The 72,089-nt window shown below is 40.3% G+C and overlaps 1 protein-coding gene across 1 annotated transcript; it reads right to left on the bottom strand.

Moving 5' to 3' along the window:
• Window positions 1-21,878: 21,878 nt before the first annotated feature.
• On the bottom strand, window positions 21,879-47,977 carry ST6GALNAC1 (ST6 N-acetylgalactosaminide alpha-2,6-sialyltransferase 1). Its single transcript, XM_075177763.1, has 8 exons — window positions 47,455-47,977; window positions 42,072-42,240; window positions 39,132-39,303; window positions 33,489-33,627; window positions 31,298-31,401; window positions 29,159-29,248; window positions 27,043-27,142; window positions 21,879-22,246 (listed from the first exon to the last, which is right to left on the bottom strand). Exons 1-8 carry the CDS (start codon window positions 47,686-47,688, stop codon window positions 22,076-22,078), a joined length of 1,179 nt encoding a protein of 392 aa, XP_075033864.1. The 5' UTR covers window positions 47,689-47,977; the 3' UTR covers window positions 21,879-22,075.
• Window positions 47,978-72,089: the final 24,112 nt, after the last annotated feature.

The raw sequence follows: 72,089 nt of genomic DNA, 5'->3' as shown, positions 1-72,089 counted from the left end.
ATCGTGACTGTTTAGCTGATTCCTATCCGCTGCCTCTGTGCGCTTCAGTCTTCAGTCCTTGTCTACTCTACCGTGTTTCCTTGAGTCTGCTGCCACTATTGCTACCCGCTACTCTCCGTGATCATCTGTTCCAGTTCAACTCTGCTCCGGTGTCCCATCGTTACTGCACCTGCTGGTTGCTATTGGTTACCTCCGTGTTCCCGCAGAGACCCGCTGCTGTTACTTCTCAGCGCTACTCATCCTCTACTGCCATCATTGACTGTGTTATCTCATGCCGGATTACTTCAAGAGACTTTCTATATTGGCAGTGTTGTTCAGTCATTTATACATTTATATTGTGCATATTACTGTGGATCAAAGTCAAGGTGCCCGTGTATATATTGTGTTGCAGTCTCTCCCCGTGCACCTCCTCACATATATATTCAGTAGTACAACTTGCTAGTGGCAGACCACTGACTCCTGTTTACAGTTTCACCTGTTCCAGTATCCTCTCACATAGCAGTGGTACAACTTGCTAACGCAGACCACTGACTCCCCGGATACCTCCACTTGGATTCCATTCCTTCACTCAGACAGCGGTACAACTTGCTATCCGCAGACCGCTGACTCTCATCACCTCCTCGTTTTCTGTTGGACATTCCTCCTCACTATAGCAGTGGTACAACTTGCTACCGCAGACCACTGACTACCTTCACGTGTCCTTTGTCCATACAGTTCCTCGTGTATTACTACCTCCATATTGCCAGTGCTGCTAGTCATAGACTTTCCTGAGCATCTCATCATCTGCTATTTCCTGTTCCGTGATCACCCTGCTACCAGAGTACCATATTACCACCTATACTGCTCTGGTAAGCCTATCACCTGGTGATCCCTGGGTAAAGACTCCTAGTGCCCGTGACAATAACTAAATGTTGTCATGCGAGTGTGTGAGTGCGTATTTTACGGTGCGATCGCCGTATGCCACGTGTAGCGTGGCATACTGAGTGCAATCGGCCAATAAAACAATATTAACCAATATACTTTTGTTCATCCAATTATATGACTTCGACACATGGATAACGATGATACAGGTGTCACAGGAATCAGCAGACATGTATGCATGGAAGCAATCAGGAGTCAGAGTGCAAATAGGAAACAGGGAGAACTGCATCCATAAAGGTAGGAGATCTGAAGATCTGACCATGGGAGATAGGAGGAAGCGGTTACAGTAGTGAACAGGCTGCTAATCAGTCAATGTGGATCCAGGAGAAGTTTGAAAAGTGTCGGCACATGTGCAGCAAGGCAGTCAAGATGGCGATAGATGAGGAATGCCGAGCAGCCCGAGATTAGATGGTTGTCGCAACAGGTATGACAATCGTCCAACATGGAGTTAGAAAGGTGCGATGTGTGATACATCTCCAGTTGTGTAGATCCTTGATTGGGTCTTTTCTATATTTTATGACCTTGCCCCTAGGGTAATGTTCCTTATTTGAGGTTTCTTTTTTTTTTGTGAGACATTTTGTTACCCATCTCATGGTATTTTGTTGATTGGTTGTTTTGCATTGTTATGATCTGTTTGGATTTACTACATGTTGTGTACTGTACTTGTCTCTGTTTATCTTCTGCTTCAATAAGAAAAGAAAAATCCCAAGTGTTTTAATCTGAAAGCAACTGTGTGAGGAGTAGTATCACATCTGTACTGGTATATGGCCAAAAGACAGGGTGCTATGAATGACTTGGCACTGTGTGCTAGCACTAGGGATGAGGAGGATGATGATGCTACAGGCGCTGCTGCTGCTGGTGAAGATGATACACCTACCCAGTGGGCTGACCGGTACCGCTTGTCCACATATCTGTAGTTAGTGGATAGTAAGTACAGTGGCATTTTCTGGGGACCGATTGACTTTTTGTTTAACTTCCATGCACAGCTGAGGAATTACTATTCGGATGGAATCGAGATGGATTTTGGTAGCGTGGACACACAATCTCAACTAATCTGCCTTATCCTGATACATTGATGGCAGAAATTGGACACACATCCAACGCTAACATGGCTGTCAGGGCTTTAGTGATCCGGTGTACAGCAGGGGGCTGACTGTCATATTTGGTCCTCTTGCAAACACTTGTTTCACAGACAATTGTTGTTTAAAACTATTTTAATCTTCTTGGTCCCCTCCTGTATGTAAGTTTAACCCCCCCAGCAGCAGCAGCAGCAGCCATAGAGCACAATGATGCCTCTTGGGAATCATAAATTGCATTAAGGGAGTCAGTACTGATAATGATGAGGTTGATGATGAAGGTGTTGACTGTGAGGGTTGTATGAGGTGTCTATCCATTCAGATGCTAGCCGATGCTGGGCTGCTTGTAACTATACACAATTTTCCACCTTTTGATAAACTACTTGAAAGAACTTGCTGCAAATAACGTAACAGGGAGATTGTAAGCTTGCACGCAGAACCTTCTTCTCTCTCTGTCTGTATTACCCAGTATTGTTTTATTACTGTGTTTGTCCCCAATTAAAAAGTGCTATGTGATTTGCTAAAGCTATATAAATAAATAAATGATGATGATAATTATCATGATGATGAAAGAAGGAATTGCCTTTCTCTACTTATTGTGGCATCACAAAGGCTACAGCTGTTTTGACAAATGTTGTCTGGGTTGGGATAAAAATACTTCAAGAGGTAGATTTTTTGGTGTTTTGCACTTATTATGGGCATGAGATGGTAACACTGGTGACTGACCTACTTGGACACATTCATCATTCTCCTCATTATCTTGTTCAAGTACAACACATTGCAACATTTTCAGATCCACAATTATCCCCTTATCCTGTTTCACATTAGCAAGTTCCAAAGTAGCATCTTCAACTTCTATGCCTAAATCATCATCATTACTACTCATCCTCACATTTCCAAAGGCGTGCAGTCGTCGGCTAGACATTCATTTGGTCGACATTCAGAAATTCGACAACATTAGGTCAACAATTGAAATAGCAACAGTATTATTAGGTCGACAACTAAAATTTAGACAGTATTATATGGTTAGAGATAGGGTTAGGGTCAGGGATAGGGTTAGGGTTAGGCTTAGGGGGTATTATTGTTCACCTAATAATAGTGTCTACATTTGAATTGTTGGCTTAATAATACTGTTCACGTTTGAACTGTTGACCTAATAATAATGTCTACTTTGAATTGTTGACCTAATAACACTGTCTACAGGTTAATTGTCAACCTGATAATACTGTTTGCATTTCAATTGTTGACCTAATAATACGGCTTACTTTTGAATTGTTAGCCTAATAATACTGTTTACATTTGATTTGTAGACCAAATAATACTGTTTACATTCGAATTGTTGACCTAATAATACGGTTTACATTTGAATTGTCAACTTAATAATACTGCTTACTTTTGAATTTTTGACCTAATAATACTGTCTACAGTTTAATTGTCAACCTAATAATACTGTTTACATTTGAATTCTTGACCAAATAATACTGTCTACATTTGAATTGTCGACCTAATAATACTGTCTACAATCGAATGGTCAACCTAATAATACGGTTTACATTTGAATTGTCAAACTAATAATACTATTTACATTTGAATTGTTGACCTAATAATACTGTTTACATTTGATTTGTAGACCAAATAATACCGTTTACATTTGAATTGTTGACCTAATAATACTGTTTACATTTGATTTGTAGACCAAATAATACAATTTACATTTGAATTGTCAACTTAATAATACTGCTTACTTTTGAATTTTTGACCTAATAATACCGATTACAGTTTAATTGTTGACCTAATAATACGGTTTACATTTAAATTATTGACCTAATAATACTGTCTACATTTGAATTGTCGACCTAATAATACTGTCTACAGTCGAATGGTCAACCTAATAATACGGTTTACATTTGAATTGTTGACCTAATAATACTGCTTACTTTTGAATTGTTGACCTAATAATATTGTCTACATTTTAATTGTTGACCTAAAAATACTGTCTACGATCGAATGGTCAACCTAATAATATTGTCTACATTCCAATTGTCGATGTCATTATTGACTTTCCAACCCTGTCTATATTACGGTGTTGACTATAAAAATGTCAATCATGCAACTGTTGAACATATATATTGCACCCAGCAAGAGGTAGTAATAAGGTGGAATTCCACATTTTATATGCTTCAGCGATTTTCTCAAACCATTTCAGTTGTGGGGTGGGAATACCCTGGGATATCTTCTTTTCTAAAATGACCATCCTATCAGCCAATGCTCTGTCTTAAATAAAAGCTGTCCTTTACTTTATTAAACTGCCATCCTGTCTGCTACTACTGTGCCACTATGTTTCATAGGGATTGTATCTTTTATTAAACTGCCATGTATTTGTGCCGCTGCTATGTCAGTAATTTTAGCCAGACAGCTCTCTGCAGTCTTTGGCCAAAATTGGTGAAAATGTTGGCAGTTGTGAAGAGATCATTAGAAAATAGACTGTAAACAACTGTAAATGAATGTTAATGCTATAAATACTAATGTAGGGGAAAAAACAGCTCAAAATCACATGATTACACCTGTTTTTCGCAAATTTTGAATAAAATACAGATCCAAAGCCAAAACACAAAGGGCTTGATTCATTGAGGAAAGTAAATAAAAAAATTAGTAACTTTGCACCTTGGCAAAACCATGTTGCTTTGGAGGGGGGTGTAAATTTAAAATGTGATGGCAGATTTATAGTTGGAGTAGGGCATGTCCTAGATCAACTTTAAATTTCAGTGTACAAATGAACTATCAACTATTTGTGTGTTACTTAAAAAAAACAGACAGTATTTAACTTATGTGCAAAAATAATAAACTAATTTGCACCCCTTGCATTGTAACATGGTTTTGTCCAGGAGAATACTTACTCAATTTTGTGCCCTACTTTTCTTAATGGTTTTAGAAACAGAACCAAAACCAAAACACAGGGGTCTAGGCACATCTATAAATAGTTCCATTTCCATCCTTATTCATTTGTGTGTGTGTCATTGCCTCCCCTGGTGTGTGCCGCTGTACCTCCCTTTGTGTGTGTATACCTCGGTCTCCATTTTTTTGTATACCAGTGTCTTCCCATATATCTCTGCATCTACATTATTATTATTATTATTATTATTAATATTTATTTATAAGGCGCTACAAGGCATCCGCAGCGCCGTACAGAGACAAACAAAATCACAATACAATGGGAGACAGCACAGTACAGTAAACACAGCAACTCAGTACGCTCAATGCACAGCTAGAGAGGGCGGGGAAGGGGGAGGGAGGATCCGAAAATGACGGGGCCCAAGAAGGGGGTGTGGAAGACAGGGAGACCCCCAGGGGGGAGGAGGGAGCGAAAGTGGACGTGGGGTGGAGGACCTTTGAGGAGGAGGGCTAAGTAGCTGGAGAGCAGAGTTAGAAGTGGTGGAAACAGGAGGAGAGATGGCCCTGCTCAGAGGAGCGTACAATCTAAGGGGAGGGGTGGACAGACAGAGAGACGCAGGGGAGAGAGGGAGAGTAGGGGGACAGAGGCAGAAGATAAGGTAGGAAGTTAAGTGGGAGACAGAAAGGCTTTAAGAAAAAGGTGGGTTTTTAGGGCCCGTTTGAAGCTGGATAGATTAGGGGAAGTTCTGATGGAGGGAGGGAGCTTGTTCCAGTGGAGGGGGGCAGCGCGGGCAAAGTCTTGGATACGCGCGTGGGAGGAGGTTATAAGGGGGGAAGAGAGGCGACGGTCAGAGGCAGAACGGAGAGGGCGGGATGGAGCATGAATAGAGAGGAGGGTGGAGATGTAAGGTGCAGTGGAGTTGGCGAGGGCCTTGTAGGTGAGTGTGAGGAGCTTAAAGAGGATTCTGAAGGGGAATGGGAGCCAGTGAAGGGCTAGGTAGAGGGGGGAGACAAAAGAGGAGCGGCGAGAGAGGAAAATAAGCCTAGCTGCAGCGTTAAGGACGGATCGAAGGGGATCGAGATGAGAGTGGGGGAGGCCAGTGAGGAGGAGGTTGCAGTAGTCCAGGCGGGAGATGATCAGAGAGTGGATAAGGCATTTGGTGGCATCTTGGGAGAGGAAGGGCCGGATGCGAGCGATGTTGCGCAGCTGGAAGCGGCAGGATTTAGCAAGAGAGAGGATGTGGGGGCCAAAGGAGAGAGAGGAGTCGAGGATGACACCAAGGCAGCGAAGTTGGGGGACAGGGGAGATAGAGGTGTTGTCGACAGTGATGGAGAGGTCAGAAGGGGATGGGGTATGAGAGGGAGGAAAAACTATGAGCTCAGTTTTGGCAAGGTTAAGTTTGAGGAATCGAGAGGACATCCAGGAGGAGATGGCAGAGAGGCAGGCGGACACCCTAGAGAGGAGGGAGGGAGAGAGATCAGGAGAGGAGAGGTATAGTTGAGTGTCGTCAGCGTAAAGGTGGTAGCTGAAGCCGAAGGAGCTGATGAGTTCACCCAGGGAGGAGGTGTATAGAGAGAAGAGTAAGGGTCCCAGAACAGAGCCCTGAGGGACCCCGACTGGAAGGGTGGATGGGGGGGAGAGAGACCCAGAGGTGGTGACAGAGAAGGAACGGTGAGTAAGGTAAGAGGTGAACCAGGACAGGACTGGGCCGGAGAGGCCGAAAGACTGGAGGGTGTGAAGGAGGAGGGGGTGGTCAACGGTGTCAAAGGCTGCAGAGAGGTCAAGGAGGATGAGAAGGGAGAAGTGGCCCCTGGCTTTTGCAGAGAGGAGGTCATTGGTGACTTTAGCCAGGGCAGTTTCAGTGGAGTGGAGGGGGCGGAAACCAGACTGGAGAGGATCAAGGAGGGAGTATTCAGAAAGGTAGGAGGTGAGACGGCTGCAGACGAGCCTCTCAAGAATTTTGGAGGCAAATGGGAGAAGAGATATGGGGCGATAGTTCGAGAGAGAAGTGGAGTCGAGATTAGGTTTCTTAAGAATGGGGGATACGAGAGCATGTTTGAAGGAGGAGGGGAAGATGCCAGTGGAGAGGGAGAGATTAAAGAGGTGAGCGAGGTGGGAGCAGGTGGTGGGGGAAAGGGAGCGAAGAAGGTGGGAGGGGATGGGATCCAGGGGGCAGGTAGTGGGGGGGGATGATAAAATGAGAGAGTGGACTTCCTCGCCGGTGGTGGGACGGAAGGAGTGGAGGGGAAGGTGGTTGGGGGGGGAGGACAGAAGAGTGGGAGGGGTGGAAGAGAGAGTGGAGGAGGAGATTTCAAGTCGGATGGCCTCGATTTTAGAGGAGAAGAAGGAGGCGAAATCAGAGGCAGTCAGGGAGGAGGGGGTGGGGGGAGGGGAGGGGGCCAGGAGAGTGCTAAAGGTGGCAAAGAGGCGGCGGGGGTTAGAGGACTGGGAAGAGATGAGGGATTTAAAGAAAGATTGTTTAGCAAGTGAGAGGGCAGAGCTGTAGGATGAAAGGATGAATTTAAAGTGGAGGAAGTCAGCCAGGGAGCGGGATTTTCTCCAGTGACGTTCGGCAGAACGGGAGCATTTTTGGAGGAAGCGGGTAAATTTGGAGTGCCAGGGTTGGGGTTTGGAGCAGCGGGGGTGGACGGAGTGGGCAGGGGCAACCGCGTCCAGAGCGGAGGTGAGGGTGTGATTGTAGAGGGAGACCGCCTGGTTGGGGCAGGCCTGGGAGGAAAGGGGAGAAAGGAGGGTATCGAGAGAGGAGGACAGAGAGGCAGGGTCAAGAGCATCGAGGTTGCGTATGGACAGAGTAGGTTTGGGCAGGGGGAGGGGAGCAGGAGAAGAGGAGAGAGAGAAGGAGAGGAGATGGTGGTCGGATAGAGGAAAGGGAGAGATGGAGAAGTCGGAGAGATTACATAGGTAGGAGAAGACAAGATCAAGGGAGTGACCAAGGCAGTGGGTAGAGGAGGAGGTCCATTGGGTGAGACCAAGGGAGGAAGAGAGGGTGAGCAGTTTGCTGGAAGCAGGGTAGGTGGGGTTGTCGATGGGGATATTAAAGTCACCGAGAATGATCGAGGGGAGATCGGAGGAGAGGTAGTGAGGAAGCCAGCTAGCAAAGTTGTCAAGGAAGAGGGAGGTGGGGCCAGGGGGGCGGTAGATGACAGTGACGCGGAGATGGATGGGGTAGAAGAGGCGGATGGAGTGAGCTTCAAAAGAGGAGAAGGAGAGGGAGGGTTCAGGGGGAATGACACGAAAAGTACAGGTGGAGGAGAGGAGGAGGCCAACTCCACCGCCAGGGCGGGCACCAGGCCTGGCGGAGTGGGTGAAGGAGAACATGTGTGTTTCTTTCTGCCCCTCCTAAATGTTTGTGTGTCTCTATCTCCACATTGGTGTGGGTGTCTGTCTGTACCTTTCTTTCTCCCCCTTTGTGTTTATGTCTCCTTTTGCCCCTCATCATTCCATTCCACACTTTTTCCCCTCTCATCTTCCACTTGTCCCCATTACACCCGTATTAGTGGTAGGCAGAATGACTCCTGGTGGCTGCAGATTACAAGTGACCTGGGCGAACAGAGGCACAATAGTGTCCAACACCACGTAATGGAACTTAATGATGGCAGGTAAGCACAATTATCTGATTGTAATATTTTTTTGCTGAATCAATAGTATATTTTCTGTTACATTATGGGTCTTAATAATGCAGGAAGCATGGTGGCTTAGTGGTTAGCACTTCTGTCTCACAGCACTGTGGTAGTGTAAGTTAGGGGATTTAGACTGTAAGCTCCAATAGGGCAGAGACTGAAGTGAGTGAGTTCTCTGTACAGCGCTGCGGAATTAGTGGCGCTATATATATAAATAAATAGATGATGATGATCATCATGCTCAAAACCCCATTAGTGCACTCGCTAAAGGAATTTTGAGATGCTGCTGGTCAGGCATTAAAGGGTTGAAAGGCACTAAGGGGTTGATGTATTAAAGGGTGAAAAGCCCCTTAGCAAATCAATAGGTATTTTTCTCGCTCTAAAAGTTTTCCACTGGCGATAATGTCGCTATCACCAGCAGTAACCTCAGATGTCAGAAAGATTGCCTTTGCATAGAGTAGCCTATTTTATAGGTATTGCGGCAGTACTTCTACCAGCGTAATACCTATTCTGCCATCGTCATCTCAAACATCTCATAAACCTAGTTACATTGTGTTGGCCCCAACTACATGAGGCCACTTTCAGAATTATTTTCAGGGCCATTTTAACTTCCCAGTCCACTCCTGTACACATACCAAAGGTTCAACAGAATAGTGTAAAGGCTCAAAGATAATCAGGGAACTGTTGACTTGAGAAAAGGGACAGAGGCTTCTTCTGTGCCAGAACTTGGGTGTTCCCACATAAGTGAGTCTAAGTGGGAGGAGGGTATTCTCTCAACTAGAATCAGGTTGTGTTAAATGTAAACATCAAAGCCATATTGTTTATAGTTCATGTCTGCCTACATCTCTGTATGTATTTATAATCAGTGCCAATAGACCCATGACATATGTTAACCTTAAGTGTTAGCTCATAGGGAAACTATAGTAATCAAGTTTCTTCCTAAATGATGGACCTATTTTATTCATGTTTAATATGCATCTGTGCGTAAATGTATGACCTGTTTTTGCAATGTAATATTATGATGCTTGTATGTTCCCAAGGAAAGATATCATATTTCATAGATTTCATCACTAGAAATCTAGCTATGACTCTAACTTAAAAAAAGTTTATCTTAAAATGTTAATACAAAAAAAATTAAAGCTAACAAAAGAGCCATAAATAAAGAAGTCTTTTTCTAAATAGAGGCAACTGTAAACGTCTCTAACTGTAAAAAGTGCAAACGGCTATATTTACTAAACTACGGGTTTGAAAAAAGTGGAGATGTTGCCTATAGCAACCAGGAAAAAGGGGGGAGTACAGCCGCACTAGGTCTATAGCCAAGTATCCTATATATATCAGTTTATAATTGATAATATATTATCATTAAAATCAGCAGAATCGCTGAAAGGTGCACCCTATAACCTAAAAATATATTGGTAACAAGAAGAGACAGAACAGAGGTTATAACGTGGGGCACTCTAGGATACGAGGTAATGGAGATGTATGTGATAAAAAGCAAAGATTTGCTTTTTATCACATACATCTCCATTAACCTCGTATCCTAGAGTGCCCCACGTTATAACCTCTGTTCTGTCTCTTCTTGTTGCCTATAGCAACCAATCAGATTCTAGCTGACATTATGTAGAATGTACTAAATAAAGGATAACTAGAATCTGATTGGTTACTATAGGCAACATCTCCACTTTTTCAAATCAAAGTTTAGTAAATCTAGCCCTAGGAATATAAATTAATGCTATGCATACATACCAATATACAGTATATTCTCTCAATTCTTAGAATAAATTGTTTTATTGAACACATACATTAATACAATTAGAAATATAAAATGAAGAAAACACTCTCTATAGAGATATATGGGAAGTGGCCAATATTAAACAAACCAAACAGTTAACCAGCTAGAAATACTGTATATAGTAGAATACTTATCATACACATCAGTCCCTACCCCATTGAAGTTTACAGTCTAAATTCCATAACACATGCAGACTAGGGTTAATTTTGTCAGCAGCCAACTAAAAAAAATGTGTTTTTGGAGTTAGGTCTTGTGTCCATTTAGAAGTGATATAATTCTGTTTTGGATTTTCAGTTATTTTATATGTACCATAATCACCTACTCTCCCGGAATTCCTAGGAGGCTCGCGGATTTCGGGGAGTCCTCACTGACTCCTGGAAGAGTAGGCAAAGCTCCCGCATTTGCCGAAATTCACGGCAGTAAATGGAGGGGGCGGGGCTAATGTCACCACGACCTCCTCCTACCCCATGTCACATGACTTCTCTTAAAAGTTGGCATGTATGATATATACTTTTATTATGTTTTTTTTCATTTATTATTCTATAGTAAATTGTTTGATTTTTGTATGCTGTAACTTTTACCCAATCAGGGGAAAAACATTACTATAACATCCAGTTCACCAGACCTTAAGAGTAAAGAACTTATCCTTCAGTGAAATCATCATCTATATAGAGCCCTCCACTTTTATAAAGTCAGCGAAACGGTAGCCAGCTTGTAACCGTGTAGCCTAATGAGTCAATCTCCTGCAGGAGCAATAAATTCATGGCTGATAATCAGCACCCATCCTGACCCAAGACATAGTCTAATAAAACCTAAAAAGATTGTAGATTTTATATACTGTATATGTATATATGCAGTTTGTGCTTAATTGCATATTTTTTTAAAAAATAAGTAGAAGATATCATAAGACAACAAGGTGCATGAAATTGGTGAACCCTTATGATGAGTTATATACAAATGTACACAGAAAGATGTAAGTGTGAATGGGATAGGAAATATATGGATAGGAAATATAAAATGTTGTTTAGGTCAAGTTTTTTTTTAAACCCTCTGGATATACATTCCTTAAAGTAAAACTCCAGTATGCCTTCATTCTGGGTAGTTTATGGAACCTGTCATTAGAAATTTGAATCACTTCTATTCCTTTGATTGACAGGCCCAGAGGGTGCCAAAAATGAACATTTTTTAAATGTCTAGAGACACTAAAGCTAGGTACACACCTAGGCAATTATCGTGCACATTCCGTTTGGTCAGATATTGCATGACTGTGCGCGCTGCCACAATCATGCTTTATTGTACTAAAATACATCTGTTGATTTGGTATTATAAACTGAATAAAAATCACGATCAATGATGGAATGATGTCGGGCAAATGTGGAAGTGTGTACACACTCATGACCAGCAGTATAGGCAGATATCTGTAGAGTGTGTACAGAGTCACGATCTATTCAGCAGATGGTTACGAGAGATGAAGATCTCAGATCGAAAGGTAAATTGTGTAACGTGTGTACACATGATTGGAACTTTCAGAAGTTGGTGAAATCGTTACAAAAATTGCATTTGAAGTAAGATTGCATAGCTGTGTATCAAGCTTAAGTAAAAAAGTTCTTTATAATGTTTCTTTCGGTATTTCAAGAAACGGACCTTAAGGTACTATGTTGTACGTCCAATGTATTGTACCTTACAGCTACATTCCAACAAGTATAATTTATATTTATTTAAAATTTCTTATTTGTAATGTTTAAATCAATATCCTTGCACCTTTGTGTTGTATAGTTAAATGTAATAGATGCCACTTTGCTGCATTTAGATACCAGCCCACTGTTTTCATTATCTACGCTTGGTATTTGTTTCTGAACACCACAGACTGGAGTCATTAAGGCACGTATGTGTCGATTTTGAGTGGATCATACGCAACATCACTCTGTGCGTGCCCAGAACTGGGATATACGGCCGTGAGCACAGCCTACGATTTCAGGGAGTGTACGGGGTGGGGAAGGGGCATTTTGTTGTAGTCAATTTACAGGGAGGGCGTGCCAAGTTACTAGTTTTTCTGTCATATCTCTTACTCCAGCTACAGGGCTAGTCTAAGTCTGTAGGTATCCTGCAGTGTCTGGTCTAGTAGAGCAGAGTAAAACTACATCTGTAGTCATCACCACACTTATCTTTAGATCTGTTCCTTGTTGACGTTTGGTGTATACAGAGCTGAGCTACGTGCGGTTTATAACAAACGCACAATGGGCCCGAGTCATTAAGGAAAGAAAAGCAAATAAAAGGAGTAACTTTGCAACTTGGCATATACAAGTTGCATTGGAGGGGGAGGTAAATTTACAATGTGGGTACGGATTTATAGTTGGGGTAGGGCATGTCCTAGATCAACTTTATATTTCAGTGTAAAAATTAAACTATCAAGTATTTGTGTGCTACATGAAAAAAAACAAGCCAGTATTTTCCTTATGTGCAAAATAATAAACTAATTTGCACCCCTTGCATTGTAACATGGTTTTGCCAAGGTGCAAATTTACTCATCTTTTTTTGCTTTCATTTCCTTAATGAATCAGGCCCAATGTGCTCAGTATAAGTGCCTTAATGAATCAGGCCCATTGTGTCTTAAAAAAGTTAGGTGCTAATTTATTTCTTACTGTATGTGCACTTTAAAAAAACTACAGAAGGTTTTCTGCCAGAATCGGTTTTAATAAGTACAAATACAAAAAGAAAATCAGGTGCTAATTGATGGTAATATAACTTCTAAACAGTGTCTATGCAATCTGCTGCTTTCAATAAAACAGGGTCCTGATCCCCGTGTAAGAATATAGAATAAGAGAAAACAAATTAAAACACTACAAATATTATTAAAGTTTAATTAAAATATATATAAAAAAAACAAAGTAGGTCTCTACTTAAAACTGACACCCTAAAAAACATCAATTAATACATATACATCAATTATAAAATAACCATGAATAAGTCGATATTCAATATTCACAAATTACTTATTCAAACAAATGTTCATTAGGTGCACCAATAGATAACTTCGGATAGATATTGTCTGAATGAATCCAATGATTGTTATAGATGTTCCTTTTCAATTTAGAAACAACTTACTGTGAACTTCTCAGTAATATGGCCATACTTTATACAACATGCATGCTGTAATTAAATGTTGTGGCATATCAGTATATCATGGCAATTGTGTCTCCCTGACGCGTTTCTCCGCCCAGTGGCTTGTGATTGGCAATTTCATCAGAGGAACTAGTACTCTACTAATCATGACACTATATACCTCTCTCGGGCCGATCACATGATCGTTATCTGGACAATCCATAAATGGCATGGTTAACTAAGTAACCAAAGACGCTCCTACACATCATTTATACACGGATCAAATAAAGTTTGCTCGTTTAGTATATAAATTCAAAATCATCTGTCTCACTATCCAAACTGAAGGTACCACATACTTTATTTTAATGATCTAGTTACCTACAATACTATCAAAATAAGTCATCGCTTTCAATAAGTCATTACTTTTTAAGGGCATAGAGTTCATATTTTTTAAATTTTTAATCTTCTAACACTGTGATTTATGTTTAGATATAAAGGAGAGCGATTTATCTTCTCTGGGTAGTATATAGTTGTTCTTATAAATGAGGAGCATTTCTCTTTTAGTCTGGGCTACATCCTTATAGGTTTTAGTCAATAATTCTCCTGGGTATTCTTCTTTATCAGTAAAACATTGTATAAGACAGTGATGGGCAACACAATATACTACAAGGGCCGCATGTGCGTCTCTCCAACCACCAAAAATCCTGCACAGTGCCCTTAATTCAAGATTTTATTAAAAAAATTCCCAAATCAAATTCGGCACCCCCACATCACTAATCCCAAAATGCACTCACATGCCCCTCACACTTGCCACATGCCCCTCATGTACCATTCAGACCTCCCCACATGCCCCTCATGTACCATTCAGACCTCCCCACATGCCCCTCATGTAACATTCAGAACTCCCCACATGCCACTTGCACTTCCCCCACTGGTATTAGAGCTTTGACCTGTCTCTGAAAATCAGTATCAGTTTCCTAATGTCGCTCTCTGCCTAAGGGCAATGACAATTTGTGACATTGATCATTTCAAGGGAAAAGTCCATGGGTATTTTTAGCTTGGGGCAGCTACAGTTAGAGATGTTAGTTGATTTTGGTGCTAGTCTTAAAAAGAATTGGGTAACAGTAGTTTTAGAATCTTTTCAATGCTCATATAAAGCTTGGTCCTGAGGGTAGACCGTGCAGCGGTACCCATTCCTGGATGCAGCGGTAAGCGCAGAGGCTGCCAGCTCCCTTAAGTGTCACAGCATTTTTGCATCCCATCCATTATGCTTAAGGGAGCCAGGAGCCTCTATGCATACAGCGTGGGAAGATGTGCTTTACAGAAGGTAGAAGCCCTAAGGTAAGTATTTTATCAAAGGAAGCTCTTTAATTAATTATGATAATCAAGGTGGCATTTTTTTCAATTCCGATCATCAAGAGGGCACTTTTATTACAATTATATTCGAGATACTCAAGCTAGGTTTTCCAAAAAGCAAACCCCTCTAAACATTGCCAATCTGAGTGCCAAGCTCGGTACTTTCCCTCTTCCTCAGATCTGAATCGAGGTAAAACATCATCATTGCGTTGTTGCATCTGATGATCTGATGATTCCATAAGTACCTCCCTCCCCAGTAGATCCATACACATAAACAGGGGTAACAGTGTTCTTGTCACTCTCCATTCTCCAGTGGCATTGCTCAGTGCCATCGCTCATACAGAAACAGGGGTAACAGTGTTCTTGTCACTCTCCATTCTCCAGTGGCATTGCTCAGTGCCATCGCTCATACAGAAACAGGGGTAGCAGTGTTCTTGTCACTCTCCATTCTCCAGTGACATTGCTCAGTGCCATCGCTCATACAGAAACAGGGGTAGCAGTGTTCTTGTCACTCTCCATTCTCCAGTGACATTGCTCAGTGCCATTGCTCACACAGAAACAGGGGTAGCAGTGTTCTTGTCACTCTCCATTCTCCAGTGACATTGCTCAGTGCCATTGCTCACACAGAAACAGGAGGGGTAGCAGTGTTCTTGTCACTCCCCAGTCTCCAGTGCTATTGTTCATACAGAAACAGGAGGGGTAGCAGTGCTCTTGTCACTTGACAAAAATTGACTGGAAATTATTGGAAATTAATTGAGGTTAATAATAATGTAGGAACAAAAAAAGAGCCAAATTATGTAATTTTAGCATTTTTTTTGCAATTTAAAAAAAAAAAAATACAGATCCAAAACCAAAACACGTGAGGGCGGTTTTGCCAAAACCAAAACCAAAACATGCAGTTAATACAAATCCAAAACCAAAACCAAAATACGGGGGTCAGTGAAGATCCCTAAATAATATACAAAAATGTGTACTACAGACCCTGCTCGCAAGCTTACAATCTAAGGGACAAGTGAGTGGATGATGATCTTAGTTGCCACCACAGTTAGAAAGTGTGTAATCTTGGAGATGTTTCAAATGTGGAAACAGTAAGATTGCTGATGGATTGGATGTGGGGAGTGGTAGGTAGGAGTCAAGGATAATTCCTAGGCAGCGAACTTGGAGGACAGAGGAAAGGTTAATGTTGATGACAGATAGAGAGATGAGGGGAGGTGATGGGACTCGAGGTGTGGGAAGACAATAAATTCAGTTTTAGATATATTCAATTATAGGAAGCAGTGGGACATCCAAGAAGAGATAGCAGAAAGACAGCTGGAAGTGTGGGAGAGAAGTGAGAGGGAGAGGACAGGAGATGTATATCTGGGTGTCATAAAGCATTAATCCAGCTCTGGGTTTTGGAATCCATAAGTGATAGGAATAGTTATAACGATTACTCCAGAGCAGGCTACCTTTTAGGAGGTGGGCTAATTTTAATTCTATCATCAAACATATTTTTTAACTGGATTTGAAAAACCCACTGTCTCCCCGTCCGCCAGCTCCTGAAATGGTACTTGCAGGTAACAGTAGTGATGTGTTGGTAGAGCTCCATGAATTGTAGCCAGTCAGTCCGGCATTCATAGAGATAATTAGCTGTAGAAAGAACTTACTGGCTGTGATGGAGATTATTTCTGTAGGTTTTCTCAATAATATACTACTTTTCTCAATGACGAAAACAGTATGAAGGTTATTTTAACAATGCCTCCAAATTCAGTACTACCTCTCAGATTTGGTGTATTTGCATGGCGGTGTTCAGCATCTCCAGGTCTATGCTGCTTAATCGTGCCCTTGTCTCTGTGCGAGTTTCCTGCCTAAAAGTAGGATGTTATCATCATGTTCAATCCAAATGCAATTGTTGGCAGACAATGGGCCTCATCTACAGTTAAGGTCAAAGCAATAAAAGGGTGCAGGTTTGCTTCTGGACAAAATATTATACAAGGGGTACAAATGTTTTATTTATATTTTTTTGCATACAGGAAAAATACTGGCTGCTTTTGAATGTAGCACACAAGCTTTATTTTTACACTGCAAAGGTGGAGTTGAGATAGACATGCCCCTTCCCAGCTCTACATCCATCTGGAGATATTAAATTTGCATCCCTCTATAGTGCATTGTAGTTTTTGCCAAGGTGCAAATTTGCTCCTTTTTTGCTTTGCTCCTTTCTGTAAATAAGGCCCAATGTCCACATTTTAGTAGCCCTGATGTGAGCTTTGGAGCTATGACTTTTTTGATTCCTGATGCAATTATCCATGATAATGGAACATCCTTTAAAGATAATCCATAACTTTAATGTTACCAGAACATTTAATACTATTTCTAATACTGAAATTTGCACTTTTCTCTTTAGACATAGGGATAAAATCAGACATGGATAACTATGGACCCTAAATTGTTCATATAACTGAATAACTTGAATCTCAAATAATCCTCATTTATATCCTTCCTTCTAATGCATTGAAACTGTCCATAGTGTATTCTCTTTCTTTAGCAGATTGTTACATGCTCTCAGTTTTTGAAAATATAAAACCAGTTATAACTTCTGTCATGGTGTCAAGGTGGACGCCCAGTCAATAATCAAAATAAAATATGAATTGTCATAGTTATAGTATGTTCATTGGTCAATTTGATTTCATTTTTATCTTCCCTATCAGCAGGCTGGGAAAATGTCCTTTGTCTTATTGACAGAAGAGTTACTCCATGTTAGGACTCTGTCCTTATTCTGAATCAGGCCTGCAGTACATCTGTGCTATCAGAGATGCTGCTGTTATACTCTGACTTTTTCTCCTGACCTGCAGGAGTTACATCACTCCCCTGTTAATCGCATGTGACTGGCCTTTATAAGACTACCTGTTCCAACAGACTGGTGCCAGTTCATTTGTCTCTGCTGCTGGTTTCTGAGAAACTCCTGTGCTCTGGTCCTGTTTGTTCCTTGGTATCTGACATCTGCATGTTCCACCGTCCTGTAACTTTTTTTGTGACCCAGACCCCAGCCATGTCTGATCTTGCTCCTGTCTTCTTCCTGGTATTGTTTGTAAATGACCCTTGCTTACTTGACCTTCCTCTTGTCTGAACCTGTAGCTACAGTCATCCTGATGTGCCTGGTTTCCAGCTCCTCAGCTAAAGCTGGTTATCCTGACAACCTGTACCTGCAGCCATCCAGTTGTGTCTGGTCTCAAAATCCTCAGCTGTTATCCTGAAAAACTGCACCTGCAGTTAATCTGTTGTACCTGGTATCTAGTACTCCTGTTCCTCTGCTAATCCTGTTAACTTGTATCCTGTTCCTATTATGCCTATGCACTTGTGCTACTGAAATGACCTTTGTGATCCTTGTCCTAAATAAAGACTCTGTTTCATTTTCAACAAACTCTCTGTGGTTTTCATACTGTGAATCCCTAACACTCAACCTAGTAAGCGGACTGTCTCAGCATGTTATGAGATAAACTTATTACCATATCTGGGGATTTCCCTCTGATAAGCCATTTATTCTCCTAGATAAATTAAGGAGACAAGGAGACGTTGGTATTTAAAGGTGTTATTATTGTCAGGTTGCAAGGTGGTGTCTCTAGCTGCAACAAACTGGTCCAAAGTTCATAGGGAGGGGCAGGCTGGGCTGGATGGCAGGGGTGCATGTGCCCCCCGGGCTGGTCCCATATTGGGCTACCTTGGGCTGGGTCACTGGACCACCTGCATTTTTTTACTTTAAAATGTTCCTAATAGGCTGCCGAGTCAAGTCTTACCCCCCGGGCTAAAATTTGCCAGCTCTCCCCTGCTCATAGGTGACAATTATTGGTGAATTGTGCTTGTGACAACAAAGGAATACATTTGTTAGCATAGAAATGTTATCCTATCAGCATAGCTCACAAGCTGCATATGTAAACTACATACATGCTTTACAGAGAAACTAAAGTGTATATGTATCATCCGGAATGAGTCCTTATATTGTTAATATAATGTCATATTTCATATACAATTGTGCAAAAAGTTACAACCTGTTTATTAAGTGGGGAATTATGTCTCTGTGATGTGTCAGAGAAAAGGCATGGCAGGTATAAGAATTTTGGACTATTCCTGAACAGACTATGATTCACGCCAAGGTGTGAATTTCCTTCCCATAGTAGCTTATATACTGCTCCTCTGAGTAACCTCCCAGGAGAACATAGTTTAATAAAGCCCTGATGGTCAGTTTTGGGGACTCGGTCAAATTGAGAAGCTGTCCATTTCACCCCTGCCTTGTCCCAGGCATTCCAATAAATACAATCTACAGAAGTCTTTTATTTATGTTATTACATTTATTTTATACATCCTTTTTTTGTATGTTTTATTTTATTATACCCAATGCCAAATCTAAAATGCAATAAGTGTCTTGGTAACTCTAACACATTCATAAACCTTTTAAGAAGAGAAGTGCTAGGGCATGCTGTTTTCACCCTTTGAATGTTGCTTTTGAACTGTTAACCCGTTAACAAAGAACATACTGTGTGCCAGCGCGAACATTTGTGTAACAGAGTTTTTAGTGTCCTGCTGCCCTAATACAATAGGTGGTGGCAGCAACTAGTTGTGTATGGATGCGAGAGCCCTGCTGTGGGATTTGCAGCTAAATCTGTAACCTGTGCGATAGATGAGTGCAATAATGAGTGCTGAAATCCTGTTTAACCCTTGCAGTAACATCGACGTCACGGACAAGTTAAATCCCATTCCGTATAATTACAGACTTTGAGGTCCAAGAAATTAATAGAGGTGTAACAGACGTTTCACTATTTCCGTAAAGTTCTTACCTATGTTACATTTTTTGAATATGGAACCGTACATTACCTGAACAATATTAAACGTTTGATATATTTAAATGTTTCTATTATATCACCTTCTGTCCTCTATCTGTACATGATCAGCTCTTGAAGTCTTTCCTGATAAGTTTTGTTATGCAGCCCAGGCACCATTTTAGTAACCCTCCTCTATTTATTTTCCTATTTTATTAATGTTTTTTGGAGTGGGGCCTCTGAAGATGTAAAGTACTCAAAGTGACTATAAAGTGACTTTAAAGTGGCACTATAACTCTTCCTGCTACTAATACCACTTCTTATACAATCAAGAATTCCACTGGATGTTCCCACTGCTTAACTACTCTATGGGCTAGATTTACTAAGCTGCGGGTTTGAAAAAGTGGGGATGTTGCCTATAGCAACCAATCAGATTCTAGCTATCATTTTGTAAAAGGTACTAAATAAATGAAAGCTAGAATCTGATTGGTTGCTATAGGCAACATCCCCACTTTTTCAAACCCGCAGCTTAGTAAATATATCATGAGGTCTCGGTCCTGTGTTGTTGACATTACATCATCATTCATTCCGTATTCTGCTTTCAGAATTTTGTCTCCCATATGCATTCTTTTTACATTTTGATGTATTAAATGTAAGATTCCACTGTTTTGTCCATTTCACCATTTTCTCTAAAGCTCTACAGATTTGTTATACCCCTTCTGCAAAAAGACATACCTTGCCTTGTAGATAACAAGTCATATAACTAATGAATACATTGTGCTTCAGTGGTTACCAGTTCTTCATCTCAGGTTATACCATTGACTACAACATTTTGCCTGCTGTCCTTTAGCCACACATTTATCTATTCCATTCTATCTTTGAGATAAATCTAAATATTTTTACTTTTAAAATCCATCTATTGGGAGATACTGTATTAAATTTTAACCTTTTTAAAAATGAATCTATATCCATTGATCCTCCCTGATCTGACAGTTTAGTTACTGAATAAAAAGTATCCACTAGATTTTTCTCCCAGAGTCAACTGCATCCTTCCTCGGATTTTGTAATTCAAAAGCAAGCCAAACATTACCAATGTTGTTCCCTGGATTAAAAGCCTTATGAAGTTTAAATACATGCTAACACATAGGTGCAATAGATTTTGGGACAATAGTCTTCTGGCTAAGTTTGGGTCCATCTGCAATCTACACACATATTCCTATCCTCTAACTAAATTAGCTACCACACCCTAGCTGTAAATGTTGTTAAATGCTCAGGTTGCTCATACAAGTTTTACCTGTGGACTCCGCCTACTTATGGCGTGTAGGCCCAAGCCACAGGTTAAATTAATATTATCTCTCGCCCAGGACTACTCCTGTAGCCCGGGCGCTGTATTTAATTTGTCCTGGCACTTAGTCCTTCATCCTTCAGATGCCAGTAACCAACAAAATGCTTATTAAATTAGGTACAGAAAGTTATACACATAAGGAAAATACTGTCTATTTTTGCATGTAGCACACAAATGTCAATTTCAGTGTACAATTAAGCTATCAAGTATTTGTGTGCTACATGAAAAAACAGACAGGATTTTCCATATGTGCAAAATAGAAAACTAATTTGCACCCCTTGCATTGTAACATGGTTTTGTCCAGGAGACTACTCACTCAATTTTTTACTTAACTTTCCTTAATGGCCCTATAAAACCATCTATCTTCTGAAGAAAGCACAGAAAAAAATGTGAGGACCTTTTTACATTCTATTCTAAGACTTTTTAATAGAATCTGGTGTAAAGTTGTACAGCCGTTCCATCAAAGACATTTTTAATAACATTCTTAGGTTCCTCCACTTTTATATAATACCCCCCCCCCCAAAGGGCACAGAAAGTAGGGACAGGAGAGAATTCATGAAGATTTAAAGCAGAAAAATCAAAACACAGAGAAACGGGAAGAAAGGGACAGAAGACCAATAAATAGCAAGAGCGTGAAAGGCAGCCACTTAATCCACTGTCTCAGCAGGGCTTAGAGAATGAGAGATTCCTTTCACGGCAGAGAGAATACGGTTTTTCACGGGATCACCTAGCAACTCTCAGAACCCATGGTCCTGCTTATAGAGCACAGAGAGAGGAGATGAAATGTAGAAGGGGAAAGAACAGAAAAACACCCCTAAATAGATTGTGTTAACTCTTAAGCTACTAGAGTGACCAGTCAGACAATTTACTCTCCCAATTGATTCAAAATACACATTTATTTTTAAATCTATACATTTAAAGAATAATACAGAGTACGAAAACAGAAAATAAACCTATTTTTATCCAAGATAGTTTCTAAAAGTGACAATATCTTCAAGGAACTCTAAAAATGAGCTTCTCTTTTCCCCTAAAGTTGTAACTTATATGTTCTATGTTATAAAACATTCAGTGCCTTTGATTGGTTCTCTTTTTGGACATAATGCTACAGTTCCCTTTTCAGTTCCATCGCAGTGAACCTGTGATACACATATGTCCCCTATGTCCGCTGGTAAAGTTTGATGATGTTCTCCTTGTGCAGTCGAGCCCATACCTCTTTCTCCATTAGAAAGTCATGGTTTATGTAGAAAGTTACTTTGGTCTTCGTCTTGTCATAATAATGATCAGAATAGTTCTTGAAATCGTGAGTCATAAAACCGTAGGCGTTGACCTTCAAAATAAGGAAAGAGATGTTAAATGCAAGAAGTTGTGAAGTGTGAATGGGTCCCCATGTTTCCGTTTTCTCTGTTCCTTTTTTTTACCACTGTCAACCTTTAACTCAGAAAGCTGATTTTCCCAGAATTCATGTGGCTGCTGAATCTGTGTTAACAAAATTAGTGGGAATTAGAGTCAGAGTAAGCTAAAATGGGGCTAAATAATTGTTCAACCCATGGCAGAGAGTTACTTTCAGCCACTTTCCACACCTCACCGTTGACATCATCATCATTATCACCATTTATTTATTTAGCGTCACTAATTCTGCAGCGCTGTACAGAGAACTCACTCACATCAGTCCCTGCCGCATTGGGGCTTACAGTGTAAATTCCCTAACACACACACACACACACACACACACACAGACACACACACAGACACACTAGGGTCGATTTTAGCAGCCAATTAACCTACCAGTATGTTTTTTGGAGTGTGGGAGGAAACTGGAGCACCCAGAGGAAAACCCACGCAAACATGGGAGAACATACAAACTCCTCACAGATAAGGCCATGCTTGGGAATTGAACTCTTGACCCCAGTGCTCTGTCCTGGTGCCACAACTCTATAATTCTACCCGGAACCTCTACATAATGTGCAAGCTGTCTCTAGGTTCAGGGTGAAACTGCAAAGCTATAAATGTTTCTCTGCTATGAGCTGCAATTGAAAATGAGTTGATTACACCTTCCTCTTGTCACAGGCTGGGGCTTGGCAATGCAACTCAGGGCTACTGGGGCCTTTTCAGATCTTAGACGGGGCCTCTGTTGCTTTGCCAGTAATCCTGTTTTATTGTACTTGGTATCAAAAGGGACGCTAAGGTAGCATTTATAGATTAAGTCGACTTTCTGTCCTGCATTTCTGTTTAAAAAAAATGTTATATCCTTGGATATAGTGTATTGTTAACATGGTCAACAGTATTATTTGCTTATATAACAAACATGTTCATGACGTGTTATGCGGTTAGTGAGTGACAAAAAGGCACTAATACTACCGTTTATAAAGCAACAAAAGACATAGGGGTGTGACCTGGCAGCCAACCGTGGAACAACACACAACTTCTTGTGAGCTCTGAGTAGCAAATAGCTAAATCTACACGTATCAAGGGCTAGATCAAGTTTTGTTATCAGAACATGGTCACTGATCACACAAACTGATAAATACGCACAGTCAGTAATTTTCAGCCCCAAGCGTAAATACACCGGGCCCACCACCACCTGTTGAATCTAAGGCCCACTGGCGTGCGTGAGACCCGGAGAGTTGCAGTGGACAAATCGAAGTGCCACCATGAGCGCAACCCTAATACGAGCCATGTAAACACAAGCCTTACAAGAGCTCCACTGAGACCAAGCCAAATACTTTAGGGGCCCACCTATTTCCGTGGCCCGGGATGAATTGATTAGCTGCCAGAGACCGCTAAGAGTCTCTGTGCTGCACCAATGTGGAGCGAGAAATCGACCCACAAGAACATCTTATACATTCGCAGAAAGTGACATGTATATTTTAGGTCCTACTCAGTACCCAGGTGCCAGACAGCAGTGAAGAGGGCTCCAAGTTTGACCACTGTCAACGGTCAACACTCTCCAGTAAGGCTGTCAGTGGGAGCAAATGGCTGGTAGTAATGAGTTACCCTCATGGGTAAGAGGGCTTGAGGCCTGGGCATCTACGCAACTCTTCCGTAGTGATACATCCTCTCAGAGACTGTCACCTAGGTATATAAAGTAACATAATACCCACAGTATAGCAGCAGCTCACCATGACATATCAACTAGCTTGTCTACCTGCAAGGGGACAGGTGGTGGATGGAGAGACCCTGTCTTCATCTCTGACGAGCCCAACATCTGTCATCAAACCAAAGGGTTCATTGATCATATAAGATTTCTAACAAAATGTATGTTTAATTCTGCAGTTTGTATATTTTTTATAGTTGTGATTGCATGCTCATATACATGTCATTGTCCTATAACCTTAATATTCTAGGTCAGTGATGGGCAACCTGACACACTTCTAGGGCCACATGTGCAGCCCTCCAGCCTTCAAAAGGGTTGCAAATTACCCTTAATTGTAAAAAACAGCCCCAAATTACGTTACTCAGACTCTTCCACATGCACCCTCCATGCCACTCCCAACATGCCACTCAGAGTTCCTCACAAACCCCCACATGCCACTCAGACTTTCCCTTATGCCACAACTCATATACTCATAGCTTCCCACATGCACTCCGCATTCCACTCCCAACATGCCACTCAGAGTTCCTCATATGCCCCTTGCATGCCACTCAGACTTCCCCTTATAACTCCTAACATGCCCCCCATATGCGACTCACGCCTCCCATATGCCCCCACTCACTGGCTAATCTAAAAATACGTACCTTCACAGTTGAAGAACTCATTGCAAGGAGGGCCTATACTAATGCTCCATAAGTAATACCTTATGGTGTCCTGGGACCTGCACAACCTCTCTTCTCACCCTTCTTACCTTTACTTTCCCACACCTCCAATCCCCAATTGATGTTACCTACAAGCGGCAGCTCATCTATTGCAGAAATGAAAAGAGAAATCACCCCATCCCCCTTCCCCCAAGCAACCGCTCTCATGAACAAGAGAAATACAAGACACTGAGAACCGATCCTGCCGGAACAAACACAGAATCAAGAATGTTCCGGATTCAAATGATGCAGAGGTTCTGCCCCAGTACCCCAGCACGTTTCTACATTAACTTTATCAATAAACTGCCCAGTTTAGAACTATATGTACTGTAATCTAAAATATTGTAGGACAGAATGCCTCTCAGACTTGAGATACATGGTATATAGGATTTTAATGGCTTGCAAGGCTCTATTAGAGCTAATTAACCTCAAAATTCAGCATGTATGGGTCCAAAAAGACCATTAATCTCAATGAACATCTGGTAGGGATTTATCGGATGCCAATCTGGACAGATGGTAAATCACATCAGATTATGACTGTATCTGACTGTCAATGTAGTCATTGTTTTACTGCACTAATGATGCCCCATTGGACGTTGCCTTTCTGCCTAAGCACTCAGATTTGGCCACATATGTGTATGACCGTATTTGACACAAAACAAGCCACATGGCCCAACTGGGAGATTTGTTTGTTATCATTTATTTATATAGCTCCAAGATACTCCTCATTACAATTGGGAACACATACAATAATAATAAACAAGACTGGGTATTAACAAACAGATAAAGCAGTAAAAGGGTACTTGTGGTAAGGGGCTATATGATACAGTCAAGTTGCAATGTTGGTTTGGGTAAATTGTATACCAGGTTGAGTACAGGGCATATAGCCTACGGAGGTTAGGAACAAGCTTCAACAATTTGATAACTTTGCCTGCAGAGATGAGTTTTCAAGAGTACTTGACGGATTGCAAGCTAAGGGAAAAAGTGGATGTAGCCGTGAAAACAACCTTGTAAATGGGAATGGGAGCAAGTAATGAGTTTGAATGAGAAGTTCAGAGGGTTAATGTATCAAGTTACGATTCTTTCAGAGGTTTCAAATCGCTGCAAATCGCTCAAGATCACTGGCGATTTTATGTGCAAAGTCGCCATATGTTTTAACCTGCAATTTTAACATTACCAAATGCAATCTCCATGGCTGTGCAGGAGGCACAATACAAGTTTTAATTATGAGGGTAATCAGGATTTCTTGTTTAGAGGAACAAAAATTATTGTTAATATCTTACGGGAGGGCCAAATTATTTTATGAATAAATTAGTGGGGCAAATTTCAATAATGATTATATGTTATGGAATTTGTATTTTATTTTATTATATAATAGCGGCATTTCATGACTAGTGGGGCAATAATATTTTTTTTTTGATGTGGCAACACTTAATATTTACAGATGGGGCCACCATTTAAAGTACATACTTGTGACACTACAAGAGACAGCAGGAACATGGGCACAAGTGCATGCTGCCATTTGCAGTGATATGTTTGCTAGTCTCACCTATCAAAAGCAACATCATCATCACCATTTATTTATATAGCGCCACTAATTCCGCAGCGCTGTACAGAGAACTCATTCACATCAGTCCCTGCCCCATTGGAGCTTACAGTCTAAATTCCCTAACACACACACACACACAGACAGACAGACAAGAGGCAATTTTGATAGCAGCCAATTAACCTACTAGTATGTTTTTGGAGTATGGGAGGAAACCAGAGCACCCGGAGGAAACCCACGCAAACACAGGGAGAACATACAAACTCCACACAGATAGGGCCATGGTCGGGAATTGAACTCATGACCCCAGTGCTGAGAGGCAGAAGTGCTAACCACTTAGCCACCATGCTGATTCTGGCGATTTTCACACCAATCTCGGGCAAGTTTGCAAAATCATAGCTACATACCTATAGCGACTTGTATTCTTAGAATGGGCAAGAGTAGGGATGGCGATTTGTAGTGTGCAGATTTTGATTAAGTCATCTTACAGGCGATTTACTATCAACTCACACTTTCATTCATCAGGGGGGCGGGGGAGGGAGAAAATCGCTGACAAAAGCAAATCGCAGTTTACTACATTTTGCCCCTGGTGTTATTAACAAAGCATTATTTTAGTACTTTTGCTCATTACTGAACAACTGTTTACACAAACAGAATGGCACTCAGCAATTCATGATTAACAACATCTATATTTACCCACTGCTGCAGTCAAACCCAACAACTAACCATAACAACTGTGAATCTGAAATTTGTACAAAGAGGAGGCTGCTCCAGTGGTTCCTCACCGTGTCACACAGGTGAAGCGCCGTCAGCAGCATTAAGGCACCTGTACTTGGCCTGTACATCCTCCAGTGCATCCCATTCAGTATTCTTGACCTCAAGAACCTACAACATTATTAAGAAACAATGTTAAATGCTGCCTGCAAGCAACCTTTAGTACAGCCCCTACTGATATCATACGCAATGATTCTATTCTCATTTATAGCGCTGTAGCTGTAGGGTTTTAACCTATGAGTTGGTGTTAAAGGTAAATGCTATATATGAAATGGAGCCATTAGGGCTTACCATACTCTCACCTATACTACCAACCCTAATGCACCCTCACAACTGTGCCAATCTCGACTCTGAGCCACACTCGCTCCTCTTGTTTCAACTGTGCCCTCTCCTACTTAGAATGTAAGCTCTCTAATGAGCATTGTCCTCCATACCCTTTTTTTTCATGTCTGTATTTATTTTGTCTACTTTGTATGTCCTTGTTTTATGTATGTACTGGCCACTTACAAATCAATTAATAATAATAATAATAATAATAATAATAATAATAACTAGGCCACTTTACAAACAATAAACTAGAAAAGTAGACTTTGATTGGAATTTTTGGTATTTTTCTAAAAAAAAATGGAACCCGGGTTAAAAACCCTTCATTGACCCCACATGAAAATCACCCTTCACCCCAGACTCAAAACATATTTCCAAAGAGGAAGGGGTCCCCATGACCCACTGTTTGAAAACCCAATATGTACTATCAATTAATAAACCAATTGTTTATTGTTTTTTTATCTTATCGTAGAAAATTGTTATTAAAGGTTTCACTTTTACAAAGCCAGTCTTAAATGTGGTATATTAAACATACATATTAAAAAAAAAAAATAGACATTTATTAGAGATTTGCCTTTATCCACTGGATGGCAGCCTATCACAATTATGAAAAATCTTTAAAGAACATATGCAAAACAAAACAGAGTAACAAAAGTGGAGACTGACAGCGTGGAAAACCAAAGGCAATAGAGGGAGGGAAGAAAGCTATTCTTCCTTTCCTGTAGTGAGTGGCTGGTGACTGGATCCACAGGAAAGTGGTAGAGTACAAGTGACACATTGAGCGGCAGAAAGGGAAGGGCAGGGGCGCACGCAGGGGGGGTTTCTGGGTCTCCAGAAACCCCTCCCCTTTGCTAGAGAAGTGCCCCTACATAGAGGCACTGTACTATATAGCAGCCGCGGCGCTGTCAACGAAGTGTCCGCAGCAGCCGCTTCTTTGACAGCGCCAGTGCTGCCAAAACGGAGCTGCTGCGCATTCGCGGGCGTATGCGCAGCAGCTCTCTCACGTACGCCCCTAAGGGGGGGGGGGGGGCACTTAAGGATAGGGGCAAATAATAATGGGGAATGATTACTTGTGAGAATCTAGCCCCGTGATGGGCAACTTCATACACTTCAAGGACCGCATACGTGGCCCTCTAACCTTCAAAATGGTCACACATTATCCTTAATTTCAATACTAAATTAATGCAATACATTTAATCAAAGAAAGACGCCAATATGAAATAGCATATCAGCAAGTCTATTACTGTAAGATAAACAAGTGCTACAAGCTATAACAAATTCATTTGACGATTCAATGTGGCTTTACCCAAAACACATCATAGAACCACTCACTCACCCTCACTACTACCTGCATAAAAAAAATTCTTTAATGAAGTAATCATGAATCACGCATTTCACTTACATGGAGTAAGGAGGGAGATTAAGTGTTGCAGAGGTCACATGATGTGGAGGTCACGTGATACAGAGTTTGGCTACTCCGGCAAAGGATAAGATACAGTTCAGTCTTATTCTCTGCTCTTTGACTCTCCAAGCTTCACCCATGGCTGCAAATCCTAGTCAATAAGTACTGGGTCTGCAGATGAAGCTTGATGGGCATAAAGCAGAGAATAAAATCTAGTGCCAATGGGGCACAAAGCAGATCAAAGGACTGATGGGGCATAAAGCCAGAAGGTGCTGGTGCCCATCACTGTCCTAACAACACCTCATGTTATTGGTAAATAGATAAGAAAAGCAATAACAGTATATTGTCACGCTGTGAAATGACACAGGTTGACATACAATTTGCTCAGAATTTAATCTTACCTGTTCTTCACATATCTTACAAAATCTGGATGAGCAACTAATATCTTCTTCAAGTCAAAATCGTTCTCAAAGTCATCCCGGGGACGAAGTCTAGAAATAAATTGAAGAGTATGACTGTGGGTTCTCCTTACAGCGTAGCTGTGCTCCCTCTAGTGATGAGAACAGCTAATTGCATACTTATTTAGACATCCCTATGTGTGTTTGGATGGTGAGAAAAGAACATTTATTATAGAGTGCAAAAATGAACATGCCTACCACCGTTTGATAATAGTTTAGTACCACATTTCCCATTTATTTTCCATTTCTATTAACCTGGGCTGAATTAACTAATTTTAAATGCATTTTTTTAAAAATATTTTGACATCAGTAAATTCAGCCCAGACAACTGCAGTTGGAAAAAATGAGTAAAGCTGAACCATCATCATCAGCTATTTATATAGCGCCGCTGATTCCGCAGCACTGTACAGAGAACTCACCCACATCAGTCCCTGCCCCATTGGAGATTACAGTCTAAATTCCCTAACACACACACACACACACACACACACACACACAGTAGGTTCAATTTGTTAGCAGCCAATTAACCTATCAGTATGTTTTTGGAGTGTGGGAGGAAACCAGAGCACCCAGAGGAAACCCACTTTCTACTTACCACTAGATTAATTCCAAATGGTATATTGGTAGAAATTATGGAAATTGCTGGAGTATGAAGTGATGTTAACCGGCAAACTTCTCCGTGTCGGTGTCTCCAGCTCACTGCGAATTACTAGTGCCGTTGGATGTGTATTAGCTAACGTACCATTGAGGCTCGTGACCCCTGCACTCCATTGGTCAACTGTGAGTTTGAAGCTATAATAGCCGGCAAACTTGTCTGTTTCAAACGTCAATGTCTCTGACAGAATAATAATCACAAGTGCTGTCCCTGAGCCACCATGATGCCCATAATTCATCTTTGATCGCAAAAGACCCTTACGACAGCATATGAATTCAGGGGTGAAACGGGGAGGGGAAAGGGCGAATGCGTGTAGTCAATGTACAGTAAGGGCGTGCCAATGTTAGGAGCAAGCAGCAGTGTCCTATTCAAGCTTTGGCCTCTCAAAGGTACATGTTTTTCTGTTCTCTCAGTTGCACCAGCTACAGGTCTGGCAAGTGATAATGATGACAGTCGTGTATACATGCTAAAACATGTGTTTGCAATCAGGAACAACTGTAAAAATGCAATGTAGACATTAAGAACATCATTATAGATGTATTGCATGAGGGAAAAATATAGTCATTGAATTTATTTATTTTTTTATCTGTGTATTCTTTTGGGACTTTATATTCGACATATGTATTGAATATATCCTGCAGTGTATTGTGTCTGTCAAAGCAGAGCGTACCTAGACCCACATTCAACAAGAGACGTATCTTCAGATCCGTTTGTAAATTTCTAAATGTATATGTAACTAAGTGTTGGTATTACATCCCATTAGCGGAAGCACCATGCAAATGCAAAGCTAATATTTGCAAATGTATGACTTTAAGTTTAATGTGCTATAAACTTAGCACCAATATTTATAAGAAGTGGTAACAGGAACTTAGAAAATTCCTACTTTATTAAAACGCAATCATCATCATCATCATCATTTATTTATACAGCGCCACTAATTCTGCAGCACTGTACAGAGAACTCACATAAGTCCCTGCCCCATTGGAGCTTACAGTCTAAATTCCCTAACACACACACACACACACACACACACACACACACACACACACACACACACACACACACACACACACACACACACACACACACACACACACACACACACACACACACACACACACACACACACACACACACAGACTAGGGTCATTTTGTCAGCAACCAATTAAACTACCACTATGTTTATAAGAATATGTTTATTTTTGATGCTTTAAACACACAGCGCTGGTTTTCTGTTTAGATGACCAGATTAAAGTGGGAAGCTGAAACTTCACATTTTGCAGGGTGTGGTAACTGAAACCTTTTAGTATAGGTGACAGATAAGATATTCTATTGTACAGTGTAAGGGGAGGAATGTGATCACTAGATAGATGTTATATGGATGGCTAGTTCCACAGAAAGCATTTTATAGGCTACAAGCATTGTACCTGTATTGCTCCAGAGTACCTCTGCTGATCTCTTTGTTCTGCTGTAAAGCTTTTAGCCACTCGTAGTCTCTCTGTCCCTCTGTGAAAAGGATGTACTTTGTCTCCTGGGAAACGCACAAAGGAATGTGTTATTACCTGACCTTCCCCAATTGTCCTCATTAAGAATGTATTAGTGCAGGTGGTATTTCTCAGAAATGTGCCATAGTCTGATCCTTTGTAAGAGGGAAGAGGAAAGCACAGATAACCTTTCTTTCCACACACAAAGTTATGATAAGTTTCTACCATGATATAAATTCTAAATCATCATCATCACCATTTATTTATATAGCGCCACTAATTCCGCAGCGCCGTTCAGAGAACTCAATCACATCAGTCCGTGCCCCATTGGAGCTTACAGTCTAAATCTACGAAGGCCATTTTTGTTGTATAATCTTTAAAAGGAACAACTTTATTTCTATTGTTATACACAGATGATTTTTTTAAGGACAGATGAAACTGAGGGGAAAAAAATGATAAAAATTCTCTTTCACACCTCCGGCCCAAATACTGGACAGGTTACTGAAGGGATCCAACAGGGGTATCACTTTCTAGAATCAGTATCTTCAATCCCTTTTCACCCCCTCCAGAGCCCCTTCTCAAATAATATGGGAATCGGATCTCAACCTCACCCTCTCCCCACAACAGTGGGAAACCATATATATTACATTGCACCATATGTCAAAGTGTGCTAATCATACTGATATGTATGCTAAGCTATTAAATAGGCTCTATCTTACTCCTGCCAGGCACCATGTCATTTGACCTTCCCAAACGAAATCTTTCTGGCGTCAATGCTCCAATCAGCCGATATATTTCATGTCTTTTGGACATGTCCAGTCAAACAACCACTCTGGTGAGAAGTATTTGACTTCATATCCATCATTTTGGGAGGACCTGTGGATATGGACGCGGTTTTGGCTTTGCTCCAGCTGTATCCCACTTCTGTCTCCAACACGACAGATACCTACTAGGTCATATTTTGATCTTGACAAGAGCAGCGATACTCCAAGACAGGAAGAACGCTGCCCCTCCTGTTGTGTCTAATATTATCTCTAAAATTCAGCACAGCTTCAAAATGGAGACGATTGATATGTCTTAGTCCACCTCTGCTTCAGGCCTTATCGTGAAGTGGTTCAAATGGCACGTGTACACCACAGAGAGGGATGGGCAGCACGGTGGCTAAGTGGTTAGCACTTCTGCCTCACAACACTGGGGTCATGAGTTCAATTCCCGACCATGGCCTTATCTGTGTAGAGTCTGCATGTTCTCCCCGGATTTCTGTGGGTTTCACTTTCCTCCGGGTGCTCCGGTTTCCTCCCACACTCCAAAAACATATTAGTAGTTTAATTGGCTGGTATCAAATTGACCCTAGTCTCTCTCTATGTCTGTCTATGTGTGTGTGTTAGGAAATCTAGACTGTGAGCTCCAATGGGGCAGGGACTGATGTGAGCGAGTTCTCTGTACAGTGCTGCGGAATTAGTGGCGCTATATAAATAAATGGTGATGATTAGAGAAAGTTCTTCCACCTCTCTCAAGTACCCTTAGCACCCCCCGTCCCTCCCCACAGCACTAGTGGCCCACATTCCAAGTTTCTTTCAAGTAGGTTCATATTAACAAAGTGCATATCAACATGCTTTTCTCTCTACAATGCTTTCTAATTTTAGTTTTTAGCACCTATACTAATTACAGTCTCATTTATGTTAAGATCTTCCTTTAGCAACTCACACCTCCCCCACCCTCTGTGAGAGCGTTCCCCATGTGTTTCCCCCTTTCTTTGTGTAACCCCCTTTTTTATTTTCTGTATCCCATAGGTTGTAAAACTTTTCAGTAAAAATTATTGATGATAAAAAAAATATTTATATCTTTCACACCACACTACGTTTTTGGTTACCTCAGGCTCCATAAATTCTTGAAATAACTTAAAAACACAAAGTTAATTGTTCTGTTACAGTACATAAAATGCCACAGGCTGCATCTTTGCGTAATTCATATGTCCCGTGACTGCCCTCTACCTTAGATTTGTTGTAATATGTAATTTTCTTTTCTCCATAGAACTTGCATTCACAGGTGTATTTTTTCCCATATCCCCTCTATTTAAAATGTAATGGTGAAAAGACTGACTAACAAGTAGACGTGGGAATGTGTATGTTACCTTGTCCCGGGGAATTGTGGAGAATCCATTTCTGTTCAGTAAGTGAATGGATGACAACATGGTGAAAGCAGTGAAGCTATAGAAGGAGGTCCGCACTCCAACATCTTCCTCAAAGCCTTTAATCACTGCGCCATTGACACTAAGACGAATAAAAAAAAAATAGTTGTACAATTTTATTGAAAAATAGAGCATAGTTCAAATACCCAATTGGCCCTGAGGGATTACTATAAATGTATAGGGAACCTATTGTGTGAAGGATTGTCAGTCCAACTGTAGCACCAAGTCTATTTCTAGTAGGTAATTTACCTAGGAACCGTAAATATGTCACTGAATCTTCACCCCTGCCCCACTGATGCAATACTTGATGAGTTGTGAAGCCATCACTTATATTTGGAAGGTAGTGTCTCATTTTGTGTGACATGACTCATTGTGACAGTGTTCTGTGACAGAATGCATGATTGCTTTTGAAGGTATAACACACATGGATAGGTGGATTACCTCATTAAAGCGACTTCTTTTGTTTCAAATGGAAACTTGTAGTTTATGCTTTCTACAAGACTGGAGTCTGAACATTCACTTTAACAGTTGATTCTGTTAAGTGACTTTTAAAAACGTTATGCAAATTCTCCAGTAATATCTCATGAGACAATGGGGTAAATGTATCAAGCTGCGAGTTTTCGGCGGGTTTGAAAAGTGGAGATGTTGCCTATAGCAACCAATCAGATTCTAGTTATCATTTATTTAGTGCATTCTAAAAAATGAGCCATATCAAATTATCAAATTAAATCATAAATCATTTTTCGCCACTGGTACTGGTTCCTTTTTTAAGGAAATTTGATATGTATTATCAATAATTCATTACTCTTTGGTTATTCCTGCTATTACTCACTAAAAAAGAGGTGAATGCTCATTCTTGGTCACGAAAACAGTAAATGCTTTTCAGTTATTGAAGTAATGCCACCAAGAGTAATCTTGGGCCCTAATTCTGTATTTATCTAACTGGAAATTGAGGGCCTATTACATTAGACTAGGGGTGGTCCAAGTATAACAAGTCCGGTCTGCATCATCCATGCAGCTTACTTCCAAGAAATGCTTTACCAGTGAAAGGAAATATTCTATTAGAGAACAAGAACTGTTGGCAGTGAAGCATGGAAGATGAAGAATGGAGTCTTGTGTTGGAAGGACCATTTCACCTACTCACCTTGTGTAGTTAAGATGTCTAACCCAAAACAAGGGCAGCACAGTGGCTTAGTGGTTAGCACTTCTGCCTCACAGCACTTGGGTCATGAGTTCGATTCCCGATCATGGCCCTATCCGTGTGGAGTTTGTGTGTTTGCATGGGTTTCCTCCAGGTGCGCTGGTTTCCTCCCACACCCCAAAAACATACTAGTAGGTTAATTGGCTGCTATTAAATTGCTCTCAGTCTGCTGTATGTGTGTGTGTGAGGGAATTTAGACTGTAAGCTCCAATGTGGCAGGGACTGATGTGAGTGAGCAGCAGAATTATTGGCGCTATATAAATAAATAAATGAAGTTGATGAAGATAACGGAAGTGTGCTGATAGAGTCAAAATACAATATGAATTGTCATTGTTATGTAGTCAGGGGTAAAACATCTGAAGTATTTATTGTGTGTAATTTGAACAGCACATATAATAATATCTTGCCTGCTCAAAGATGTTCTTCTCCTGGTTCAATTTCATTGTCCCCTACCACACCGGTTCAATGAATGTCAGAGGTCATGCCGTATGCTGAACCCTTGACTAAGAAAATATTCAAGATCCTTGATCTCTTCCATGTAGAAACAGCTACATCCATCTAATCTCTGAAGATTACTCCTGGAAATAGTTTTGTTGTCCAAGAATTCTCACTTGAGCTTATAACTCATCATTGTCTGGTCAAAGAAATTCATCACCATAACACTTTGGTGGCCCAATTTAAAGCATGTATGTCCCCTTTTTCCTCTTCCTATTCCAGTAAAACCTTGGACTCCTATCTCTATGGAATTATGTTTTTACCGACCCTCCAAAAATTTCAGTCATCTGTGTAGGGGCTTTCCTAAGTTGTTCCACTTTGTTCTTCATCCGGGGTTAACAATTTGTACCCCTTCTTGTGAAGAGATGTTTCATCTTCATGGTTTTCCTCCTTCATATTGTGTCTGATAGATGATTGCATTTTGTTTAAAGGTACAGGAGGGAATTCTGCAAGTGTGTATATAATATTACTAAAAATCTACGCACACTATTGAAATCAGGATAAATCTTGTCAGACATTTTTCCACCTTTAATATGTACTATAGAAACCGGCACTGGCTGGGACTACATATCCCAGAGTCCCTGGTGGCTGGGAAGATATTACACAATCACACCAGAAATGACAAGAAAGTGTATCAGTTACAGTGTAGAGAGGAAGAATAACAGTTTTACTGGACACCAGAGTGAGGGAGTGAGGAAACAGACCTATGTGTGGAGGAAAAAACTAATTGAGACAGATTGTGAAAAGACAGATATATATTAATGAGATTGATCTATTAAGAGATGTATATGTAAAAGTCTGTATTTGTGGAGATCAGCATTTATGAGAAAAAGCATCTGATGATAGAAATATATGTAAAGAGAATTACCTATGAAGCCAAAGCGTCAGTGAGGAGAAACTTCAGTGTGGAAAAACAACCCTCTGAGAAAAGAAACAGCAGGAAAAGTAATATTGGTATAATCAAACCCTGGTTCTTGTGAGTAAACCTGAGAAACTATCATATCCTTATATTACATAAACCTGAAAAAGGGAAATATTGATTAAACACCTGTATGCATATAAATATTTATCTCAAAGACTGTGATATAGATCCATTCAAGATATCATCTGCATCATTATAAATGTTTATTTCAGAAACTGTGATATAGGTCTATTCAATATATAGTCATTAGAAATCCTTAGTGCAGAGACTTAATTATATATCATTTTATTATTTTATCTGCATCATTAGTGATAAATTATAGGAGATAAATTATTATTTATTCCCTAACTGTGCTTCTATTTAAAATATATATTTTCAAAGCAAATATTTTTATAGAAAAGAACAATCTTATCGTGTTTCAGAGTTGTGTGAAGTGTGTGTGATTACGGGGGGACCCCAAGTCACCCCCTGGTAGTCATTATATCCACGTCCATATATACCCAGACAAAGAAGACTTGGTGGAGCCGCTGTGCATGAAGAAGTAAGTGATACACACACAAACATTTTACATGTCACCAGTGTCGGACTGGGGCATGAAGGGCCCACCGGGGGACTGCAACGCTAGGGGCCCACCAGAGGGGGTGTGGCTAGCCATCATAGAGGCGCGACCAGACACTAAAGGGAGAGTGGTCAGCCCACGAAGGACAGCTAGCACCATAGTGTAGTATATAAAGAATGTAGTGTGCTCATCCTTCTCTTTTAAAATGACAGGCTGACTGCGCACTTAGTTACTAACCTGCTCATGCTCCTCGATATCCGGAACTCCTACTCTCATCTGCCCTGCTCAAAGTGAAAAACACACTACCGCGCAGGTTCAAAGAGCCCAGACGCGACTCTCTGCACCTGTGTGGTAGTGTGTTTAATCGGAGGGTTTGGCAAAAATGGGGGGGGGGGGGGGGAGGAGTTGCGCTCTACCCCTACTGTTGCAAGAGCAGCATTAACACAGGTTATCCCTCTCTATGAACTAATAATATACTGAAAGTTAAGCGCTCATTGACTTGTATTATTCCAAGTGTAATGCTAATAATAAAATTTGTATTCTTTTATCTTGAATACAATTCGTATTTTTCTATATCTTGTATTAGGCTGTGAGCAAGAGGCTCAGTTCAATTAGTGGGATAACATTTAATGTTAGTTTTATCACAATTTATTGAATCCTGGTTAAAAAAATACATAAAAATACATTAATATAGACAAATAAAAAACTCCAATTAAACCACAGTATTTATATTATGAGGCATTGATTTCTATAAACATACATATGGTATGGCATCAATTGAACATACATAAAAAATCAGACAAACCTAGGTATATAGACCTGGACTAGTCTAGCTACTGGGAGGCAAATGGCAGTGGGTATAAATGCTGCATTGATCCAGAAATAACACAGTCACTGATATCTCAATAAAATAATGTTCATAGCATACAAGTCCAGTAGATGGGAATTAGTATTTCTTTAAGTCTCTGCTAGTGCAATATAAATATTCAGATCACTGTCCACATATATCACATGGTTATTGCTGCGATGCTTTCAAATTTAACTTTGTTTACTTTGTAGTTTCGATATATATAGAGATGGTGGCCGGGTACCCAGTGTGCTGAAATCAGAGGATGTTTCTCGTGGTCCGTGCTTGTTACTGTTGGAGAGGAAGGTGCCTGTGTTCCACTGTGAAACGCATCTGTCCCTTCCTGTTCTCGCGTATGTCCAAAAGATGAATTGTATGCAAGTCGGGAGTCAGCTGTTTTCTTAGCTCCTCCCTAACAACGGAGGGGGCGTGGCTATAATTTGGCGGGGCCTACCGGTGGATAGTCCTGCTGCCCTGCAGGCCAGTCCGAGCCTGCATGTCACCCCTTAGCAGGAGTAAGGGGGTGTTACATACAATAAATAAATGTGAGTGTATAACTCTGAATACAGCTACAGCCCCATTATGAAATATTGTGCAAAGTTATGCAACCAGGGTATTGCAGGTTTTTTTGTTTTTACTTGTTTTCCTAAAAATTGACTATTTGTTTTTCACTTGAATTTTCTTGTTTGCAAGCTCTCCTCCATTCTACTACCTGCCATAGATACTGATATAATATTAAATCGTACATGGACGATAATGACATAATTTGAAATGGACAATAAGATTAAATAGTACATATCACTTTGGAAGTTCTGAAATGAGAATTTACAAAGTGAAACTGCCACCACATCTTGGTAATTATTATTATCGTAGATTTGTAAGGCGCCATAGTGCTCCGCAGCGCCGTACAGTAGGGTAACAGGACATACATAACAGGGACAGACAAGGTAGACAAAATAAATGCAGACATGAAAACAAAGGATATGGAAGACCCTGCTCATTAAAGAGTTTACAATCTAAGTGGAAGAGGGCACAGCTGAAACAAGAGGAGCAAATGTGGCTCAGAGTGAAGATTGGGATGGTTGAGAGGGTGTATTAGTGTCAATAATAGTGCTGGTGATAATGTAAGCTCTAAAAAAGAGATGGGGTTTCAGAGAGCGTCTAAAGATTTGAAGTATGTGGGAAAGTCTGATTGGGCATATTAGGGAGTTCCATAAGTGGGGAGCAGCAGGCGAGAAGGCTTGTTGGCGGGAGTGAGAGGTGGTTACCAGAGACGAGACAAGGCGCAGGTCAGAGGTGGATCTAAGAGGGTGAGAGGAAGAGTAGTTTTATTTGAGATTTGAGATGTATGCAGGGGTGGTGTTGTTGAAGCTTTGTAGGTAAGGGTGAGCAATGTGAATTGGATTCTGGAGGATACAGGGAGCCAGTTTAAGGATATGCAAAGAGGTGCAGCAGATGTGGAGGGATGAGAGAGAAAGATCAATAACAATATTGAGTAAATAATGATTTTGTACATGAGTGACATAAAGATATACGATTATTTTTCAATTTTAGGAACATACCGGAAGACATAATCATGTGAGTCAATCTCCATGCCAAGCCGGGATGCATTGAGAATGCCCCCATTTCCCACCACGGCACAGCTAACGCAGCGTGGAAACTCCTCCCATTTCTTGGACAGAAGAAGCTGTTGATCTTTCAGATGTGGGAGAGCAGACACCACCTCCTGAATCACTAAACAGCGTAATGCGGTGATAGAAATTTATTTTTGTTATTTTTGTGTTAAAATTAGGTTTCAGTATACGTTTAGTATTGCTAATGTAAAATAATAAAAACTTGATTCCCTTTACAGGGAATTATAGGAAAACATACCAGTTATAACACATACTGTAAGTGGGAGTAATTATATTTGGAGAACAAAATGGAACTTGCCAAGCTACACAACGGATTCACAGGAAGCACATACAGCACTGTGAAAAAGTATTTTTCATAATCAATGTTACCAGATCTTCAACCAAAAAAACTTATATTTAAAATGCACCCCATAGTGAAGAAATAATACCAAGGGGTAAATGTATCAAGCTGAGAGTTTTCCGGTGGGTATGAAAAGTGGAGATGTTGCCTATAGCAACCAATCAGGTTATAGCTATCATTTTGTAGAATGTACTAAATAAATGATAGCTAGAATCTGATTGGCTTTTAAAACCTGCCGGAAAACTCTCAGCTTGATACATTTACCCCCAATACAGTTCACTTATTATTAAAAGTTATGCAACAGTCTATGCCCCATGTAAAACTGTAATTTCCCCCTTTGGATCCAATAACTGGCTAGCCAATCACTGCTGCCAGATGTTTCTGGTAGATATTGATCAGTGTCTTCCAACTCCCTGGAGGAATATTATCCGACTCCTTAGTCAACGCTGTGATATTTGTGGGTTTTCCTGTAATAACTGCTTATATAAGGTCCTGTCACAACATCTCAATATGGTTAAGGCCAGGACTTTTCCTAGGTTATTTCAAAACTCTAAATTTATTTACTATTCTAACGAAGACTTATGTGTTTTCAAATCATTTACTTCCACATGTCCCAGCTGGATTTCAACTCATGGCCCACCTGGTCTTGTAGATGCATATCAGTATTAATTGCTTTATCAGTTATGGCAAGTCCTTCAGATCCTGATGCTGCAAAAGCATGTCCAAGCCATTATATGTTCCCATGGTAGAGGGTGAAGACAACGAGTCACCTTCAGACGAGCACATGAGGATGAGTAAATAGGAGAGACAAGGACAGCGGCAGGCTCAGGACCACAACCTCTCACCCTCACACCTTCATCCTCAGTAGCGCTCTTTCACACCTTCATTCCTATATACAGTCCTCATTTTAATTAAAACTAAATAAAGTGACAAAGATTGCTGTGACCCATTTATAAAGCCAAGTGGAACTGAGTTTCGAAAACACTGGAACGTAAACATTTGGGGGAGCGGGGGCCGTGAAGGAAGCCAGATTTTAAATTAGGACGCTACAAGCATATTAGCCTAGGGCGGCCTGAACCCTTAATCAGGCCCTGCTTTGTATGCAGTGCTACATTTTCTCCAGAAATATCAGTGCCTGTTAGACAAACAGTTCTACTTCTGACTCATCTTTCCATAGAATGTTGCTCAAGATTATGTTCTTACTAGCGAGCAGTGGTTTCTGCCTGTTTGATGAACTTTAACCTTAGCGTTATGATGTAGGGTTCTTTGGGACTTATAGTACAATTAATTAGTTTAGTTTTATATCCCTCTCAAGCCTGCTTACCCCTATGGAACGTCACTTATAGATGAAAAAGGTATGAGATCCAGTGGCTCCCAAAAACGCACCTTAAGCAGATAAATATTACTGCATACACATAAATGTAAGGCAATACTGACACCGGTCTCATAGGGAATCTTCTTGTAATTTTCAGAAATTACTGTTAATCATAATGATCATGGCAAGTGTTTCTCAAATATTGTGGCAAAATGTTCCTTCCGTGGAAGGCTCACGGCTGTCTTAAACTTTCTCCATTTGGACGATGTGGCCACGACTTTGGTTTATTGGAACCCCAGAACAGGCCTTTATCAATCTTTCCTGACTGATAGTTATCAACAGCTTTTTTTTTTAGGTAATGTACAGGAATTTATTTTTGATTGTAGCTTGATGTTCCTCTGGAACTTGTACTCTAGTAACTTCACTCTTATGATAAGGGCCATTTATATTCATAACAGCTGACCCATATTTATCATCTTCATCAACTATTTACGAAGCGCTGTCCAGAGATCTCACTCACATCCGTCCCTGCCCCATTGGAGCTTACAGTCTAAATTCTGTAACACACACTAGGGTCAATTTGATAGCAGCCAATTAACCTACTAGTATGTTTTTGGAGTGTGGGAGGAAACCGGACCACCCGGAGGAAACCCACGCAAACACAGGGAGAACATACAAACTCCACACAGATAAATCCATGGTCAGGAATTGAACTTATGACCCCAGCGCTGTGAGGCAGAAGTGCTAACCACTAAGCTACCGTGTTGCCCATGTTATCCTTTTTAATCAGGTTGACCACTTCTTTCACATCTGAAGTTTGCATATTTGATTACTTTGTGCATAAAACTAAAGAAGGAAGCTCCAGACTTTTTTGTGTTATTTTTTTCTCTCTCACATGTTCCTCTCTTGCTGCACAAAATAATGCAGTACACAATACTGCATAGCACGGTGGCTAAGTGCTTAGCATTTCTGCCTTCCATTGGCTAATGACAGAATAAACCACAGTCTGTGTGTATGTGTTAGGGAATTTAGATTGTAAGCTCCAATGGGGCAGGCATTAATGTGAGGGACACATATTCTCTACACAGTGCTGTGAATTTAGTGGCACTATATATACATGGCTAGAAAACATGGACAGTCAGCTGCAGGTAGGGAGAATGTACAATAAATTAAATGTACACAGTTAAAGGTGATGTCAATAATACTGATTTACCTGTGTAGTTTGTTCCCATCCAGCCATATGGTGGAATGAAATGTTCCAGCCTCTCCCACTCCTGCTTATTGAAGTGGCGGTTATCCATGAATATGGTGATTTGCGGAAGAAATTTTGGTTTCAGCCAAGGAGAGTTGAGAGCCTTTATTTTTACAGATATGGGGCAGCTCTAGTGAAAAAAAAGATCAAAATGTAAAATACACACACTTAGTGAGCTGATTATACAGGGGCATAACGCTCTGCTCTCTGCCAAACATTTTTGTCAATATTCCCAATTAATCTGGCATTATTTTGTAGACAATAACATAACAGACACAGACAGTAACAGTATAGTAAAAATAAGAAACTTACTAGTAAGCTATCAGAACGTAGTGCAACACTGATGGCAACCAACCAGCAGCATGAATGACAGAGTAATGCATAGTGAATTATTATTAATATTAACATTTATTTATATAGCGCCTCTAATTCCGCAGCGCTGTACAGAGAACTCATTCACATCAGTCGCTGCCCCATTGGGACTTACAGTATAAATTCCCTAACACACACATAGACTAGGATCAACTTGTTAGCAGCCAATTAACCTACCAGTATGTTTTTGGGGTGTGGGAGGAAATCGGAGCTCCCGGAGGAAACCCACGCAAACACGGGGAGCACATACAAACTCCACACAGATAAGGCCATGGACGGGAATTGAACTCATGACCCCAGTGCTGTAAGGCAGAAGTGCTAACCACTTAGCCACCATGCTGTCCCAAGCAAAACAAAAAAAACAGAACAACTCAGCATGATTTTCAAAAAAACAATGGGGCAACAAATCAGGGAAACTATTAGCATATCTTGTAAGAGGACCCCTGAATAAAACCTGGGTCACTCTTACAAAACCTAAATAAAACACAAACATCAGACCCTGCCACTATCTGTAACACATTTATGCATTACTATAAATTGCTATATTCGGCAAGACAGGAGAGTAAGGAGGAGGATATTTTTACAGAGAGCCATGCTGCCCAAACATTTGCCTGAGGAGAGGGCACTCCTAGAGGAGCCAATCGCAGAAAAGGAAATTACAGATACTATTAAATCATTAGCTAGTATTAAATTCCCTGGACCAGATGGGTTCAGTGCAGAATCAAGATTTTTAAAGAAGACCCCTCTCCAACACTTACCACACTTTACAATCATATTATATGCTCTAGCAACATACCAAATACATTTAATGAGACCAGAATTATTTTCCTCCTTAAACCATCTCAGAGGCTGATTTCCCTTTTTAATCAAGAATTTAAAATCCTCAACAAAATAATGGCAATGATTATAAACTCTCCTGCCTTGCCTGATCTCCTCAGCTCAACTAGGCTTTGTCAAACATAGGCAATCAGTGATGCATAGGCAAACCGAGGGGAGGGGGGTTCTAGTGCCTGGAAACCCCCCTCCAAGCCTGGGGCACTGTATAATTGAGGTGGCTGGACCCTGCCCCCACTTCACACGGCTTTGCTTGAAAAGGGAGAGCTGTGTGCACCTAACTGTAGTGCACGCAGCATTGGGATAGAAAGAGTTGAAGAGCAGTCAAGCCCTGTCTAAAAATATAGCTACGCCCCCATGCATGCTGGTCACGCCCACTGGTGGCGTGGTGTGGAATCCCCCCTCTACAAATCCTGCTTTTGCCCCTATGATGGAGATATGAGCGGTCATTGAGGCTATTATAATCAACCATTCATACAGCTAAATACAACATTATAGTCAATTTAGATGCCAAAAACCCTTTGCTAAAATTGCATGGCCCCTCCTCATATGAATAAAAAAAATTCAATATTTTAGCCGAACATTTGACTCGTACCACCTAGTCCAATGCCATAACACATGTAACAATAAATTATATCATTTTAACACATTTATGTTCAGAAAGGCACAAGACATTGTTTTATCCCTACTTTACAATCTATCCCTTTATAAGATATTTAATTTCATCAGGAGGCTTTCAAAGCATTAAGGCAGGAAAAAGAGAATTTAAGATCACAGCCTTTGTGGATAATCTATTAATTTTCACTTCAATTCCTAGACAATCCACACCAATAATATAACAGTAATAATGGACACAATAAATAGTTTCTATTCCTTTGCAGGGTTTACCATAAACTTTGAGAAATCTAAGGCTCTAGCAAATGAGGCTCTAGTCATTGACTCAGAGGGAAGGGGTTTATCTGCCAGGCTATAAATATTACAATAGAACTTGCTAGCTTCGATTTGCAGACAGGATAAAAGAGAAAAGCATATACAGATATGATGTTGCTTTATTCATCAATTATATTATACATGCACCTCTCATGCTCAAGGATTATAACAGATAATATCTTAATAATGCATGTAGAGCTTGGAAATTGTCTAGGAGAGCTAATAAATTGCACCAAATTCTTACAGTTCCTGGGAAATCTAGGGCCTGATTCATTAGTGATCTTATCTGCCGGTTTTTTTCTTATCTTAAGAAAATCCATGCATGCTCAGAAAAGGGAGATAAGAAGCAAAATCCACAGCGTAAGTGAAGAATTTCTTAAGTTAAGATGAAAATCCATCTTAACTTCACTCTTATCTCCCTGTTTCTTCTTATAATAAGCATCTTAACTTTTGCACAAGATAAGATCACTAATGAATCAGGCCCCTAGTGTTTCAGGAACGAGAGCCCAAACAACCATTTACTATATGGGCAAAACTGGGACTTCATGGGGGCATCCTGAAAACCAATGACATACACTGAAGCTGTAAAAAATGTGAATTTTTATGCTGGAACACGTATTTGCATTCATGCAAGCAATACATTATCTACTAACAGTTCTTCGTGTGCTGGGGCAGCAGGAAACGTTTAACCCTCTAGACTCGCTCATACAGAATGGTCCCTGTTCCACCTCAGCCAGAGAGGCAAGAAATAGATCAGTAATCAATCTTAAGGAAAATAAATCTAGCACTGAAATATGGGATATCCAAAAAGCAGAGAAATAATAGCGGTGGATAGAATGAAAAGCCACAAAATACAATGGCTAGTATATTAAACTATCCTATGGCAGACAACACTTGGAAGACAGGGAATGGTAAACAACTTGAAGATTTAATATTAGCATATCAATAGCATACAGCTCAAAAGTAAAGCAATTATAAAAACATAAATGTAGCAACGTATATATTGTTATACCATCTCTATTCAATTGGGATCGTGTCTATATCTATTTGGCTACTACTGGAGGTAGGACTATTACTGTCACATAAGTAATTTTAAACAGTGGATCGGTTTATTAGCCTAAGGGCTGTCTATCACTTGGACTTTATATGCACCAATGTGACCAGTCTTGTTATATTTATGTTTTTAAAATTGTTTTACTTTTGAGCTGTATATGCTATTCATATGCTAATATTAAATCTTCAAGTTTTTTTTTTACCATTTCCAGTTTTACAAGTGTTGTCTGCCATAGGATAGTTTAATATACTAGCCATCATATTTTTTCTTTTATTATTCTATCCAGTGCTGTTATTTCTATGCTTTTTTGGATATTCCAAGTGGGTCTGGCATCAACCCTTAGTTTGTTACAGCTGCTGAACAAGTTGATATATCTGTGGAAACACACACTCTCTCACTAAAATATGGGAATCGCATCTCTCTGAATTAATCGTGATAGATATCCTCCTATATTTTCAAACCCACCCTTTTTCCAGCAAGACATGGCATACAGAACCTTACATCAGGGGGTAAATGTATCACACTCCGGTTTCTTCAAGTCGGCAGAAATCGGCGAGTTGACAGCTAAAATTTATAGCGGCGCCACTTTAAATTTTAGCTGTCAACTCGCCGATTTCCGGCGAATTGAAGAAACCGGAGTATGATACATTTACCCCCCAGGTGTTTGTTTGGCCTCTCATCAGACAGCTTTGGGACAGCAGACCCAACTTATTTCACTGTTTTTGGCAATGCAGTTGGTCATGACGACATTTTATGAAATATCTTTAGATAAAGGATTAAAAAGAAAACTTCTCCAATAAAAAAAATGGTCAGGCAAAAAGCCTCTGTAGCTTCTTGGCTCCAAACCTTGCATTTGCAGTGACGCCCTGAACCTAAATCAGACCAGTGGCATGTTTACTCAATAGAGGGTTCCATTTCACAGACCATATTGGCATCAACATTTCTTAGACTCCACTGCCAGCCACTTTACACAAATCAAATAAGACAGAGACCCCCCTTCCCCAGCATTCTTTACCAGCTAAATTGCTCAACCCTCATTGAAAATTTGCAAATGTTACTGCTCTTACACAGGGACCCTTCTTTGCTCCCATTGTACAGTGACCCCCTTATGGCTGGCCCCGCGCCCCATTGCACAGTGACCTGCATTGCACGGAGGCTTCCACTGCCGAACACATTGTGCAATGATCTTCATTGCTCAAGGATTCAATTTCTATCCACATTGCACTGAAACCGACATTTCTATCCACATTGCATGGAAACCATCATTTCTATCCACATCGCACGGAAACCAACATTTCTATCCACATTGCAGGGAAACCGTCATTTCTATCTATATTGCACGGAAACCGACATTTCTATCCACATCGCACGGAAACCGACATTTCTATCCACATTGCAGGGAAACCGTCATTTCTATCCACATTGCACAGAGATCCTCCACAAAATCCTTCTTTGCTACCTTCATTCCACATTGCCTCCAGCCATTGCATAGGCACAATATTCAGTCACATTGCTAAGGCATGCTGTAATTATTGTCACATAACTTGCTTAATTTCACTGATCACATTATCCAGAGCTTTCCTTTCTAGCTGCATTGCACACAGATTCCGTTGGTAAGTACATAGTACAATGACTACATTGTGCGGAGACCCCCACTGCCAGCCATACCTGCCTTCTCTGAAAAGGGGTTCGGACCATGCAATGCAATGTGATGTATGGACTCTCTGAAGGCTCTTGGGCCAACCTGCTCTATAAGCATCTTTGATTTACAAATTAAATCATGGAGCTGCTTGGACAGTCCTTGCATCACACACATTATAGAAAAATTAAAAAGACACCGCACCACCAGGACACCTCTTACAGGGCAGAATTAATAATCGCCTTAATTAGTCACATGGTTGGTTAATTCTGGCCATGTCAACGGTCTGGCACCCATGCAGCCTATACATGTTTTGTAGAGGGTGTAGCCAATAAGTAAAGTGAAATATGATAAAGCCTTCTGAAATGCTCCTAGTAGAGTTCCTTCAGAATGCGGCAATACATTGCAGTGTTAATTAGGAGAGAGGGTGGAAGTATAGAAGATACATTTCTAAGGACACTTTTTATTCAAGCTTATATAAAGCAATTATATACATCGAATAAACAAGCACTCACAGTCTGTGAGGAGGAAGTTACTAAAGTATAATCCTCCTCAATTCCCCACTTTGGCTCAGCATCAAAATTTTCTGCCTTAAGAGGCTTCCTAGAAGTTTGTCTGATGAGAGATGTTGTCTGAAAAACCAACCTGGCTGCTGTTGATTTAGATTGAGCTTGAGATGGCAGCTCTTCATTCGCTATGTCTTTAACTCTCTTTGCTAATAATGGGAAATCCACCAAGGAAGGAAACATATTTTTGAGAATAGATATTGACTGGTCATTCCGCCACGTAGGACTGGTCAATGTCACTGTCGTAAATGTTTCACTGATGGGTGTTGCGAGATTAGGAAACTTTAGCCTGGCTGTTTGGACTGAATGCTTTTCTTTGTCACTTTTTATGGGTGGTTCTGTGTCTTCAACATTGTTCTTAATTAGCACTTGAGAAATGTCTGTTTTGCTGGGTGTCTTGGCTTTGTTATCATGTGTATATTTTACACTGAAAAGCAAAAACAGTATGTTATGTTATTACATGGGATATGACACAATATTTTGGGGATGCTATGTATTAAGAGATGTCTACATTTCTCAGAGTAGGAAGAGGGTTATGTATGTTACCATACTCGCCTAAGTCATCTTACTTATATCACTGTTATGTGACAAACTTGGAGAGGTTAATCTGTTTGGCTCCAATGCACTCACAATAAAAAATCCATCATCACACAAAAATATACTATTTTATATATAACCCAGACAAAATAATCTACTTTATGACTATATTTTTCCCCAGAGTTTCCACTATTTCTTATAGTACTACAAATGACCTGAGGCAGTCCAAAACTTAACTCCATTGTTTCACTGATTGACTGTTCCACTTCCATGCTGTATCTCTTTCCCTGAAGTGAAGCTGAAGGCAAAAAATTTACTTGATTTCATTAACCTGTTGTGCATGAAATATGTTTTTGTCATTCCGAAACTTGCTCATCGTGCATATTGCAGGGTGCAGAAATAAATGTGTGAATTGTGTTTTTAGCAACTATACACTGTGATATTCCTACAAATTATAGTCCCAAAGAACAGAAAAATCAGAAAAAATGTATCACGGAATAATAGTTTGATTGTTCATAAGACACCAAAACATATATAGTATATGTCATCCCACAATATGGACAATTATTTAATATGGGTAATGAAATCCCAGATTACAGAAACCCAGAAAACAGATTTACACCTATATATCCGCCTATCTGCTTTTCCATTAAGGACCCAAATTTACAGCATCAGTTTAAAACACATACCTAGAAGAGAATTTATTGAGGGCATTAAGTGGATCTGTAAGAAACATTTTTTTGTCAAAATGTTTTAACATTATTTAGTTTTCGGATTTTCAGCTTGTTTTGTGTAAGATGTTTTGAGTATATTTTTATGAAAACAAACATAGGCAAAAATCATTTCAGTTGTCAACCTTTTGATTTAAGAAAAAAACCCAAAAACTAAATTTTGCTGTAATAACTGAGAGCTGTATGCTACACTAAGAAGAGAACTGTGGACAATAGAATTTGGTATGTTTTGGATAAATGAAGGAAGTATTTATTCTTCTCCTGGCTTTGAATCACTATTTTCTGCCCATGTGTAAACTGTCAATTGTAGTAAGCACTTTATTTTGTACTGGTACGTTGATTTTTTTTATCTCCTGGTGTGGGTTCAATATCTGATTAAGTCCAAACAGAAATGCCTTCCAGGTTCATATTATCCCACACAATAGTGCCCCCAGTTCATATTATGCCACACAATAGTGCCCCCAGTTCATATTATGCCACACAATAGTGCCTCCAGTTCATATTATGCCACACAATAGTGCTCCCAGTTCATATTATGCCACACAATAGTGCTCCCAGTTCATATTATGCCACACAATAGTGCCCCCAGTTCATATTATGCCACACAATAGTGCCCCCAGTTCATATTATACCAAACTGTTGTGCCCCCAATTCCTATTATGCCAAATAAAAGTGTTTCCAGTTCATGTTATGCCAAACAGAAGTGCCACCCCATTTGATATTATGCCTCATAGTAGTGCCCACAATTTCATATATACACACACGATGATTAAACACATATTATCATACATATGTAGTCACGAGCAGTGGCTCTATTTCCCTAAGTGCAGCTCAGCTTTGGAATCTATACACCGAGATAAGTGGGTAAATGTTTCAAGCTGAGAGTTTCTGGCGGGGTTGAGAAGTGGAGATGTTGCCTATAGCAACCAATCAGATTCTAGTTATCCTTTATTTTGTACAGTCTATAAATGGATAGCTAGAATCTGATTGGTTGCTTTAGGCAACATCTCCACTTTTCAACCACGTTGCAAACTCGCAGCTCGATACATTTACCCCCAGATGTCTTCTGTTGCACAAAGTAGCTCTGTTTCGGCCATCTTGTGTATATTGCGGCCACTTGAATATAGAGAGAATCAGCCGCAGCTCTTCTCTGTAGTGTGCGGTCATTGTACACAGTACACTATATAAGGAACGCCTGTGCCCCCACCCTTATCCAGCTGTGCATTAGGCTGTGTCTGGGCATTTACCAGTACACACAGGGTGTACGCCTATGTACTTTACTTTTCCACTGGTGCCTATACAAAGATGGACAGGCAAGGAGAAGCCAATTGAACTGAATTAAAAAAACAACTGTTTGGGAATACATGAAAAAGTAACATACCCAGAGAAGATAAAATGTGATAATGATTGGTTGACAAGAACCCCCATAATGCTTTCTGATGTTATGTCATGCAGGGCTTGCAGTGCATGATGGGAATGTCAATGTTGATAAATGTAAGAATGTCACTTAAAACTATTGCCTACTATAACTTTTATACTACCCTCCTTAATGACATGTTTTCCTTGCTTCTGGTAAAGGAATTGTTGGAGACTTATATATGTTTTAAGTCATGAGAGAAACATGAATTTGGGGCTGTCTTCCTTCCTTATAATGTTGAAATGAAAAGCTAGCAGTGGGAAAGATTGGAAGGCAAATCATAATTATTATAATTATTATTATAATTTTGAACACATGTAAGGGCTAATCATAAATAAATCATAACTAAATGAAAGAATGGACTACAGGTTTGTGAAAGTACCCGCTTATTTGTGGCGCTTATGATGATAATGAATAGGTTAAGCTACCGTACTGTGAATTACAACATAGTACTGATTTCCTGACGATTAAACCCTCATAGCTACACATAATATTGTTCCATGACGCCTACTGATGCTTGCCTGATAAATACACCAACATGCTCAGAAATATCATGCTTTGGATATAATGGTCTTTTCTTTTAACCATCCTTGCTGTGATCAAAACACAACTTAAAGCCTCCCTGTCACACAAACAGGATTTAAGATCCCGCTACAACAATTTCCCAAATGCACTAAAATTGTACAAATCTTTTCTTCTCTTCTTACACACTTGTACATTGAGGGCCTCATTCATCAAGGAACGCAAAATGAACGTAATGTGCAATTTTTAAAAACACACGTATTATTATTACCATTTATTTTTATAGCGCCATATAGTGTCCCCTGGTTGAGGACTGCTGCACTATATCATCGTCATCTATTTGTATAGCGCCACTAATTCTGCAGCGCTGTACAGGGAACTCACTCACATCACTCCCTGCCCTATTGGAGCTTACAGTCTAAATTCCCTAACACACACACACACACACACACACACACACACACACACAGACTAGGGTCAATTTGTTAGCAGCCAATTAACCTACCAGTATGTTTTAGTAGTGTGGGAGGAAACCGGAGCACCCGGAGGAAACCCACGCAAACACGGGGAGAACATACAAACTCAGATAAGACCATGGTCGGGAATTGAACTCATGACCCCAGTGCCGTAAGGCAGAAGTGCTAACCACTGAGCCACCGTGCTGCCCCACGTACATCGGGCATATGCACAGCCATATTCAACAAGGAGCGGATGTAAAGATACTCTGCACTTACACCTGACCTGTAGCAGGTGCAAGTGATATTACAGAAAGACATGTACCTTTGAAGATGCCCAAAGCTTGAATCAGATGCTGCTGCGTGTGCTCCGGCTTGGAACGCTCTTACTGTACATTGACTACGTGCATACATCCATTCCCCTCCACGCTTTGCCCCTGAAATTGTAGGCTGCCATAGGGCCATTTGCGCTCGAAGATGACTTGGATGTTGAATTGGACAGGCGTATGGTCCAGTTCTGGTAATGCGCAGTGACATTTTACGCAAAAGACGGTACATATCAGCATTTACGTTCCTTGAAGATATAGGCCCTGAAGCTATGCCAGATAAAGAACTAAGGCATGATCCCAATCCCTATTGCCCATTAATATTGCTTTAAACGAAGTCTAGTGCTCCCATTGGTAATTGGCATTATGCGATGAAGACCAGCAATGTCCGTATTTTTAAAAATGATTGGAAAGAGTAGTAGAGGAAGAGAAATAGACAGGGTGCTAAATAAGGGATATTAGGGGTAAAGTGTCAAGGGAAAGGAGGGTGAATGTGAAAGGTCTACTGGGGTGAGTAGAAGAAAAGTGTGCGGGATACCTGGAAAGAAATTATACTCTTTTAAAATTTATCTGTGTTTTTGATTTTCAGTATCTTGATTTGAATTGTGTTTGAATTACATTTCCCTGTAAAGGTATATTATACAGGCCAAGGTAGCCCACTATGGGACCGGCCCGAAGAGCAGATACCCCCCTGCCCCCATCTAGGGGTAACTTGTACAATCACCCTGAAATTATTTTTCAAAAGTAGGCAAGTATGAATGGGCGATTCACTGAAACCACCTCAGATAACCATAGTTACTCTAGGGTAGGGGTTCTTAACCTTTTGTGCCCCCTTTGGCAGTCTGGATCCCTTCTTGTAGCCCACACACCTGTCTGAGCTAAGTATGATATGAATATATCTGTGATTTCTACTGGTGACAAAGTCACAGGTACTACTAGTACTGCTGTGCTTTGTTCCCTACATTCTATATTGAAGGAAATGCTCTACATTCAGTTAGAGGTTAGTAAAAAAATAAATATGCCATTTTTCCCATCCAAGTTCACAGACCACCTAAAATCTATCCACCGACTCCCATGGGCATAATCCCTTAAATACAAGCTATCTGAGTAAACCAATTGGCCACACAAAAGATTCAGGTCTTATGCTCTCGCCACCAGTACATAAGGATTCTTAATCAGATTCTAGCTGTCATTTTGTAGAATCTACTAAATAAATGAGAGCTAGAATCTGATTGGTTGCTATAGGCAACATCGCCACTTTTTCAAACTCGCAGTATAGTAAATCTAGCCTAAGAGTTATGTGTGGCCCTTTTGAAGGTTAGAGGGCTGACCCTTGCAACCCCTGAAGTGTGCCTGCTTGCCTATCACTGGCTTACACTAATGTGCTTGCATATATAACACATTACAATGCAGCAGTGACGCAAGATAGGTGCATGGAAAGGTGTATCTGCAGAAGTTTCTGTGCATCACGTGATCACCAAAAAGCTTCCCATCTTGTAGGTGGCCATAAACAGGTGTGTGTGGGGGTAATAATTCGACTTGATGGAAAAACCCTTTACCAGCAAGTGGAAATGAGTACAAACTACCAGGAACTTTGAAGATGTACATTTGTTTACCAAAGATAGGAGAGAAAACCTGGATAGAAATAACAGCCCTTCAACATTTTCTTAACTGTTGATCTACAGTGTCACGCAACACTGAAATGTCAAAGTCACAATAAAAAACAGCAGTGAGCACATGCAGAAGACATTAAAGTGACCTCATACTAGAAAGTTAACGCTTTTGTAGTAAAATATCTGTAAAAAATTAAACCTTCTGGATAGGAAGAAAGTTATTAAAGAAAGCTTGCAAAATATCAGAAAAAAGCATTTATTTTGCCTTTATTCTTTCACAAATCCATAACGCTAGACTGGTTTATAAACAATGTTGTGATATTTTTACTAGGCGGTGTTATTCATCAACGTGTCAAATGTTCCTCAAAGTTATGCAACAGTTATTGTAGCATAACGTGACCCAATTATGACTGAACAGCACAATACAAATGTGTATTTTCCCCTGTTTGTCTGCGATACTGCTGTATCATATTTGCAAAACAAGATGGCAGCTTTTTGTGGCGCATAAGAATTCTCTCTTGATGAGCAAATCAGGACATGATGCCCCCACAGACATGTGTTAGTGCACCTCCTCCTGAACTTTAAGGCATACTTGCCAACTCTCCCGGAATATCCGGGAGACTCCCGAAATCCGGGTCAGTCTCCCGGACCCCCGGGAGAGCAGACAATTCTTCCGATTCCCGTCCGCTCTGCCGTGCACGCGTCCCCTAGTTTTATTGGTCGAAAAGGTGATGACAGCTTTGGGAGCGGTGCTATTCCAGTTCCACCCCCACACACACACCTGCCCCCCGGACCTCCCAGGACACAAGTTGCCAATGTTGGCAACTATGCTTTAAGGGGTCCATAGGAAGATCTTCTTAACTGGGCACATACATTTTGCACAGACCAAAAGTATTGCTCTTGGAGGTGGCATCAACCATTGATTTCAATAGGTTGTTGTTTGGAACATACATCTGGGCCACAGTGTGTATTAATGCAGTATAATCTATCCCAAGATTTCCGAAATAAATAAAAAGTACTAATTATCCCAAACTGATTTCTCAGTCTTCACAGGAAGGTTATCTCTGAAACAATTTTGCTAAGGTTTATTATAAGTGAAAACTAGATTATTATTAGCAGATGTAACCAGTTAAAGCACAGTGCTAAATTGTGTTCAAGGCTAGGTATACATTGTAGGACATTACAGGAACACAACTTTGAAGCCTAATGCCCTGCTCTATCGCATTATTATGTAACCTCTGAACCCAGCACTCACCTGTCCCGAGAAGCTGGGTCCCAGGAGTGCGGAGACCGTGTGGGAGGAGCTGATGGCTGGTGGCAGCCCAATGCTTCCATGGTCAATGAAAACTACACGTCCCAGAGAGCCTTGATAATGATTTTAATTGAAACATGTTGGCGGCAGTGGGGATCTGACATCCAGTGAGAGGTACTCCGTGAACCGGTGGGATGTGGAGGAACTTGCAGGCATTTCATTATTCCATCTTTCAAATAACTTTTCTCTAGATGCTGACAATCCATCATCATCAACATTTATTTATATAGCGCCAGCAAATTCCATCTTTCGGCGGTAAGCGTACGTCTACACAGGTACCAGCGATTACCTGTGCGGTTAGATGTGTGATCTGTTTGATGCTTTTATCCAGCAATTGTCTGGTAATAAACAGTATGTTTTCATTTTAAAAGAAAATGTTATCGTTAGATATAAGAGGTGTGTATTATCTTTCCATGTGTGAAACTTTGTTTATGATTGAGAAGGGGTATTCTCATTGGGTCTTACCTGCAGCTATAAGCAAGTGTTAACCCCTGAACTTTAGGTCTCAAATTCAATAACCTATGCAAAAATATAAGACATTCGTATCAGCCTTTGGACAAATGGTTTCTAAGACTGTTGGATTAATCCCCATGAAAGTTTAAGTCATGAGCGAATATATGTTCAATGAATGTGAAAGTCCAATTAGAAATAGAGATCAGTATATGTAGATTACACTATGATGTTTTTTATTGTTTGATTATTCCACATGTCACACAGAGGATAAAAGAAGATAAATATTATTCACCTCAAAAGAAGAACACCCCCTTGTATGAAAGGACTTTTCGTTTCTTTTCTTTTGAAAAATTGCACATTTCAATATTATATACAGTGCAGCCATTGCATTACCAAGCGGAGCCAGTGGTGGGAGAGAAGTACTACAGCTAAACCTGCCAAGGAAAGTCTAATCCAGTATTGGTTAAAGCGCTCCTTTGGCTGGGGGAACAGGATATCTGAGAAACCAGATGTGCTTCTGCTAACCAGGGATGGGGAGCACATGAGCTACTTATAAACTATGGAGAAAAGTACATTTTAAACTCGTTTTGATAAATAAAACCTTACAGTGCTTCACCATATATGCTCATCTTGGTTTCTTCCTATGGAACTGGACAGATCCAAGTTATCAGCAAGAAAAGAACAGTATAGAGCAGTGGATTCCAAACTTTTTCAGTTCAAGGCACCCTTAGGGTCTCCAAATTTTTTTCAAGGCACCCCAAGCCAAAATAATTACCAAGTAATCTCCCACCTTGCTTACCACTGGCCCTGACTGATACACCCCTGTGAGATCTCCATGGCACCCCAGGGAGCCTAGGCGCACAGTTTGGGAACCACTGGTATAGAGACTAAACCAGGAACAATGGACTAATTATACACTAAAAAAATCCCTTTAAGATATAAGTGCAATCATCCTGTTTTGAGATTCATACAAACATTAACTGTACTGCACTATAAGTATATACATATATATCTATTTTTTTTTCACATTCAACTTTGGGAGTACGGGACACCGGAACAGCATTGAGCACATGGAAACGGGTCGGGAATTGATTATGAGAGCCTTTGGTAAATAAAGGAATTGATAACAATGTCCAAATCCATTTGAATACAGAGGAACCTTTCTACATACAAACCCTTGGTTGGAGCCAACAGGGCAAAATGAAATACAGACTTTGGCATTAAGCTTCGACTGCAGGAACAGACTAATAAGAGATTTAGAGTAACCGACTGGCAGACAAGAAGCAGTGCGTTAGAACTGTGTTATATTGGATTTATTGACTATTAACTCATGGTCCAAGATAAAAGGCTGTGTAATAATACATGCGGGAAGCACTGTTTCAAACTGAGACAAAATAGTGGTGTAATCAGATCTGCGCTACAATGTATCAAATTGTTGACAACCTGTGCTTTAGACCCATTTAAATAGTAGATGCCGGAAAATGCATTTAGGGGGTAATTCAACTGGCCGCGTTACAGGTAAAAGTAACAAATAAACAAGCAAAATATTCCCAAAGGAGAAAAAAATGGTGCTAGCAATGAAAAGAGGTAGATCAGGGATGTCCAACCCACGGGCCGCGGGCCGCATGCGGCCCAGCACGCCTATAAATGTGGCCCAGAAGGAGTTTTGGATGTGGCAAGGGGATAGCACTGTTAATGGGAAAAAAAATCCTGCAAAAAAAATAAAAGAAAATACTTACCTTGTGGTCACGCGGTCACGTCAGCTGGTACTCCGGCTCCCTCCCTTGTCTCCTCCTCCGTGCGGTGCTCGCAGTGAATGTCGGGCGTGATGTCATCACGCCCAACATCCATTGCGGAGCGCAGCACAGAGGAGTCACCCGCGCGAGAAGAACAATCAGCAGCACAGAATTGGAGAAAAGAAGAGAAGAGGACAGGAAAACAAGCCGATTAAAAGGTAAGTTAAGGGGGATTTTTTTTATTATTTCAAGGGACGCTGACCAGTGAATAAAAGTCACCTGGTCCTGGAGCATCATGGATCTTATCTCCCTGCTACATTTTTCTACTTGTAATACTAATGGGGCATTATATATTATTCTCTTTGGCCCATTATAAGTTGTTATCCCTTAACTAACATAGTGGTGTAATTAGCAAAACAGGTCACAATTTGGGGTCACAGTGGTGTATATGTCAGGTACCGCAGGCCTGGTCAGGGCACACTGATATACAATGCCTGGCTTAAATGCACTTTATTGATATTGCATCAAAACAATACAAAAAGTGATTATAGTATAATAACTAGAGAGGATTTTTTGAACAGGGCGATTGAAAGGTAAGTATAGGGGGATTTGAAAAAAAAGTGATATATATATATATATATATATATATATATATATATATATATCACTTTTTTTCTCATATATATATGTTAACTATGTTTTCTATGTTTTTTTGGATGATCAGCTATCATTATTGTTAGTGTATCTTATGTGCGGCCCAAACCAACTCGTCGTCTTCCAATGTGGCCCAGGGAAGCTAAAAGGTTGGACACCCCTGAGGTAGATAATTGAAAAACACAAAATGAATTGATGAACAATCACATGTAGAAGAAGTCAACTCCACTGCAGCACATCCAGGGTCTATTGCTAAAACCCTAAACATCAGTAAAAAGAAACAAAAAAACAGCGCTGTTGACAATTGACCAAAATATAATTAATATAACCATGTGCCAAAAATATAATGGTTAACAATCCTCAATTGTAATAAAAAAGAAAAAAAGATTGGTTTCGATGATGATGATGATGATGATGATGATGAATATAAGAATATATTAATATATAACAACAAAGGAAACATAAAAGAGAAAAATAAATACAAATCAGTCACAATAAACGGAGATAAAATCAGCTGGAAGGAATTAAAATATAATGCAACCTCAAGTGTTAATCTGGTTGAACTAAGTGGCTTTTGCAAACTACTTGATCTTGGTATTAACAACAGGTGAATCACAGCCAACAGGGCAAGTTGTTTTTCACTTCAGAGACGGACAAACCTGACGGATTATCTATGCGTGGTTTGATTTAAGTAAGAGACTGTTTATTGTTTGACACGTGTAGCTACTTTCCTGTTGCATCTGGACTGTTCTTTGTATTGCGCTCAGGAGAGTGAATGGAGAGGATCCCTTATTACGAATACAGATATTTTCATCGGGAACTGGTAATCCTTTTCTCCAAGTGGAATTACCATCAACCACTATTTGGGCGAGTTTGTCACTTAATCTACCTAATTTGGGATAAAGTAGTTTGCAAAAGCCATTTAGGTCAACCATTAACACTGAGTTGAGATTACATTATATTTTCATTCCTTCCAGTTGATTTTTATTCCGTTTATTGTGACTGTGTCAGGAGTCTGAGTCACAATTCTGCAGCAGGAATGGTAAGGAACGGAAACCAGACAGAGACTAAATACAACTCCCAGTAAAGCGCGGTGTCTAACAAGGAGGAGGTATTCACCAGGGACCAGCCGCAAGGCGGTTTGGACTTCGCTGCATCTCCTTGCAGGTCGCGGCCCTCACAGGAAGCGACCAGTAGAGACAATGGAAGATAAGTCACAAGAGTAAGGAGGTTACTCACGAATAGCGGTGATATGTTGCAGGGTGTAGCCAGCAGGTTATACAGGAACAGAAAAGATGCGCTGTAGAGTGTCAGCTCTGCGGACGACTGATTACCACTAGGATGGCGACAGGAATACAGTTCAGTAGTCAGCAGGTTACTCACGAATAGCGATGGTATGTTACAGGGTGTAGCCAGCAGGTTATGCAGGAACAGAGAAGGAGCGCTGTAGAGTGTCAGCTCTGCGGACAACTGATTACCACTAGTATGGCGGCAGGAATACAGTTCAGTAGTCAGCAGGTTCACTGGAATTGAGGAGAGACGATACAGCGAGTAGAATGTCAGCTCTGTGAACGAGGAATAGTACAGGAGCCAGAAACCCATGGAAGGTAACATGAAGATCAGGCACTGAGGACAGAGAGGAGGTGCCTTTTAAACTTTGGAGCCAAAACTCCAACCAATAGGGAGAGGGACAGAGGAATTGACAGGTCGGGTCTGCGTATGCAAAGATGGCGGAGCCCAGCCCGGTGCGAGTGGACGGCAAGAGCAGGTAAGTATGCAAGGGATCGGGTATATGGCCTGATCGCCCAGCGCGTGATAGACTGATTTGTATTTATTTTTCTATTTTATGTTTCCTTTGCTGTTATATATAAATATATTCTTATATTGGAACCAATCTTTTTTCTTTTTTATTACAATTGAGGATTGTTAACCATCATATTTTTGGCACATGGTTATATTCATTACATTTTGGTCAATTGTCCACAGCGTTTTTGGTTTGGGTAAAAGTGACGCGGCCTGCGTATTATTACCGTTATTACGATAATAATGCGCTTTATTTGTTATTACGGTAATAATGCGCTTTATTATCATTATTACGGTAGTTTCAACGATGGCTTTTTGCTCGCAGCTCCGGGTTAAAACTACTATAATAACGGTAATAGTTTTAACGCCGTGCAAATTTGGGGAATTGAATTCCCCGATTAGACTAGAGACGGATGAGCATACGTGTCAGGATTTCCCAGGTATGACCACGGAGAGAGCGTTAGTGGTTAAAGTGGCTTTATTAAGAAACACAAATAACAGTCCACCACGGATTGTGGCACAGATATACAGAAATGAAAAGACCGAGCAACAGTTCAATGGGAACAACAATATAGAAGACTTAACAGATCTGTAGATGGTATTCAGCGCAGCAGGTGTAGAGAGAGCAACAATAGCAGATCTTGGAATAGCGGTGCACTGCAACCACGGGTAAGTCTCACAAAGGAAGTCCAGTCCTGATGAGAGACCTGAACTCACAGAACTTGGTAATGCTGACAGGAGCTGAGAACTTGGTAATGCAGACTGGAGCTGACAACTTGGTAATGCAGACTGGAGCTGACAACTTGGTAATGCAGACTGGAGCTGACAACTTGGTAATGCAGACTGGAGCTGACAACTTGGTAATGCAGACAGGAGCTGAGAACTTGGTAATGCAGACAGTAGCTGACAACTTGGTAATGCAGACAGTAGCTGACAACTTGGTAATACACACAGGAACAAAGCACATGGAAATGCTCACAGGAGTGACCTGATGATCTGGCCCAGACTGATAGAAGCAGGCAGGTTTGTATAGGCCTCATGCAGCTGAAACCACTCCCAGTGATCACAGAAAATAATCAAACTAGCACAGTGGCCCCTTTGGTTGGCAGTGGTACTACAAGTAGAATACATAACAAATCCAATAAAGTCACTGCAGACAGCAGCTGCAGAGTGCAAGTCGTGACAATATGTGAATAACACAGTGAAACACTGTATTGACCTGTTGGACGTGGCAAACTGTTAGATTCTGTAAATACATTGTACCCTTTGTGCATAAACACTTGCTATGCAGCTGATTATAGGCTATTTTGTCCTATGCTTACAGGATATCTGGAGTGCCTGCCTTCCCACAATAACAGCCTTATAGGGGAGATTATTAGTAGTTGTACAATATATAAAACATTTAGCTTTATAAGCTGTATGGTCCAATAGCTTAGAATTGTGGGTCATATAATATGGATTTAATAACAGTTACTATAAACTTGGGTACTTTATTGAACAGACAGAAGGTTGTTGGCTTCCTATTTATTTACTTCTCGTTCAGGACTGAAGTTATTTCTTCTATATATATATATATATATGCTATCTGTTCAGATCAGAGGGCCAGGGACCAAACAAAGTTATTCATAACCTATTAAGTGGACTTTCAGGCTGCCATTGAAAGTAGTGGTGCAGCAAAGATGGTGCATGCAAGAGCTAGCAGCTAGCATCATTAGCTTCATAGTTACCATAGTTACATCGGAGTCAGTGAAATCCAACAGATCCGTGATTTGGGGCTCCGAGTGAAAGTGAGTCATGTCTCGGTGTCACGTGACAATTTCGGATTTCAAAACAAGACAAAAACCAAGACAAAATTTAAAAATATTGATACAAAACTTGCATGTATATATCCCTGTACCTGTTCTGCTCTACTGCTGTTTGATCTCCTGTTGTGACCCTCTGCCTGATTACCAGACCCTGCTTGTTTGCCTGTTGCCCTGACCTCTGCTTGTTTACTGGACTATGCTTATTTGCTTGTGACCCGGACCTTTGCCTGGCTATTGGATTTTGCTAGAACTCTTGTTGCCCTGATCTGTGCTTGGTCACTGAACTCCGTTTATCTGCTTCCCTGGACAGCCTCGTGCCTCCTGCACCGGGGTAACTCATCATTTTTGTCCCTGCTATTTAACTGTGCCTGTAACCTTGTTATGTACTTGCCCTTAGTTTTGCCCTCATTCAAGATGGCCGTGATTGCATCATGAAGTTTCCATCTTGGATCTCTGTTATCAACTTGCCCTTACAATAGCCCTTATCCAAGATGGCCGGGACTGTCTCATGAAGATTCCATCTTGGATCCCATTTCCTGTTTGGGCCTAGAAAAGGCACTTCCTGTTATGAAGCCTTTGCACGAGTATTGTGTTTGTCTCTGAACCAGATGCTTCCACAGAACCTTGCCTCCTTGTGATTTGGACTACAAGTACTTGATACTTCCACCAGACCTTTAACCTCTTGTTACTTTGGACTTTATTTGTTGGACACTGGAGATTTATTTGTATACCAAAATAAATCCTTTTGAATTCAGAAATACCTGGCTATTGGGCTCGTTTGTGATACCAGAAGCGTGACAGGATACTCGTGCCCAAAATGACGGAGCCCGCCGGGTCAGAACCATCTGCTTTACAGCGACTTGCGGATCTGAGTTTCCACATGCATTCTGCTTCAAGACAGCTACAGGAATTTCATGCAAAATTTCAAGAACTGGAGACCCAGTGTACAAATAATTTTCAACAGCAAAATCAACACGTAACGGAGTTGCAAATAAATGTTCATGAACTCAAAGATCAAATAACGCTACAAAATGGAGTTATTACAGAACTACAGGTGCGGCTTCAAGAAGTTAATGCTGTAGCACCTTCAGCTGCAGTACATCAGCCCACACTCCCACTACCTCCGGCCCGATTCTCAGGTGATCGTAAAAAATACAGAGGTTTTATTAATCAATGTAATATGCATTTTGATTTACATCCTACTTATTTTTTGACTGATGTACAGAAAGTACGTGGTATTCTTTTATTGTTGAAAGATGATGCCTTGGCATGGGCTTCTCCTTTGATAGAAGCAAAAAGTCCCATATTACAAAATCTTTCTAATTTTATGGATGCAATGAACCAGATATTTGATGATCCAAATCGAAGTGCTACTGCTGAGTCAGTTTTATTAAAAATGCGTCAGGGAAGACGTTCAGTGGCTGAATACACCTCTGATTTCCGAAGATGGATTTTGGACACTGATTGGAATTCGGCAGCTAAGCTGTCTGTTTATCGAAAGGGGTTATCTGAGTTCATTAAAGATGAATTATCTAGAGCTGATGCACCCACTGAATTTGAAGCCTTTGTTAAACATTGTATTCGTATTGATGCTCGTCAAATGGAGAGGAAACAAGATAGATGGGGTTCCATGTGGACTCGTCCTAATTATCCAGAACCAGCAATATCAAATTACTCTGGAACTCCTGCAACACAACAAATTGAGGAGTCTGAGCCAATGCAAATAGATACCATTCGCAAACAGATTTCTATTGAAAGAAGAGATCAACGACGACAAGAAAATCTCTGCTTGTATTGTGGTAAATCTGGACATTATGTTTCTAATTGTTCTCAACGACCTCGCAAGACAGTTGCTACATTAATGGAACCTAAAGACTCGGACCAGGAATCTATTATTTCATGCTGCTCACATCAACTGAATGCTATTATTCCTCAAATCTCTTCACTGTCTACATTGGAGAGAGAGAACAGAAGAATAAAGAATCATTTTTCAATACCAATACAACTTAAGATAAACTCTCAACTTATTTCAACCATGGCAATGCTGGATTCAGGAGCCAATGGTAATTTCATGGATATAGATTTTGCTAAACAAAACCATATAGTATTTCAAGAAAGAAAGACCCCTGTATTGATGGAGACAGTTGATGGGTCCCCTCTGAATTCTGGTCCCATCACACATGAGACAGAACTTATGTCCTTGATGATAGAACCCAATCATAAGGAGGAACTCACTTTTTTTCTCATCTCTTCTCCAAATTTTCCCATAATTTTGGGTCTCCCTTGGTTCACTAACAATAATCCAGCCATTAACTGGGAGTCTCAAACCCTATCGTTTCAAGATACTATCAGTGTGGTCCCTCTTGTACAAAAAGAGAATCAGATCTCAGTGTCCCCCTCTTCTGTGGAGGAACAATTGCCTGTTCAATATCAGGATTTTGCAGATATCTGTAACAAACAAAATGCTGACAAATTACCACCCCATTACTCAGCTCACAAAAAAGGTTTCCTCCTTTCAGTGGTCACCAGCAGCTGATAAAGCTTTTTCCATTTTGAAAACTAAGTTCACGTCAGCTCCTATATTAATTCATCCTGATCCTACACTCCCATTTGTTTTGGAAACTGATGCATCAGATTCAGCTATAGGAGCAGTAATTTCACAAAGAGTAGGAGAAAAAATGTTACTTCACCCCTGTGCTTTTTATTCAAGGCAAATGACTGCTCCTGAAAGAAACTATGATGTGGGAAATAAAGAACTTCTTGCCATTATAGCTGCTTTTTCAGAATGGAGACATCTTTTAGAAGGTGCAAAGCATCAAGTGATAGTCCTCACCGATCACCGGAATTTGGAATTCCTTAAATCAGTAAAAAGATTATCTCCCCGACAAGCTCGATGGGCTCTCTTTTTAAGCCGTTTTGATTACCTAATTTCCTATAGACCTGGATCGAAGAATGGAAAAGCCGATGCCCTCTCAAGAGCTTATGCGGAGAATCCTCAACAGGTAAAGCCTGTTCAAACAATAATTCCTGATTCAAATTTTTTGGGGGTTATTTGTACAACGGAGTTATTAACAGAGATCAAGAATGGATATGATATGGATTCTACCCTCATGAATCCTCCAAAAAATGTTAAATTATCTTATGACAACAGAGTCTGGCATATGGCACATCAACTATACGTTCCAGAAAAAGCACGGTTAAAGGTCATGCAACTATTCCATGACTCTAAATTAGCAGGCCATAAAGGACTTCAGAAAACTCAAGAACTGTTAAGCCGTTCATTCTGGTGGCCCAACTATAAGGAAGATATAGCAAAATATGTATCCTCTTGTACAACGTGTGCCAGATTTAAGACTCCTCGTGCTTCTCCTTTTGGACTACTACAACCTTTGCCAATACCTACACGTCCATGGGATTCCATTTCCATGGATTTTATTGTAGAACTTCCGAGATCTAAGAATATGACCACTATCTTTGTGGTAATTGACAGACTGACAAAGATGGCTCACTTTATACCCTGCCAGGGTACTCCTACAGCAAAAGAAACAGCCGACTTACTTATAAAAGAAGTTTTTCGTTTGCATGGCGTTCCTAATGATGTGGTGTCAGACCGAGGCGTTCAATTCACATCACGATTTTGGAAACAGTTTTGCAAATCCCTTGGCATTGTGGTGAACTTGTCCACTGCATTTCATCCACAGTCAAATGGACAAACGGAGCGAACAAACCAAACACTTGAGCAATATCTCAGATGTTATATTTGTCACCTACAGGATGATTGGGTTGATATCCTCCCCATGGCTGAATTTGCATACAATAATTCTCAACATTCGTCTACAAGATTTAGCCCTTTCTATGCTAATCTAGGATATCATCCAAATATTTGTCCCAATCTACCTTGTGACTCTCCAATTCCTGCTGTGGAAGATAGACTGATTATTATGCAAAATAATCTTGAATTATTAAAAGAGACTTTGAAAACTGCTCAAGAAAGATATAAACGTGATGCTGACAGATCACGAAGGGCTGCTCCAACTTTTAGTATTGGTGATGAAGTATGGTTGTCAACTAGACATTTAAGAATGAAGGTACCATCTGCTAAGTTGGGAAGTAAGTTTATTGGTCCATATAAGATCATTGCACAGATTAGTTCAGTGGCTTTTAGATTGGATCTTCCTGATTCCATGAAGGTACATCCTGTTTTTCATGTATCATTACTAAAACCTTCAGTTAAGAATCCATTTCCTGGTCGCTCTTTGCCTCCTCCTGAGCCAATTCAAGTTGATGAGCATGAGGAATTTATTGTCGAAAAGATCCTGGACTCTCGTATGTTTCGAAACCAATTACAGTATCTGCTACGTTGGCAGGGTTATGGGCCAGAAGATGACTCTTGGCAATCTGCAAAGGATGTTCATGCCCCACTTTTGGTAAAAGCATTTCATAGACAGCATCCTGGGAAACCTGGTCCTAAGTCGTCCAGAGGACGTCGTTGAGAAGGGGGCATCCTGTTATGTACTTGCCCTTAGTTTTGCCCTCATTCAAGATGGCCGTGATTGCATCATGAAGTTTCCATCTTGGATCTCTGTTATCAACTTGCCCTTACAATAGCCCTTATCCAAGATGGCCGGGACTGTCTCATGAAGATTCCATCTTGGATCCCATTTCCTGTTTGGGCCTAGAAAAGGCACTTCCTGTTATGAAGCCTTTGCACGAGTATTGTGTTTGTCTCTGAACCAGATGCTTCCACAGAACCTTGCCTCCTTGTGATTTGGACTACAAGTACTTGATACTTCCACCAGACCTTTAACCTCTTGTTACTTTGGACTTTATTTGTTGGACACTGGAGATTTATTTGTATACCAAAATAAATCCTTTTGAATTCAGAAATACCTGGCTATTGGGCTCGTTTGTGATACCAGAAGCGTGACAAACCTGTTGCTCTGTGGACTTTCCTGTCATTTATCACACCTGTTCATATCTGTGGATTTGAGTTATACCTGTTTAGACTGCTACCTGGAAATCTGCATATCCCACAAACTGAATCCTTGTTTATGTATTTTGCCTGAATAAGGTCATTTGGTTTATTATACTTCTGTTGCTGCTTCCTGAATGCACTAGGAATCATAACAGCCCTCCCTTGTTTTCTCATGTACCATTTTAGAACGGGCAGCGTGTAGAGGGAGGTGCAGTGTATAGGGTGTATAAGGATAAGAAATAAATGTAATTATCTAAATTAAACAGCAACAAAAGTTAGTGTATGGAGTGTAAGGTGCAAGAGATAAAAATGTTGAAGCGGTGAGCACACACTAAATTTAGAACGTTAGACAGCATGCATCATGGAGAATGAAGAGGCAGTAACAATCAGATGTCATTAGATGGACAGAGGCATCAGTAGATATTTAGACAAGCAGATACCCAATTGTAAAGTGTTACGTAATTTGCTGTCGCTATATAAATAAATGTTGATGATGATAGACAAAGGTGGCTTGCACTCAACCTAAAAAGTTCAAAGACTAGTACTATGCACTTCTCAATGGGCAGAGCAGTCATTGTTGGCCAAGAGCAGAGCTTTCAAACACCTCATTTTACTTAAGTGTTTGAGCTACAATAGATCATCACGGTAGATGTGGGCTGTAATGCTGCCCTTGTGAGTCAAGCAAGTGGACTGTGATATACATGCCAGTTACCATGTATATCTACATCCAGTTACCATGTATCTATATACTAATGTTCCGTTTAAATTAATGTAATATATTTGTATACATGCAATTAGTGTAAATATGCCAAGTTGTATACCGAGTGGCTGTAGTGACAATTTGAATATACAGAGAGTTTCAAGTAAGAATAAAGTTAATTGGTTGACAGGGAGAAAATCATTCTCCCACCATTCCATACCCAGCCGGGACTAATTTAACAATTTGTTAAGGCCTTGGACAAAGATAGCAATTGCTTCAAATATATTTGTAAATCGTTCTATGGACTAAGTATGGACAAACTTAAAAGCTGGAATCTTTGGTGGCCCTCAAATTCATAAACTTATCAAGTATTCTAATTTCACAAAATTTATGAATGGAGTTGAAGCTTCTGCCTGGTGCAGTTATGTTTCAGTTGTCAAAAACTTCTTGGGTAACCACAAAGCAGACAATTATGAAGAACTGGTGCTAAACATGCTCACAAATATTGCCGGAGCCTCCAAAATGATTGTCCTGATAACCCACATAAAAGAAAACCGTACAAACAGCATTTTACTATGCATTAATTGTAATTATCCGAACCAACTTACTATGCTTTTCTGTTATTATACCGAACAAAATGCCATTATGTATTTCATATATTTACTTTTATATGATTTGAGACAATGTCAATGGGATTGTAAGTAGGCTCTGCCTGACATTACATTTTTGATATTTTTATGTTTTTTAATGGGGTACCAATTATCTAAAAAAATAGATCCAATCTAGAAAATCCAGCACCACAAAGTTAGCCCAAAGTCACTCTATTATGATTGGCAATAAAATGGGTGTTGACCAGTGTAATCTATATATATTATAGACCATTGTATATAAATATGGAATGTATATCACAATATGGAATGTATAAATAATATTTATATTTTATATTAGTGAAGTGTAATAAATATGTAAAACAGACAGTTCAGATAGGCCAATAGTTGGCCTTCTCACACAAGTATGAATAACTGACATTGATGCAGATTTGGTTTCCAAAAACATCTGTCTTGACAAGACAATACAATTGAAAGTTCACATTCTGAGAAATTAAGAGGTCAGCATTTGGCACTGGCAAAGAATACATGTATAAATGAATATATGATGGCTGACTATTTACGCTATGTGATGGTGTTAGAGAACCGTATAATAACTGGATAATTATTTTTTTAATTGAATCAGAGAAAGCAAATGCAATGATGCCAGAGTTATAAAATCCTTCATTAAGATGAGAGTGGACATAAGACCTCAACTATGGACATTTAAAAGATAATGAGAGGGCACTATGTTAAATGGTGCAAATGAAGATAGCATTGTCCTTTGGACCACCCACCCACCCATATTTTGAAAAGGACATGCACATAGGTTAACAACCCAAGCACTTCAGCGACAGGGACTTCCACATTTGTGGCTGAAGTGCTTAATTTGTTTGGGCCCACACAAAAGCCAACATTTTGATTGTTCAACTGGAGAATAGATAGGGATGTTAACAAATGAATCATGGGCATTTGGATAACAGTGGTCAACGGTCATCTTCCTCAGTGGTGACAAATGACAATGTTATCATCAGCCTCATCAAAGATGTCTACATCAATTACATTTTCATTTTTAAAAAAGAAGATACACCAAGTAGATAACTGTTAGGCAGCATGTGTGACACATTGGAGAGGGTCAGCAGCAATACATTGGAGAGGGTCAGCAGCAATACATTGGAGAGGGTCAGCAGCAATACATTGGAGAGGGTCAGTAGCAATACATCGGAGAGTGTCAGCAGTAATACATTGGAGAGGGTCAGCAGCAATACATTTCTAGAGAGTCAGCAGCAATAAGTTGGAGAGGGTCAGCAGCAATACGTTGGAGAGGGTCAGCAGCACTATGTTGGAGAGGGTCAGCAGCAATACATTGGAGAGGGTCAGCAGCAATACATTGGAGAGGGCCAGCAGCAATACATTTCTAGAGAGTCAGCAGCAATACATTGGAGTGGGTCAGCAGCAATACGTTGGAGAGGGTCAGCAGCAATACATTGGAGAGTGTCAGCAGTAATACATTGGAGAGGGCCAGCAGCAATACATTTGTAGAGAGTCAGCAGCAATACGTTGGAGTGGGTCAGCAGCAATACGTTGGAGAGGGTCAGCAGCAATACGTTGTAGAGGGTCAGCAGCACTACGTTGGAGAGGGTCTGCAGCAATATGTTGGCCAAATTTGGTGAAAAGTTGGACAGTTGTGATGGGATCATTAGAAAATAGACTGTAAATGACTGTTAATGCTATAAATAGTAATATAGGCACAAAAATAGTTCAAAATCACAAAATTTTACCTATTATACACAATTTTTAATTAAATTCAAAAACCAAAACATTTCATGATTTATGGGAAGCCCTGTAACAAAACCAAAGCCCAAAAACATTATAGAACCAAAACCACATCCAAAACCAAAACATTGGGTCATCTCTATTTTATGGTAGGTGGTTTTAAGAGTGGCACTTGAAATGATGACTCTTATAAACATAAACCCGCAGAGAGTAACAGCTTATTTAACTGCTCTCTGCATGCAAATGTTGACCAGTAAGTTCTATATTTTGTATGTGTGTGGGACACAAGGTCCTTCACATGAAAGAAGGTGCTCCTGTGTGTTAAGTTAGAAACCGGACAGGCTAGGACTTTTGTTTCTGTTTGTCTATTTTTATTTTTGCCTGGAGTATGAATCTAGAAGATGCTATTTGACCGAAGACACTGGACTGGTGTGATTTATCTAGCTGAAGTGTGTGAAGTCCAGCGCTCTAGACCCAGGAGACGGTACCCCTATCTTATGACAACTAATATATATATATATATATATATATATATATATATATATATATATATACACAAGTTAACCTGTGCATGATACTCATGCATTCTAGTCAAATCAAGCTACTTAAGGTCTTTAAAAGGTTCTTGTCATGCATTTGGGCCTAGCCCAGGCCTCCTCAAGGGAAAGCGTTACTTCCCGACGCAAGCGCCCTTTTTAATGTGTGTTCATGAGGTAAAATTACCTCACGAAAATGATTTTGACCCCTCAACTCGTAAATTTAGCCTTTACTACCCCTCCCACGGGGGGAAGGGGGGATGATGGAAGTTAACTGACTTGACTATTCTAATTTTTTTGTCAAATAATGTCAGTATACCAAATTTCAGGTCAATTGGATGAGCCCTTTCTGAGAAAATAGTTTTTTACACACACACACACACACACACACTAACGCACGCCTCTACACATGTGTGTTCATGAGGTAAAATTACCTCACGAAAATGAGTTTAAGCCCTACCAAATTTCAGCCCTTTTTGAATTTTCTTTCCCACACACACTAAGAATTTAGTAGGTCAGTGTATAACTCTGCCCAGCAGGTGGCGCTGCAGCTCGGTTTTATTTTTTCCACACACACACCGACAGACGCCACTAGACATTTATATATTAGATATATATATATATATATATATATATATATATATATATATATATATATATATATATATATATATATAGCACGGTGGCTAGGTGGTTAGCACTTTTACCTCACAGCACTGGGGTCATGAGTTCAATTCCCAACCATGGCCTTATCTGTGTGAAGTTTGTATGTTCTCCCCATGTTTGTGTGGGTTTCCTCCGGGTGCTCCGGTTTCCTCCCACATTCCAAAAACATACTGGTAGGTTAATTGGCTGCTTTCAAAATTAACCCCAGTGTGTGTGTGTGTGTGTGTGTATGTTAGGGAATTTAGACTGTAAGCTCCAATGGGGCAGGGACTGATTTGAATGAGTTCTCTGTACAGCACTGCGGAATCAGTGGCGCTATATAAATAAATGATGATGATGACGATATATATATATTATACAGTGTATATATATATATATATATATATATATATAATGTGTGTGTAATATATATGTATATATATATATACATACACACACCTACTACTACTATTCTAAAAAAACAACTTCTGTCCCAAAATCTCCTAGAAATTACCACAGCTCCCATGTGTAATACCCTGCAAATCACGGGTATATTACTGTATGCACTCATTCAGAAAACTATAGTTCCCCAGAGTGCCTCTGGGAAATTAAATGCAAATTGTGTCTGCCATTTTTGGGTGGACAGACTTCAAACTACAGCCCAGGCTGCTCTCTAGAGCCCAACAATGTACTAGAAGGCTTCAGGGAGATTCTTGGGGGAAAGGAGAGGAGACAAAAACAGACTGGCTAGAGAAAGAAGTGATGTGTGTGGCTGCTGGCTGAACTAATGGAGGGTCTTCCCACTGAATCGGCTGAATTGTTGTCCTCAGGGATGTTTGCAGCCAGCCCAGAAAAAAGCACCTTTGCAGTATAGGAAAAGACCTAAAGGTTTCTGATCCCTTGTAAAGCTCTTTGATCTCTCTGCTGCATTTGACACTGCCGACCACTCTTTTCATACAAGCAATGACTCGCTCGGTCTTCATGACCCTAGTCTAGTCTGATTCTAATCTTGCATATCAAACCATTTCTCCATATCAGTTTGTGTTCCAAAAGGCTCGGTCCTAAACCCTCTGCTCTTCTCAGACCTAAGCTCTTGTAACATATTTTGGAAAACTAATAAGCTCCTGGGTTTCAGCATCACCTCAATGTGGGTGACATACAGATTCATCTATCCTCTCTGGATGTCTCACCATGTGTGTTGGCAAGCGATACTGTATTCTTATGCCATATCATCTAACACATAGCATCACCTCAAACGTAAATTTCAAAAACTGAGCTATTGCTCTTAACACTGGCCTTACTACAGCCTATGATTTCATGGGCAGAACGGGGAGGGGAATGGGTGTATGCATTTAGTCAATCTACAGTAAGCACCTGCCGTGCTCGAGCGCACGCCGCCACATCTCAAAGGTACAAGTGTTTTTTGTCCTATGACTTGCATCAGCTACAGGTCAAGTGTTAGTCAATCTGCAGTAAGCTCCTATCATGCTCGAGTGCACGCAGCCATATCTCAAAGGTACATGTTATTTGTTGTATGACTTGTATTGGCTACAGGTCAAGTGTAAGTTCCAATTACTAGTGATGACGGTCAAGTATGCATGCTAGAACATGTGTTTGCAATCAAGAGCAACACTAAAAATGTATTTTATGTACAGTAGATATTCATAACATGCCCATAAGTGTATTTTATGTTGAAGGCAGATTTTTTTAAAATGTTTTTCCATTAATTACTACATTATTAACAGGTAACAATGGAGGTTTTTTTTTATGTGCATTCTTTTGTAACTTTATATTCCACATATGTATCGGGCGTATCCTGCCATGTATTGTCTGTTAGAACAGATATTATTGAAACAAGATTCCTAAAATGTTATTTATTTTGTGACATGTTGAATAACTTTGCACATTGAAGGTTATTGTCCTACACTTCTGTTACTTGTCTGCCAAGGTGGTAAAACCTTACGCCGTAAGTAAAGAGTATGAACCCACGAGTTTATGCAG

Source organism: Mixophyes fleayi, chromosome 6 (assembly GCF_038048845.1).
Source record: "Mixophyes fleayi isolate aMixFle1 chromosome 6, aMixFle1.hap1, whole genome shotgun sequence".
Lineage (NCBI taxonomy): Eukaryota > Metazoa > Chordata > Amphibia > Anura > Limnodynastidae > Mixophyes > Mixophyes fleayi.
Note: the sequence above shows the minus strand (reverse complement) of the source record. Positions and strands in the feature narration are given on the sequence as shown.

Excerpts from the sequence above, each read along its gene's own strand:
- ST6GALNAC1 (XM_075177763.1), bottom strand. The coding sequence starts at position 47,688 with ATGTTTCCTTCCTTGGTGGATTTCCCATTATTAGCAAAGAGAGTTAAA. Across the intron at positions 31,402-33,488 it reads CCACAATTCCCCGGGACAAG|GAGACAAAGTACATCCTTTT; the intron begins GTAACATACACA and ends TGCGTTTCCCAG. Across the intron at positions 22,247-27,042 it reads CGCTTCACCTGTGTGACACG|GTCAACGCCTACGGTTTTAT; the intron begins GTGAGGAACCAC and ends CTTATTTTGAAG.